The sequence below is a fragment of the Myotis myotis genome, unplaced genomic scaffold (genome assembly GCF_014108235.1).
Source record: "Myotis myotis isolate mMyoMyo1 unplaced genomic scaffold, mMyoMyo1.p scaffold_m19_p_6, whole genome shotgun sequence".
NCBI lineage: Eukaryota > Metazoa > Chordata > Mammalia > Chiroptera > Vespertilionidae > Myotis > Myotis myotis.
The window spans coordinates 91,684,751-91,756,839 of NW_023416368.1; the positions used below are offsets into that span (position 1 = coordinate 91,684,751).

The following is a 72,089-nucleotide window of genomic DNA, read 5'->3' on the forward strand; positions in this document are numbered from 1 at the left end:
GTGCACTCCCACGGGGGTGCTCCGCTCAGCTGCAAGCCGGGTTGACAGCTGCAAGCGCAGTGGTGGTGGAGGGAGCCTCTCCTGCCTCTTGGCAGAGTGGGGAACAGGCCTAAGCCATAGTCAGACATCAGGCCTAAGCCAGCAGGTGGACATCCCCCGAGAGGTCTCAGACTGAAAGAGGGCACAGGCCAAGCTGAGGGATCCCTCCCCCCACCCCCTAGTGCATGAATTTTCATGCACCGGGTCTCTAGTACTTAATAAATAAATAATAGACCATAGAAACAGATAATAGGGTGGTGAGGGCCTGAGGGAGAGTCAGGAGAGGGCAATGGGGGAAAAAGGGGACAGATGTAATACTTTCAACAATAAAGATTAAAAGAATAATAAATAAGTAATGATACAAGAATAAACCATGTTCTGCATCCTCACAACTGTAAACCTACTTTCACCCATCCTGTATGATATAGAATGCTAGTACGTGATAGTGTGCAATGAAGAAAAATAAAACAGAAAGGTATAGGTTGTGTTAGAGAATAGAACAATGGAAATTTCTGACCAGGTTACATATCAGGAAGTCAGACCAAATACTTAAAATAGTTAAACCATTCAGGTAGATATCAGAAGGAGCAGCATTTCAGGCAGAAGGAAGAGTCACAGCAAATGCTGAGGCAAGTATATGTCTGACATAGTCAAAGACTATGGAGTAACCCAGTGTAGCTTGATTAGAGTGAAGAAGAATACAAAGTCAGAGACCAGAAGGAACTGACCAGTGAGTGCAGAGTATGAAGTGTGGGTCCTGTACAGCACTGAAGGTCATCATACTGGATGGAGTTGAGTTTAATTGAGATGGGGAAGATTTTCAATCAGCCTGAATCTTTATGTGTAGGCAGATCATGGGAGTAAACATAGGAACGCACTTTCTACCCTTGATCATAAATAAGAGGAATGAGATCTCCCTGTGGGAGTTTGTGAAATCAAAACATAATAAATCAAAGGTTATGTAAACAAAATGCCACCTGAGGATATGGAGCTGCTACTGGAGGTGTATGTGCTGGGGTATCCTATTTGTCTTCTACTATTCCGTTGGTGAGGGACAGTTTCTAACTTTAGGGTTATGGGTATGGCTGAATGCACACCTGTCACTGGTCAGAGATTGAAAACAGTTTATGTCACATATACTCACAGCCCAGGGTTGGAGAATGCCCATGTCATCCCCAAACACAAGGGCTACACTTGGGAACAGAGTGAACAACAAAGAGCTTTGGGAGGCAACTAAGGGGGTGAGATGTCTCTGGTCCCCATGGGAGTGTGTGCTGGGCCTGAGTAACTCTGCAGGTGGCAGGAAAATGAAGCTACTACTCAGAGATAAGCAGGGCCTGTGCCTGGTCCCTGTGATAAGAAGAGGTGTTTGACTAGAGCTGTGGTCGGCAAACTGCGGCTCGTGAGCCACATGCAGCTCTTTGGCCCCTTGAGTGTGGCTCTTCTTAAGCCTTAGGAGTACCCTAATTAAGTTAATAACAATGTACCTACCTATATAGTTTAAGTTTAAAAAATTTGGCTCTCAAAAGAAATTTCAATCGTTGTACTGTTGATATTTGGCTCTGTTGACTAATGAGTTTGCCGACCACTGGACTAGGGGACCTTATCCATGGGAGCTGAGTAGTGAAACTTGTGGTTAGGCCAATGCATGCCCTCTTGTAGAGGGACACATAATATTGGGTCTTAATTTTAGTTCTTATACCAGAAAGAGAATGGGAGCGAATGTATGTCAGCAATGGAGCAAGAGAAAGTAGGAATTACATTTATAAAATTAGAAAGTGTCTATCTTTATTCTACCTGGAACACAGAGTGCTCTGCCAGCCCCTGTCTGCTAGTTAAAGTACATCAAATGCTACATCATTTTGATTGGACCCAATAGGTCTCTGCTGATTATCTACTGCTTTTAATTTAGATGTAAAATGAGAGGGAAGGCCACTCATGTTACAAAGAACCTAATGGAATGCAACATTTATATATTAAGCACATAGCTCATAATTCAGGGGTAAAGGGTTATTGGCTGATTATAAAATTAACATCTAAGCAAGAAAGTAAAATCTTATGTAAATATTTTTTGCATAAATGTACCTGAAAGCTGATAACAAAATCTCTCCATTTTCTTATGAAAAAATGTATTTACCAAGCTTAAAAGCAAATAGCTTTCCTTTCTTTGTGTTACATTATCTACTTACATGGTAAGTTAGAATAGGAAACCCTAAGTCTTTACATTGGTTTTGGCTTTAAAAGACTAAGCGATTTTTCCTTCTTTTCTTCTAAGACTCAGCTGCTCATGCTTGTAGTTCAGAGACTCTGCTTGTGTTTTTTTTTTTTGTTGTTCTTGTTTTGTTTTTTGTGTCTTTTTAAAAAGCATTTTTATACATTTTAGAGAGGGAGGGAGAGGGAGAGAGGGATTGAAACATCAATGATGAGAATCGTTGATTGGCTATCTCCTGCATGTCCCTTACTGGGGATCGAGCCCACAACCCAGGCATGTGCCCTTGACAGGAATCAAACCCAGGACCCTTCAGTCCTCAGGCCAATGCTCTATCAACTGGGCCAAACCAGCTAGAGCTCTGCTTGTTTTGTTTTTTTGCGTGTGTGTTTTTTAAAATATATTGTATTGATTTTTTTACAGAAGGAAGGGAGAGGGATAGAGAGTTAGAAACATCCATGGGAGAGAAACATCAACCAGCTGCCTCCTACACACCTCCCACTGGGGATGTGCCCACAACCAAGGTACATGCCCTTGACCAGAATCAAACCTGGGACCTTTCAGTCCACAGGCCGACACTCTACCCACTGAGCCAAACCGGTTAGGGCTCTGCTTGTTTTTTTTAAGGGTGGTCCTCTTTCAATCATTAATTCAGTGTGCAAACATACTCAGTAGTGCCCAGCTGGTGTGGTTCAGTGGTTGAGCGTCAACCTATGAACCAGAAGGTCACAGTTTGAGTCCCAGTCAGGGCACGTACCCGGGTTGCGGGCTTGATCCCCATTCTGGAGCCTGCAGGAGTCAGCCAATTGGTGATTCTCTTTCATCATTGATGTTTCTGTCTCTCTCTCTCTCTTCCTCTCTGAAATCAATAATAAAAATATATTTTTTAAAAACCCACATATTCAGTAGCTACTATATTCTAATAGAAAGGCCAGTCAATAATTTGGGGAGAAAATATATATATTTTTGTTTATTTTACATAATTTAAAAATTACACAAGTAATGCTAACCACTACTTAAAATTTTTTAAAAAGGGAAAGAGCCTGGCTGGTGTGGTGCAGTGGTTGAGTGTTGACCTATGGACCAGGAGGTCATGGTTTGACCCTCAGTCAGGGCACATGCCTGGGTTACGGGCTCAATCACCAGTAGGGGGTGTGCAGGAGGCAGTCAATCCATGATTCTCTCTCATCATTGATGTTTCTATCTCTATCTCCCTCTCCCTTCCTCTCTGAAATCAATAAAAATATTTTTTTAAAAAGGGAAAGAAAATGAATAAAAGCACATCTTCCCAGCACAAACACAAAATGGATGACCTTACCTACATCCATGTCATAATAAATACACACATTATCAGGCCTCTCTAAATATTTGGATATTTTTTCTGTTTCTGTGTTTTACTCTGAATAGCTTTTCAAAGTTTTTATTTAAGTTTGATTATTTTGTATATAATTTTATTGCTTTATTTTTCCTGATATTATGATGTAAAGCTTTCCCATAATACAGTGGGGCCTTGACTTACGAGTGTCCCACTAATGAGTTTTTTGAGATATGAGCCGTCTCTCGGCTGATTTTTTGCTTTGAGTTGCGAGCTAAAATTCGCGTTACGAGCCAGCTTGAGATACCCCACTGCTAGTTGGCGCAGCGAACGTCACAGTGAACACCACAACATCAGCCCAGCATCATGTGTCTCACTCGTTCACTGTTGATATGACATACGAGTAAGTTGAGTTATGAGCTCCGTCATGGAATGAATTAAACTCGTAAGTCAAGGCCCCACTGTATTAAAATTTATTGCACAGATTAGTTTAAATATTGACTTAATATCTCACTGAGAAGGTATGTAGTAGATTAAATACCTATCTTCTTATTTTTGGGATATTTAATTTTAGTTTTATCTTTTATACATAAATTAATTGACATATTGAGGCATAAAACTCATTTTATATTTTAGAAAATTTTCTTAGGATGATTCTCAGGGGTTGAATTATTTATTTACATATGAAGAATGTTTAAAGTTTTTGAAGGTAAAATGGCAAGTCTTCTCTTAGAGGGTACAAAACTCTTTGTGCTTTTGTTTGTTCCATTACCCGAAGTAGTCGTAGAGATTTGATCAGTTAAGTTTTCAATATGTATACGTGGTGAATCGGGCAGAGAGACAGAATGTGCTCAACCATGTTTAAACCTGAGTTTCTTAAACTCCATGACACATACTTTTTAGCACAGTGGAAGCATTGAATCTGTGCCAACTCTGTGCAGTACATTACTGGGTACAGGAAAGCAAAGAGGGCAGTGTCTCAGTTCTCAATGACTCTACAGCTCTCTTTGGATTGAAGTAGTGGTACCTCTCTGCCCATTCCAGATGCAATTGTGAGAGCATGGCAGTTTAGAAACATATAATTAAGTAAAAACATAAAATGAAGATCCTGTATCCAATGGTCCCAAGATTTAGGTGGTATGAGGCATGTATTAAAGGGAAGGGGCTTTCCTAATACGTCAGAAATTACAGGGATTACTCAACTGGAACACAGGTTCAAAGCAGGAATGACCTTACCTACATCCATATCATAATAAATACACACATTTATCAAGACACATCTAAGCTGCTCTCTCATGGTGGCTCATTGGGCGGTGGTAATATATTGGAAACACACTACTTTTGAGTGGGGACACTGGGGAGAAGAAAAGGTAAACCATACCTCATGACAAAGTAATCTTGGAACTGGGAGCCAGTCAGAACTTCCGCCTGCTTGTGCCATTGTTGCGGGACCACAGCTTCAAGGTTGTGCAACACCTTCAGTAAATACTTCCTGAAGCAGAGAGGAGAATGAGCCTGGGAGCCTCACTCGGTTTCACTTGAGAGGTGGCAGTGAAAGACCGAGCAGTGCACTTCTGTTTGAGTGAGAAGGACAGACACCACACTCTAGGGGTTGGCCAGGATGTTGCCAGGGCTTCTCCTGGTGGCCACGTTCTCTTTCTCTTCAGTTCCAGGTAGGTGTTTACCTTTTCTTTAGGTTATTTTAAATACATCAGTGAGCTGCTTGCTTTTTATCTTCTCCAAATATATTTGTTTAGTAAATTATACTAACTAGTTGGGAAGATTTTAATCTATTTTTGGAGAAGGCAGGTGACTGATGTAAAAACTCAATGTAAATGAGAGGCAAAGAGGTGTCCTTAATCAATATTTACATATATGTTCTGAGAACATGGGAATCAAATGGAAGGTTTCATTCAGCATAATTAACATAATGAATGTGATCTTCAAGTCAAAAGGTGAAATTCATCAAAACCCACCTTGTCCTTTTTAGAGCAGTGCCATGGCTTTCCAGAAGGCTTTGGAAAGTATTTTCTATTATTATTGGGACGAGTTGGCTTGTCCTGTTCCTTTTGAGCTCGCATTTTTAGTTCTTTCATTTATGGTGATAATAAATATGACTAATTAGAAATAAATACTTGACCAATTTCATTTTATAAAGCAGCGTTATATTACTTGATCAAAATAATGCTGTTGCTAAACCGAACTTGATCACTTACTTCTATTTTGCTGGTATATCAAGCATTTACAAACTTAAAAGTAGAGGAATTCTACTTCCTGGTAACACATAATGTCTACTATCTCTGTCCATTGCTCATACATTCTTCTATTAGATTTTGGTTAAATTAGATTGGCTAACACATTTCCTTAGCTTATTTATGTTTCTAGAGCTTAGGGAAGCACATTAGCTTTAGTACCTGGGAATCCTTCCTTGGTCAGACTTCTCTTGGGTATTAGCATTCTTACTGGGACCCAGGAATGGGAACAAATTATCAACCAGAAATACGGGATTGGGGAGAAGTGGTCCTCTTCCCCTTGCACTCACTCTGTACTTAATCACTAAAAGTGATTTTTCATTTCCCCCTGGTTTCTGATTTCCAGATTTTTGAAAGTTTTACTTAATATCTCTAAATAGAGAACTATGCTAGGCATTTAAGTTATTGGCTTAAAATTTCTACTTTTTGAGTCAAACTTAATAAAAATATTCTTTCCCTACAGTCTCCAAAAATACTATCACTACAAACTCTTTGGAAGCCTTTGTTTGCGTGAAACATAAGAATTGCTTGGGTACCAGCTTTTTCCCACAGCAGAAAGATCAAGCTGTATCCATAAACAGAATCACATAACTAACACTGGAGTTTAGCCATATTTCAGCCTTTTCAGGGAAGTTGGGTGTACAAACTGACTCTGCTCCCCCTGTATCTGCATTCACTACATGTCCCCCAGAGATGCAATGCTCTTAGAAGTCATGCTTAAAAGCGTAGCATCTCTGAGTACTTGGTGGTGAAGACAGAGATTCTTGTGAGAATGAGGAGACAGACAGAAAGCTGCCCACCTCGTTTTCCAATGGGAACAGAAATCTGCCCCACTTGTATTACCCGCCATCTTGTATTTTCAAGACTGTCTCCCCCGTAGTGAAATACTCTGATATTTTTTCCAATAAGTTGATTTCCCAGCCAGAATGCAAGAAGGAAAGCAGTTTTATTTCCCTATCTCTTCTGTTATTTTGTTTCTTTGTTCACATCATCCACAGAATAAATAGGTGTTGCTCAGACACTGACATTTATCTAGTTCTCATATAATGAAATAAAGGAAGGGGGTAAAATCAGGGCAACTGTTTGTAATGAGCTTAGTAATTTCCTGAGAAAAACAACTTATAGAATTGCATCACGGGAAAAAACACACACAAATATTTAAAAGGATGTGCCAGGTGCTTGGGAGTGAAGAAATAAATGCATTGACAAAGGAAAATGGTCTTTACTATCTTCCAGCAGATTACCCAGGGGGATCAGTACTTCTGAAATTATGTTATTTCCAATTAGAAATTCTTTCTTGTCTTCATAAGGTGACCAGAAGACCCTAAAGAGTACATATAAGTCCATCTTTATAGCCAAATGATAGACTTAATTAAGATGTGCTTTTTTTCCTCAGTGTTTGTGCTCACTTTTCCTACATGAAATTTAAAATTACAAGATGGGTTGAGGGGGTTCAGAGAACCCCGAACTTAAGTCAGTGTCAGGCATGAACCTGATCAGGACTTCATGTCATGTGCTCAATTTGGGAAGACAATGCTTTAAGCAGTTTTGAATACATATGAAAATGGCATTATGTACAAATGTGCTAAAATCCAAAGTGGTCCAAAACATATTAAAATATAAATAGCAATCCAGACCAATGTCTGTTACATTAATCTTGTCAACAGAATTAATTTTTAACTTTTTAACATAAAAGAATTATTGAATCTAAACCAAACTAAGAGATTTCTTTTTGTTGATCTAGTTTTGCTAGTCAAAATTAATCTCGTTCGTGAGTCCTGTGGGAAAGAGAAAGCAAGTATTGCAATGAATGAGTAGAAACATACTGTGTTACAGCTTAAATTTGTGTAATCCCTGGATGGCAGTTACTTGTGTTTGTTCCACAGGCTTCAAAATAATAAGCCCGTGTAATTCTGCTGAGAGGAGGCTTAACTATCTCTATCACCTTACGATGAATGAGCCATAAAATATGAAGGTCTGCTGCCTCTCCTAGCTGCTGTGTAATTCATTACATCTCAAGTCACACTCGTCCCAGGGCCTTCTGGGTTTCAGAAAATCAAGTGCCAGTATGGGAAATTCTATCTGCTTTTTAAGAGAATGTACGATGTTGCAAGAGTTTGGAAAGAGCTAGAAATCATTCATTTCAAACTGAAGAAAGTGAGAGGTTGCCGAAGACCTTTCAATACATTCCGGTTTATTTATTGATTTATTTTGCTTACCATTGGAAAGTGATCTGCCGTCAAAAAAAATAGTTGAAAAAATAAATTTCTCCACTATTTTACATATTTGAATCAGCTGGTAATTTCGAATTTCACCAAACCCTAGAATTTAGATACTAATTAGAAGCATACTGATTAGATACTAATCAGTGTGTATTAAAGAAAACTTGTTGCCGTAACCGGTTTGGCTCAGTGGATAGAGCGTCGGCCTGTGGACTGAAAGGTCCCAGGTTCGATTCCGGTCAAGGGCATGTACCTTGGTTGCGGGCACATCCCCAGTAGAAGGTGTGCAGGAGGCAGCTGATCGATGTTTCTCTCTCATCGATGTTTCTAACTCTCTATCTCTCTCCCTTCCTCTCTGTAAAATCAATAAAATATATTTAAAAAAACAAAAAACAAACAAACAAACTTTTGTTGGTCAGATCAGCCTGTTCCTTACTCACCACTTCTGAATGGAGAATGTGCATGTGTATTACTTTATGCATTTATGGAAAGAATTATTTGGGTAGGTATTATTTTATGACCCGAGGGCAGCTTGGATAATATTTCCTGTCAAAATGATGTGTATTATGGATGAAAATGACTTTTCATATAGCGTTTTAGAAAGAGTTACTCTGTTTGCAACATTGGTGAATATATGGCTTCAAGAGCTCTGTATTAACGGGACTGACTGCACTGATTGGACACAAGCCACCCGCCAGCACGCATGCCTCTTGGTATGCTTGTTTGGTGTCAGAGTTACAGGGGACTGTGGAGAATTGTGCCGATACGATTAGTTACTTTCTGGCAGGAGTAATTTTCTTACCTCTTAACATCATACTATTTTGAAATAAGTGTGATAATTACCAAAATGTTCACTTAATGAAAAGACAATGATTGATTAGATGTTCCTTCAGGTTTTTGGACTTATGTTATGAAAGCTGTTTATAACCAATGTGGGTTTTTTTTGTTTTTTTTTTACCCAAAATTAATTAAATAGAAATAAAAGAGGGCCAGTGATTACCTGTGAAACAGCAACAAGTAATTGAGGGAACCTCAGATGTGGTTCTGGAAGTGTGACTATGTGGCCAGACTTATTTTATCAACTGATTAGAAGTTTATTCAAATGAGCATTGCCTCTTTGAGGAGATTATAGGGGGTTCTGTATGTATTTGCATGAAATTGTAGACTCCTTGAACTGGCCAGAGATCACTTAACCTATCCTCTCTTTTCAAATAATTAAAAACCAAACTAAACCCAAAGTTAAGGCACTCTAGTACTGATGCCACAGCTTTAGGTACCTTTGAAATCTTGCTAAGAGTAAATCTCAGGCCACTGAATGAAAAACTGTTTCATCATGTGAACACCTCATTTTTGACACAATGAATTTGCAGATAATTTTATCACTTTTTCTATCTTTTAAAGTTAGATGTACATGGCTCCTGAGTGATCAAATGAAATAAAGACATCCTAAAATAATAAAAGAAAATTGACATCACCAGGAATTTTAAAAATGTATGCTTTAGTTTTTAAAGAAATTTTTTTAAAATAAGTCTTTATTCTTGGAACGTATTGGGATAAGTGAACAGTCATTCAAGGTGACTAACAAAAATCCTCAGTCCTATTTGTTAAAAGATCAACCAGGGTAACATAAATTTGTGTTATCATAGGACATAGGCTTGAGTAGTGTAATGAGGTAGGGTTACCTTTAGAGAGCCTCCGACTCCACACAGACAACTAAAGCGTCTCTAGTCCTGGTGTCAGTCAGCCGCTGGGTTGGGCCCTGGTTCCTCCTGCATCTACATTCCGTGTGGACCTGCAGCCTCTTCAGCGACCAGAGAGCAGATCTGCTGACATTTCCTTAGGCTCCACTCTGCACAGAACAGGGACAGGACCATGTGGATAAATCTATAATAAAAGTGTAATCTGCTAATCAGACTGGGCAGCCGAACGACCTTCCGGATATCCTTCCGGACGATCTTCTGGACAAAGCCGGGGCTGTGAAGGCCAAGGCAAGCCATTGCGGCTGTGAGGGTCGAGCCCCTTGCACAGATTTTGTGTATTGGGTCTCTAGTAGAAAAATAAAAGGAAATAGAAATTCCAGTGTTAGCTTTGGAAGAACTGAATATCTCTCAAAAATAACTTCTAGATTCAATGTTGAGATGAGATTTCAAGATGCAGAAAGGAGGTTAAATGAGATAACTTTTCAATTCTCTTTTAAGGTAACAGCAGGCTCAGACATTTCCTTCCAGGCCAGTAATAGTGTTCTGTCTGTGTCTCTAATTTTTAAAAAATATTTTTTCATGTGTTGTATGCAAAAATGAAGGCGTATCTGTGCTGCAAAGAGCCTGCCCATTCCATGGCGCTGGTATTGGAGCCTTTTCTTACTGACTTTGTTTCTTTCAATAGTGTAAAGCATTGCTTTTGGGAAACCCAAGGAAAATATCTTAGAATCTGAAATGACACCCATTAGTTATTTCATTTTTCTAACACTGTAGTTTTGAGAGTGCTTCAATTCTACCATTCTGACACTGATTTAGCTTCTTAGAGGGTTCATTTGGCTTCTGCCTTCCTTGACTAGCTTTTGTCTATAGTATAGAGTAGACTCTATACTGTTTGCTCTATTCTTCTGCGGGGATCCAAGATAGCAAAGAGAAGTGGAAAAACTTAAAAAAAATATTCTCAGTGGGGAAATATTTAAAGGGATAAGTTAAAGTAAAGATTTGAAAGGAAGAGTGAGTCTCTGATTTTGTGGATCTCTTTTGGTGTCTGCACTTTAATAACTCTCTGACATAACTCAAAGTCTTGGTGGGAGACACCATTCACCAGAAATGCATTAAAGATGACCATTTCCGACAAGTCTATTAGTTCTTATTAGTTAAACCTTCTCTTACTTTTTTTCAGTAAATGCTATAAGAGAACTCCGTGGAGTAAAGAAGTATGAAGTGGTTTACCCCAAAAGACTTCATCCACTGTATAAACGAGAGGTCAAGAAGCCACATCAACAGGTACAGCTTTTGATTTAACAGAGAGGAAAAAATCTTGAATATATATATATATATATATATATATATATATATATATACAAAATACACATACATACAATATATAAATGCACATGGTGTACATAGAAATATATAATTATACTTAATACACAAATACATATACACATATGTACACATGTCTTTCATACAGACTCTGGTTTTCTTCCCTGCTGTTGCCTTTCATCCAAAATCTATATACTAGTGTCAGCTAAACTCCCATTCCAAAAGCAATGATTATTTTCTAAAACAGCCTCTAAATAATGTTTTAAGTAAAGCTCCACTAAAACTCCATTGCTAATAGAAGCAGCTATCTGGAAGGCTCTTCTGATTAGAAGCTCATATCTTGTATCCTAATATTTTTATTCTATACTAAATAGAATAGGGGTCCAGTGCACAAATTCATGCACCTTGAAAGGAACTGTGGGCAGTGAGCATGGGGTGGGCACAGGGGTTGGTCTCGGCCCATCCTTCATGCCCCTGCTGGGCCCTTCCCACCACACCCCCTAGTCCCCTGTCTTCCGGCAGCCCCTCTCCCACTGCCACTGTTCCCACGCACTGATGGCAGCACTGGCCCTGCTCACAACCACTGATGGAGCAGAGCGATTGGGCCAGCATCAGCAGTGGGTGTGAGCGGGGCCTGCAGGGGGAGGTGGAGAAGCCCTCAGGGGCAATTGGGGCTGGCAGCCACTGTTTGCACCCCCGTTGTTGGTGACAAACGATCAGGACTGGTGCCAGGCACCAGCAGCCGGTGCAGTTGGTGGCTCCAGCACCAGCTGCATGTGTGAGCAGCGGCTCTGGAGCTGGCAGCGGGTGCAAGAGGTGGCTGCCGGCCCCTATTGCCCCTAAGGAGCAAGGGGAAGTGGAGAAGCCCTTAGGGGCAATCAGGGCTGGCAGCTGCCCACTGACAGCGCCGGGCGATCAGGATTGGCACCAGGCACTGGCAGCGGGTGTGAGTGCCTGGCAGGACCATGGCGCATGGGAGCAAATAATTTTTAATAACCACCAGAAGCTCACCCCAATGACAGCGACCAGTACCCCACCTTGGTCTGGTGCTCCAGCTCACCTGCTCCACCATCCCACCCCAGCCAGTGCCCTCCATGTTCCGCACACACCCCCTGGTGACCAGCGCACGTCATAGCCACCAGTTGTTCGGTTGTTTCACCGTTGGTTCTATTTGCATATCAGGGTTTTATATATACAGATGGCCTTTCTAACCAGTGGTTAGAGCAATTCCCCATGGATTTAGTTTTCATCCTCGGGATTTCTCCCACATCCTGTTATTTATGAAAATGAACTAAGTTACAGTAGCCTCCCCACCTTTAGGCCCACAGTATAAGATATTTATAGTCATGCACTTTTGACCCCAGGGAAGACACCAATAATTGATAATTAAAAAGAAATATGGGCCAAAATACCTGACCTTGGAGATGGTAAATCTCTGCATAATATCCCTGACCTGATGGGTCTAATTCACTATTGTCCCTCGATGAGCTCTGGTACTGTTGTGGCCAGGAGAGGGAAGGGAGAAGAAAAGTTGGTTTAGGTGCAACAGCAGAGAGAAGAGCACTCAGTCCATCATAAGTGGTTCTCAATCACATGTTGTTGCCATTTTTAGATCTCTTTAATAGCAATGCCTTGTCACTTCCCAGTGAATTATTAGGTGTTGTGTGTAACCATGACTAGTAACCTAGTTTTATACAACAAACTCAAAACTCAATACCCAATGTGATCTTTAAAGTGCCCTGTATAGTCCTCTATAGTTCTTCCCGTAGACATAAATTAAAACTTATGACAGTTCTCCTAATCTACATGGTTTACTTGAGGTGATATTTTTCTTTCTCTGAATACCTGAGACTCTTCTTCCTGAGGGCTTCTTCCTGCCCCAGGGTACATATTCTTGTTGGTTTTGCCCATATTCTGACCTCCGCTTAGCCTTAAAAAGATCTCACACTAAAAAGCATCAGTGAGATCCTTAAAGGTCTCCGGGTCTTTTTGCAAACTAATCCTTCTCAAATAACTTCCCTGCCGTGCTTCACCTGGCTAATTCATACCTCAGCTTATGCATTATGTCCTCAGGAAAGCCTTTCCTTCCTTTAAGATGTTAGACATCCCACATTGCCTCCATATTTATATCATTTATCATACAACATAACTCGCAGTTATTGTCTGTTTTTCTACAAGATTATAAGCTTTCTGACAGCAAGTACCAATTTTTATTGCTTCGAGTTGAATTTCCAGAACCAAGCCATATCTTGCAAATAACCAGCACTCAAATAATATTTGTAAAATGCATGAATGGGTAAATGAATGGATGGATGGAGGAAAAGATGGATGTATATAAAGGTCTCAACGTAATTTATCTACTTGGTTGGCAAAGTTGTTAGATTTGTTAAGAGAGGCAGAAGCAGATATTTGGCATTATACACACTAATGTTAAGGAAAAGCAGTCATTGCTTGCTAATGATTAAACAGATAGACCTAGCAAAATAAATATTTGTGTGTGTGTTTTAATTGCCAGCAAATGTTTTTACATTTTTGCAGGAAAAATATGAAACTGAATTGAAGTATAAAATGACAGTTAACGGGAAAATGGCAGTGCTTTATTTGAAAAAATCCAAGTAAGTGTCTTTACTTTTGATATAATCCTCACCAATTACTTATGTCTCACGTGAACCCTGGCTAATCAGCTTTTGCTCTCTACTGGCCCAAGAGTTTCAATGAATATTTGTTCCTACTGAAGTAGTAGAAACATATTGGGTAAAACAACAGTTTACTAGTATTTTGACAGTTATAGGAATAAAACAAACTAAATGAGGTGCAAACAGACATACATTTTATCAAATTCAATGAAATAATTATAGATTTTTAACTCTTCCCCTACACTATTTCATTTTATTATTCTAACACTGAAAGATTAGATTTTAAAGCAATTTGCAACCATTTTCATTGGTAAAAAAATAAGACATATAAAAGTTAAATAAACTCTAGGGCCAAAGAACCCAGTCAATGGTAAAACCAGAGTTGGGCTCTCCTGATTTCAACACCAATGCCCTTCCTACTCAGCTGCCCACTAACCCACCCATTTCTCTCATATGTTACATTAGGCTCGTTCCTCTCCACCCAGTTCATCAAATTCAACGTTTCTTTTCAAGTTTCACTGCCTAAGTTCTTACCCAAATCCTGATTACCCTATAGATACACTATTTCAAAAACAATTTCCTAATGTGTGCTTTCAATTTATTTCAATTCCTCAATTGTTCCATATAGGACAGCAAGATAGACAAATAGAATATCACCTTTTGCAAAAAAAAAAAACAACAAAAAAACAAAACAAAAAAACACACAACTGTCTGGAGTTTGGAAATAGTGTACTGTAATGGAAGGAAAACAGGCTTGGGATTAAGGCAGACCTAAACATGATTCTATGCCACTGAACTATTTAATCTCATCCGAACAATAGAGAATAGTATTTATTTTGTAGGATTGTTGAAAAGATTATATTAAATGACTCATGTAACAAGTCTAACCCAGTGGCCAGTACAGAGATAGCACTTAATACACAGTCATTACTTCCTTTTCTCTTTGCCCTACTTCTTTTAAAAATATAGTCAGGCTCCTATTTTCTAGAGAGTAATTGAAAGAATTTTAAGAAGGCTCGGCAGAAATGCTGGGAGGACCCTAACTGCCAAATGCAAGGGAATTTTCAATAAACTTGAACAGTCACTGGTGACTAAAGGGCTAGGAAATGCAGTTACCTTCAACTGGTGAGGAACAGCACTCTTTTCAGCCACTATTTACCAACTTTCCCCTCAGTTTCATTTCTTCCTCAAGTCTTTCTTCAGGCCAGTAAGCAAAGTCGGACAACAAAGCAGACATTTTCCCCTACTAGTCACGACTGCCTGAACTTGTAAGGGGTTAGGACGAGGCCCTCAGGAATTAGAACTTCACTGCACACCCAGGGAAAGCTCTCACTTTGATCACTGAACTTTGTAATTAGCATGAGTAACTATGACTTTTTTCTTTGTCTCCAGGGATCTCTTGGCACCAGGCTACACGGAAACACATTATAATTCCACAGGAAAGGAGGTCACCTCCAGCCCGCAGATCATGGTAAGATGGAGTACCCTAGATTTATTGTTAATTGGGGTACAACCCACACATCCAAATGCAGTCATTGCCAAACAAGGAGTGAAAGGGAAGCAGCATGTATAGCATCAGTGCTTTATTTAATAGTAATTTCTTTCTTTTTTAAATATTTTTTTAAAATTGATTGCTAGAGAGAGCAGAAGAGAGAGGGATAAAGAGATAGAAACATCAATGAGAGAGAAACATCATCGATCAGCTGCCTCTTGCCCACGCCATTCTGTGGATCCAGCCTGCAACCCTGGCATGTGCCCTGAGAGGGGCAGGGTGGGGGGACCAAACTGAGATCTCCAGGTTCCTGGGTCGATGCTCAACCATTGAGCCAGACCAGCCAGGCTAGTAGTAATTTCTTGATTGATCCTCCATCATTTGAAGACCTTGACAAAAACAAAGTCATTCCTTTACAAACACGGTAACCCTTTCCAGCCTTCAAGGGCTCCCTATAGGAAAGTGGACAGAAGGAACTTCTTATTTTCATTAGAAGAGTAGAAAATTATATATGATCACTAAATCATCTAGTTTCTCAAAGTCCAGACTATTTCCTCAATGGTAGAATTATAAAATTATGCAGTGGCACAGGGGTTTACATAGGCCAATACTTCATCTTTCCCAAAGTTGAAAGGAGCACAGACACAAGAAAAAGGGTGAGCGTTGTGCCTTTTGCTGATGGAGGCAGAGAGTGCTGTACTAATCCAATTAGTCTGGTGAAACTCTTTAGATAAATCAAGAAATAACACATTCATTGGAAAGAACTCATACTTGTTAAAAAAATAATGAGTGGTTGACTGATTAGTCAAAGAAAGGAATAAGTGTCTAATGTTTTAGGAGCTCAGGTTTTAAACATACATCTATGTTTGTTGCTTCCAGGCTGTATTCAACCTGTTTTCCTTTATCTGAAGCACAAACATTTACACCAACATTTAGTTAGCAATATGTAAGCATTTGGGATCATTACCTAAATATTAAAGATTTCAACCATAAAAAACTTTAAAAATGTTTTTACTATCTTTAAGTTGATTGTTATTCAGCATAAAATGACTTTAAAGCATTATAGATCTTATTTCAAAATTTTAATTTTAAATGTAGCAATCGTCTAAAAAACATGCACACTTTCCTTTATAAAATCCCTTTTCTCTTTTCTTTAGGATGACTGTTATTATCAAGGACATATTATTAATGCAAAAATTTCTGAAGCTAGCATCAGCACATGTAGAGGTCTAAGGTAAGACTTCATGAATAGTTTGTATGCATCTTTGATGATTGGGTGTGTAGGTATGTTTAATAAACCCAAAGAAATGGGGAACATCTGTAATAGTGCCAACAATAATATATCCTATATAATAAAAGCCTAATATGCTAAGTGTCTGGTCGACCGGTCAACCGTTCAACCAATCAAAGCATAATATGCTAATGATATGCTAAGGCCACTCAACTGCTCACTATGATGTTCACTGACCACCAGGGGGCAGATGCTCCAACCATTAGGTTAGCTTGTGCTGGGGTCCAGCTGATTTGGACTGAGTGAGATGGGCTGGACATGCCCTGGAGCCTTCCTGTGGTCCCTCCTCATTGGCCAACTTCCCGCGTCCCCCCAGCCCCAATCATGCACCAGTGGGGTCCCTTGACCTGGCCTGTGCCCTCTCACAATCCAGGACCCCTTGGGAGATGTCAGAGAGCCAGTTTTGGCTTGATCCTGCAGGCCAGGCTGAGGGACCCCACTGGTGCATGAATTCATGCTCCGGTCCTTTAAAATATATATATAATGTTACTATAGGGAAATATGAATTCTAAGGACCAAAAAAAATTTTTAAATTTGAAGGAAACATGGCCCATCTTTATAGTAGTTTATAAATTAAAAACCTGAATTGCTTTCTGAGTTGCTTTTCTTTGATTGGTTGCTTGCTTTCAAAATATAGGTTTTGAGTCCCAATTTTAAAGTCAGAGCCTTTAGGAAAGGGGAGCTCCTCTTCACCTTCTCTCTTTACTCTAAAATCTCTAGTTTGTCCTGTCCAGGCTCATCCATTTTTTTTCTCTGTACTAAGGACTCCCCATGTGTCTGTCAATAATAAGATATCCAGACTTCCCATACCCAGACTTGAATATCTATTTTTTTTCTTTCTTATCTCCATATCTCTCCCATATCTGTATATCTTAATGAAATCTTAATGAAGCTAGTAATTTTCTCTAAAATCTGGTATTTATCCAGTGTTTCTTATCACAGTAAATAATCAACCAACTACTTGCCAAATACAGAAATCTAGGTTCTTGATGACTTATTGCCTTTCAACTACTTATTTTAATCCATTATCAGGCCTTATTGATTATATGTTCTAAATATTTTCTGAGATTATTCACTACATTCTCTCTCTACTGCCACATTATGCAGACCAATGCAATCAATCCCCCAATTTATCTCTCCCGTCACCTCTTACTCTTCTAATTCTATGTATAATAAATCCATTTGCCCTATTGTATGTCCTTGTTCTTTTCTTCTTAGAAATTATCTGCTATAATTATGTATATTACATATATGTCATATAACTATATATATTTGTGGGTCAAATGTAATTATTTAATCAACATCTATCTTCCTCATTTGAATATAAGCTCTATGACGGGAGAGACAATGACTCTCTTTACCACCTGCCTCTAGTTCAATGCTTAATGAGTAATGGGTGTTCCCTAAATATGGTCCAATGAATCTTAGCTTAGGGCTTCAGCAGAGAGAATTAAGATGAAATTGGCATTATTCATTGATCATATGCTTTGCATATTATCTCCTTCAATTTTTATAAGCATTCTATTGTATGTATTATTATTCTCATTTTATAGATAGAGAAAATGAAGCTATGTGAGTTTAAGTAATTTCCCATGGTAGTACCACTAATAAGTGATAGGCCCAGAGTTTTAACCCTGATATATAAGACTACAGATCTCTTCCATTTTCAGTACACCTGAGAGCAGACAAGGCAAGGGAATTAGAAGAACACTGGACCAAGAGTCAGGAAATTTTATTCTAGTGCCAGCTCTGACTTAGGTTAGCTATATGACATTGCAGAAGTCATTTCTCCCCATAGGTTCCATTTCCTCATAGAGAGAATAAGCCTGGATAATTTCTAAGGGGATCTTCAGCTGTAATGTTACACTGTGTTCTACTGCCATGAGCTTAGAATGTTTTGGCAATGGTAACTTTTTTGAGTCTCTAAGTCTATTGCACTCAAATGCAGAAATATTTTCTAAGAAGCCTGGACTCTCATGTTTTTTAGGGGCTACTTCAGTCAGGGAGATGAAAGGTACTTCATTGAACCTTTAAGCCCTGCAAATCAGGATGAACAGGAGCATGCACTCTTCAAGCATGAGCCTGATGAAAAGAAGGCTCCCAGCACCTGTGGGATGGATGACATGATATGGGCACATACATCTCGGAAGAATGTGACCCCACCTGCCACCAGTCTGGTTGTATGCATACCTCTATTTTTATTTGGAACACTCTCATGCACTCTCATGTATTCTGTCCTGTCTTCCCTGGGTTCTAGTCTTAGCAACTGCACATTGCTGAAACTTTACAATCATTGTTGAAACTAATAGGTTAAAGAGACATTAAAACCTTATTGTACATTGATTTTTTTAAAGAAGTACTTATGGATCAACTAGGAGCAGGCAACTTTCACAATACTCTAACATAAAACAGCAGTGTAAAGTATTATTATTACTTTGAGGTAAAATATCCTGCTGTCTTCATGAATGAATTCATTCAACCAATCTTTCTTCAAGTACTGCCATTGGTGCTGAGGATGTGGCAGTGAGGAAGGTAAATATAGGATCTGCTCACGGCAGCTTAGAATGTGCTTTCATATATGGAATCCAACTTTCAGTTACAAAAGATCATCTCTTATAAACATTTGGGGAACCCATAAGCAGTGGGCAGAATTGGTCCGAATAAAATCAAATCTCTGTTGGGTTCAATGTGCTGGGTATTTGAATGCTACCAGCCAGAAGAACCACTCTTACCTATGCGAATGCTGATCTCCTGGTTTAGCTGGTACAGACCTCTTGTCTCTGTCTCAATTCCTTGCTAATCATGTGCAAATAACCATGCTTCCATTTTCTCTCTCTCTCTCTCTCTCTCTCTCTCTCTCTCTCTCTCTCTCTCTCTCTCCCTCTCTCTCTCTTCCCTCTTTTGTTTTCCTCCTACCTCACCAGTGCTATGCCTTCTCAGTTCCTCTCACTGTTAGCCTTCCTCTAAAATAACGGAGGCCTCATAATGCCCATCTGATATGTCGGTGTTTATTTGTCTATTGTGAGCTCCTTCGGTGCACGGCCCATGTCTATTTCACTGCTATATCCCTAGTGCCCAGAGCGCTGCTGGTGCACAGTAATTGCTAATAAATTTATTGCTCCCATGGAGGGTGGGAGGTAAGTATTATCATTAGATAATAGCTAAAAGTCTACCTTCAGGACTCTTTTTTGTTAATGGAAACTTACCCGTTAAAAGACAAGCACTTCTAGAAATGCAACATAATAAACTTTGATGGTTTATTATTTAATACAAATAATGTCTGCTACTTTTCAATGGGACAATCACTATGAAATATGTTTTCATTGTTGTTGTTTTGCTTTATTGTGGAGAGAAAGGAACAGAAAATAGGGAAGCTTAGCATGTAGGAAAGAGATCCAGCTCTTTCTGGGAAGAAAAGGACAGACTAGGTGTCATGTGGCTTTGGGCATGGCACCATTGGTAAAGAAGGGGGTGTTCCCTGGAACAGGAATAAAAGGATACTCCACAACAAAAACACAAGGAGGACCCTGAAGTCAAAGTTTGTCTATTTCATAGCAGGATAGTGGGAACGTCCACTGTTCAAAAACCTCCGAACACTTTTAATTCCAGCATTCCTATTTACTAGTTGTGTAATCACTTTGTTTGGTAAAACAAAGGGGTTGGGCTAGCATATCGCTGACATCTCTCCTAGCCCTGACATTCTGAGCCTGTCTATAGATAATTCTGGCTTATTAGTTAGAATTAACATCATAATCTTATCTTCCTTTATCCCCAGACAACAACCAATCTCATAAAAGAAAGAATCTTGCAGAGAAAGGTCTTGCCTTAGTAATTTTTCTTGTTATATTGATTGCAGAAATTAAATGACCAGAAGTTTTGGGAACAAAAGAAATACATAGAATATTATTTGGTCCTGGATAATGGTGAGGTAACTATATCAATAAATGTGTCTTTTTAAATCCTCTCCTACCTTAACTTATTATGTGAGTATTAGCTCTATGGATTGGTTTTTAAAAATCATGATTATGAGTAATTCTTTTTTACCAATTGTTCTGAACCTATGAAAAGTTTGACATATAATTAGACTGATACGATTTCTTCTTTCCAGGAATGGGCACTGGATATGATATGCCTACAAGACATTTTTATACTCTAATGTCCTTTCTTTTTATCTTAAGAGCTCCAGACTCAGTTTCCAATTAAATTTCTTTGTCATTTTGGCTTCTGTTTACTATTTAAGTCATTGGTAAATTAGATTTTATGCTCATAAGGAAGTGGTAAATATAAAGGGCAAATGAATAGGATCTTCTGGAAAAAAGTGCTTTCTTATAATACTCATTGTCTAACTTCTTTTATAAGAATGCATTTTCATATATTGTGTGTTCTAAATCTGAGACCCACATGTATGATCTCAAAGGAAAAATTCTGTACTTTGATAACACAAGTTAATTAGTTCAGATTCTAAAACTTTGACCTCTCTTATTATACTAAATTCATTTACTGTTCATATTTTTTAAATGAATAATCTATTCCTGGCTCTGATTCTGCACAAATTAGGGAATGATGGTATTTAGCTGAAACACATTTGTAATAAAATCTTAAAGCTTTACACTGAGTTAGTACTTTAGGGGATGAAACATCATCTCTATTCCTAAAATGCTTTAATATGGTTAGAAAAATAAGAAAGAATTTGTTTCTAACTTTTTGTAACTGATCATGAATTATAAACACTGATAAGTAAAATAAGCTGAGAATGCCTTTATTTTTAAACCTTCCCATTATGTTTATTCCTATCAATGCCCATTTTTTTCGTCTTGGTTGTCTTTTAGTTTAAAAAGTACAATCAAGATCCAGAGAAAATAAGAAAGAGGGTGTTTGAGATGGCCAATTACGTCAACATGGTATGACACATTTTATTCGGTGTGATTTTAACTCTTGCTAGGCAGTAACATTGGGTGTTTCTGTGAGTACTCATGAAGCAGGGAAAGAAAGTCAACACTCTTAAGACTAATACTGATGACTGCCTTTTGAAGGGTGACCACGACCTTTGCCACTTAATTAAATACTAATATTACAGGACAGAGACATTTCTCACCTATTTGTCACACTAGTCTCAGCTCCATGAAGGTATACAGGTGTCTGCATGGTTTTTCTTGTCCCAAAACCCAGTATAAAAATTCTGACAAACAAGTCTCAAGGGAAAGCCAATCACGGGCAGAAAATAAAATAAGCAAAATAAGGCAAGCTGTGGCACAATAACATCTTTCAATAGGTTATATCATTGAATCATCAAACAACACTAAAATATTATCAAACCTAATTTATAGCAAAGAAATCAGATTCTGAGAAGCAAAGGAACTTTTCTAAAATCACAAAAATAGAAAAATGATAGAAATAAAATTTGAACTTAGATTGGTCAGATTTCAAGCCCATTTTGATTACATAATTGCTGATCTGCTCTTTAAACATGATTTTATAATCTAACCTTTTTAAAAGATTTAAATATTAATATTTAGTTTATTACTTGAGCATACAGTTAGCCTGCTTAGTTGAAAAGGGTTGGTCACTTTTAGTGTCCTACACATCATCTAAGGGTAGAAAGAAAATAAAAGTGGATTCCGTGGCCAAGGTCCTATTTTGTCTTCTCACCACAAAGATCATGGTGACTCACTCCTCTTAAGGAAACCCCCAAGTACTGGCCATATTTTTTGAGCATCTACTTTGTGCCAGGTACTTTTTGAAATTACAGAAATAAAGTGAGGAACAAAAATGACAAATATCCTTTGCTTCAGGGGAGTTTACATTTTTGTTTAAGGAGACAAATAAATCATATAAAGAGTATGTAGGATGGTGATAATTGCTATAAAGAAAAATAAAGTGAGAGAGAGAAAGAGAGAGAGAGAGAGAGAGAGAGAGAGAGAGAGAGAGAGAGAGGAGAGAGATTCATCTTAGGTGCCGTGTTAAATAGGAGGCCTCTCTAATAAGGTGACAATTGAGTAGAGACTTGAAGGAATTATCTCTGACCCTAATGGGAGGTGGGCAAAGCAGAGCAAAGGACCTGAGGGCAGAGCCTAGATTGTCATGTTTGAGGAACAGTGGAAAGGCCACTGTGGCCAGAATGTAGTAAACCTGTGCAAGGGTGAGAGATGACATCTGACAGGTAGCAGTGGCCAAAACCTGAAGGCCTGGTGGTTCTGTGTAAGGACTTCATGAGTGAGGAGAACGTTGGGAGCCTGAGGTATGACATGGTCAGATGTGTGTTCTTAAAAGATGATCTTGGCCATTGTGTTGAAAATAAAAGGAAGGAAAACAAGGGCAGAAACAAGATGAGATAGGGGAATTATGCCATAAATCAGGCAAGAGATGACGGTGGTTAGAGAAAAAGCAGTGATAATGGGTCTATTGAGAATAGCTCACAGGGTTATGACATGTGTGGAGATAAGAATTACAAAAATAGAAAAGAGTCAAGTGACATCAAGGGTTTTGACTTAACGAACAAACAACGGGGGAACATGGGAGGGGATGGTGACTCAGAGGACAGATTAGGATTTTCATTTTGGACAAATGAACATTGAGAAATCCTTTTGTATAAAGATTTCCAGGTAGAAATGTTGCAAATATAAGATTGGAGTTTTTATGTAAATCTGTAAGATATAAATCTGTAAGTCCCCAGCACAGATAGAGAAGGCACAGGTCAGAAAACTGTAGCCTGTGTACCAAATCCATCCTGCTGCCTTTTTACAAAATAAAGTTTTAGTGAAACACAGCCACCCCCATTTGTTTGCACAAGGTCTGTTTTGCTGTTTTCTTGATACAATGCTGGAGGTGGTGAATACTTTCAACCCAGAGTACATGGACTCAAAGCTTAAGATATTTTCTATCTAGAGCTTTCTAGAAATAGTTTGCCAAGAAACTGTTGGTGCAGGCTCACCAAGGGGGTGGGCCTAGATAAGTAGAAAAGAAACCCAAAGTACCCCATTGAAGTACTTCTCTGAGGAGAGATTAGAGGGGAGGAGACACTGATAGAGATCAAGAAGGAGTAGACAGTGAGGTAGGAGGAAAACCAGGAGAACTGTTCTTCTAGAAGCTACTTGAAACAGAAATCTATAAAAGGAAAAATGATCAAAGATTGTAGATGCTTCTGAGCACTAAGGATTGACATTGCTTTTAACAAAGTAGAGGTTATTGGTCACCTGGAGATGCAAGTTTCTGTGGAGTACAACAGTAAATCAGGATTAGAGTGAGTCCAGAGACAGTGAGAGAAGTGAAATTAGAGACAGAAAATATGGAAAATTCTCCCCAGAAGTTGCTAGAAAGGGGAACAGAGAAATGGAGCCTAAGTTGGAGGGAGAAAGGTCATAAAGAGAAATTCTCTTTTCATCCTCTAACCCCCATTTTGCCGCTAATGGGAAACAATTCCATAGAAGGAAGATGGAAGAGTTGCTGGAAGAGCTCTTTGATCTGGTGCATGAATAGAGGAGTTGTCCTTCAGTTCACAGAGCATTCATCGTAAGAAAGGAGAGGCATGGGTTGTTCCAACAGGTGTAGGCCAGGGGGTAGATGGATGGGTGGTAGGAACTTGTGGAAGTTCTCTCCTGATTGCTTCTAGATGCTTAGTGAGTATGATAAGCAGGGGCATCCATTTAAAGTGAGGATTTAAAAGAAACTGTCAGAATTTCAAAGAAAGAGGAGTGAGTATGAAAACAATGTGCAGAGAGTGAATGGGTTTTGGAAATGCAGCTGGTTTCTGGAGTGTGGGAAAGACCACTTGAGGTCAGTAGCCAGGGCTTCAATGTGGAAGCAGTCAGCATGGCGTGCTTTCCCTGTCGGGGTTCTGAGGCATGATGCGGGGCAGGCAGAGTGGGGAGTGAGCTTTAGCCAGGATTAGAGTTTTGTCAGGCGACTAAAGTAAAGCAAGAAAGGAATAAGGAAGCTGAGGGAATAATAGAGAGGATTTTAATCTTGTTAGATTTTTACTTCTCTTTTGGTGATAGTTGTATTCCTAAATGTTTTATTATTTTACAAACTACTTTTAATGTGGCAGAATGTTGCCCCATGAGAACACCTGTCACTGTGGATTTTTTTCAGTATATCTCAAAGATATAATTGGCATATGGCATTGTGTAAGTTTAAGGTGTTGAAAGCATTGCTTTGAAATACTTACATATCGCGGAATGATTACCACCATAGGTTTGCCAACACCTCCATCATGTTACATAATTATCATTTCTTTATTTTGAGGAGAACATTGAACATCTACTCTCTTAGCAATTTCCAACTATATTGTATGATATAGTAATATTAACTTTAATCACCATGCCCTACATTCAATCCCCAGAACTTATTCATCATAAAACTGGCAGTTTTCATCCTTTGACCAGCACTATAGTTTTAGAAACTATAGCAGCTATTTAAGTTTTTATCTTTAGAGTAAGCGTATTGTCTCATAAGCTTAACTTATTTCCAAAGGTTATTCTATGTGCATTGTAGTGCATTTGGTTTATAGTTCAGTTATCAGAATTAGAGGACCACTTATTTCATTGTGACTTCCAGATGTAGGACTTTTCCACAAAGCACGTTTCTTTACTACTGTCCAAACCAGCACTGACTCAACCTTGCTAAGTTCTGAAACATGAAGATTCTAAGAATGCTACAAGGCATTTGAGTTAAATGAAGTAATAGTAATGAACCACTAATAGAAAATTATATTTCTTGAGGTTGCAGACAGAAAAAAGGTTTGTCTCAAAAGAACCTTTTCTCAAAAAAAAAAAAGGAATTTACAGACCTGAAATATCTAAGGGTGTTTGTTTTGCCTAAGAATGGGGATACCAGCCTCTGCAAGAAAGAAATTGTAACTTCCATTCACAAGTTTGTTTAGAAAGAAAGTTTTACAGTGGTGTTATAACTAGTTTGAAAATCTAAAGTATATTGAGAATATTAAATGATGATGTCACCATTATAAGTTGATGTTTTGTCATTTTTTTCTCTTTGGACAGGTTTATAAAAAGCTCAATACTCATGTGGCCTTGGTGGGGATGGAAATCTGGAATGATGAGGATAAGATAAAGATCACCCCAAATGCAAGCTTCACCTTGGAAAACTTTTCTAAATGGAGGGGGGATGTCCTCCTTAGAAGAAAGCGTCATGATGTTGCTCAGTTAATCACGTATGTATAGATTCCCCACTTTTTATGTTATGTTGTTTTTAGCATAAAACTTCTCAAAGCCCGGGCAAAGCAAGTGGTATCTCAGGGTATAAGGTAAGGGGACATGGTTTAACATAGAAGGTTAAAAGTTTTAAAAGTATTCATTAGGACCTTATGTTGAATATGCTCTTTTCTTTTTTATGAGAAGCCAATGATTTAGTAATGATTCACAAGAAGTTTGTCTGTTTTTATTGGATGCACAGAAAGGAAAGACTGGTTTAGAGGATGGCCAGATGAATTTAGATTTACTATTTAAAAAGAATTGATTAGCTTTAAGCGCTATTCAGGACACACTTCTAGAATAGAAGATAAATTGAATATTGCATTCTAATTACACACCTCTACCATTCTGCTGAAATGACTAATTTAAAAAAAAACAAACAGGGAAAATAAATATAAAAGTTGTAAATTATACAAAAAGTGCTGAACATTTGCCTTAAGAAAGATCAAGAAAATTCTGCTGGATAGCTTGCAGCTGTATCAGATAGAAGGAAGCAGCAAGAAATTAGATTTTGTCAGAATTAATATTGTTTGCTGGTTATCTATTAAGCATAAAACATCAGCTCACAACCTCTTGACTTAAACTAAGTCTTCTTCACTTGTATGGCTGATAATTTGCCTGGTGTGGCTGGAGAAGGGGGGCTGGTTGGTCATCTTTCTGTATATACAGCTTTTCGTGTGGCTAACTTGGACTGCCTCTAACTTGGCAGTCTTAGGATTTTGGATATCTTAGTAGGTGACTCACTTTTCCCAGAAGAAGCATTCTAAGAGGCCCAGGAGAGAGCTTTAAGGCTTTGTTTTGACCCAATTTTAGAAATGACATGGTCACATGATTTGTTCTGTTGGTCAAGAGTGAGTCATAGGCTATCCAGGTTCATAGGCACCCAGGATGTGAATACTGCAAAGCCAGTTTTTGGGGTTATCTTTGAAGAACAGCAGCCACAGTTCCTTCATTTGGGAAGGTCACCCAGACTCAAGGGCCCACCAAAGGTAAAACATCATTTTTGGAAAATTCATGATTTTTCAAGATCTTAAACTAGTAAGTAGTAAGGGAATCCAATTACCAGACTGGCTCCAGGGCCATGCTCGATTATAGTGTATTCCTGTATGTGAGGAGTAGGGTAGAAAGATACAAATTACACATAAGATAACAGGTGCATAAGTAAAAAATTGGAAATCAAATGTCAAGTAAATTTCTTGAATAGGTTAAAATAAACAGATTAAAATATATGATGGAAAGAAATAATTGTCTCTTTACTTGTAAATAGAAAGTTTACCATTTACCTGACAAATTAACAAAAGATGCCTGTATCTCAGTGTAACCAGGTAGAGACTTTAGAGTCTAAATATATTCTATTCACTAAAAATTAGAACCAAACTAGATAACTTCAAGATGGGGAAATATTTTATTTTTTATAAATGAGCTAGTAGTGAGATTGAACCTAAACAAATGTAGATGTAAGTATAAGTAAATTTACAATATAATTTTTAAGAGATCAATATCATTTTAAAATAACAGATATCTGAACACTCCACAGTGAATGTAATTTCCTCATTTTGCATGGCAAAAATTAATATTCTCCATTCTTGATGTTGATAAGTGGGAAGATATAGGTTCTTTTTTTAAATGTAACTGCAACTACTAAGTAAATTTATTTTCTTTCTTTTTAAATCCTCACCAGAGGATATTCTTATTGATTTCAGAGAGAGGGGAAAGGAGAGAGAAAGAGAGAGAGAGAGAGTGAGAGAGAGAGAGAGAGAGAGAGAGAGAGAAACATCAATGTGAGAGAGAACATCAAACCCACAACCTAGGTATGTGCCCTGATCTGGAATGGAACCTGTGACCTCCCGGTGTATGGGATGACACTAATGATGCATATATTGCAAATTTCTAGTACAAATGAGGACCAGGATCTTGAAGAGATAGCAGCAGAAGAATAACAAAGAAATAAAGTGAGATCATTAAAAAATGAGAAAAATAAATTAGAATTACTAAAGACCAAATACATCATCTCCATAAATAAATGCAAGTGTTTCAAATCCCTCTTCAATAAGACAAATATTTCAATAACATATAGGGTTCATTAACACAAAATCTTTCAGAATGGGCCCAATTTCCAAATCCTACTATACTTAAAAAGTGCTAAAGGAAAATAAAAGTGAATGGTTATAAAAATATATAACAGGAAAATATAAATTAAAAGAAAGCATGTGTGACAATCTATACTAATAAAAGGGTAATATGCTAATTAGACCAGACGTCTTCCAGATGACCTTCTGGACATCCTTCTCGACAAGGCTGCTGTGGCTGCAAAGGGCCGGAGAGAGAGGGCCTGGCAGCTGCCATGCACCAGAAGTCCCACCTCTGTGTGTGAGCTGCACAGGAAACACTTTTTCTGACTGCTCATTGGCTAAGCTTGCAGTATGCTACTTGCTTGGGTAATAAGAATCCAAGAAGGTGATCCAGGGTTTTTACATTTCACTCCTGGAGGAAAAAATGGAGGTCCGCTGCTGGAGGGGCTAATAAATGTCATATCCTGCCCTAGCCAGTTTGGCTCAGTGGATAGAGCCTCGGCCTGCAGACTGCAGGGTCCCAGTTTGATTCTGGTCAAGGGCACATACCTAAGTTGCAGACTCCTCCCTGGCCGGGGCCCAGGTCAGGGCTCATGCAGGAGGCAACCAATCAATGTGTCCCTCTCACATTGATGTTTCTCTCTGTCTTTCCCTCTCCCACGCTCTCTAAAAATGAATGGAAAAAATCCTCAGGTGAGGATAGAAAGAAAGAAAGAAAGAAAGAAAGAAAGAAAGAAAGAAAGAAAGAAAGAAAGAAAGAAAGAGAGAGAAAGAAAGAAAGAAAGGAAAGAAAGAAAAAGAAAGATCATATTCTATGAAAGAGACATCTTGAAAATGCCTAAAGAAAGTTGTCATTTTTTTCATGGTGAAGGGACTGGAGTCCGTGTTGACGAAAACACCTTGGCGGCTGCGAGAGCTGAGTGCTGGCATCTGCAGCGGCTGGCAGTGGAGCAGCAGTGGGGTGATGGGTGTGGTACCTTCCCCTGATCAGCTAGTTGCCTCCTGCAGATGGAGGCCAGGCTGTGGCTTAGCCATCAGTAGGATATCCCCTGAGGGCTCCCTGACTGTGAGGGGGGCAGGCTCAGCTGAGGGCCCCCCTAGTGAATGAAACAAAAACACATTTTCTGACAAGGGATGTGTTCCACAATGAAAATATAATAATCATGAATGATAGATATAAAATATTAAAAGTGATTACATTCAGGTGCTTAGATTTAGGTGACATGACAACCATTGTATAAGAAAAATGCCTCATCAAATTAAAAAAAATAAGAAAATATTTAAATCATTTATTTATTTACTTTAGAGAGAGAGAGGAAGGGAGAGAGAGAGAAATAGAGAAACAACAATTTGTTTTTCTACTTATTTATATATTAACTAGAGGCCCGGTGCACAAAAATTTGTGCATTGGTGTGCGGGGGGGAGGGGGGGTGGGGGGGTGGAGGGTGTCCCTCAGCCCAACCTGTGCCCTCTCACAGTCTGGGACCCCTCGGAAGATAACCACCTGTTGGCTTAGGCCCATTCCCCAGGTGGCAGATGGAAGGCCCGATCCCACGGCGCCTTCCCCACCTCCCCGGGTCGCACACGGCAGGCCCTGATGGAGGCGTGGCGGGAGGCCAATGGCTCTGCCCTACCCTGCCACCCCGGATCACACAGGGCAGGCCTGGATGGCGGCGGGCGGGGGGGTGGGTTGCGCTGTCCCACCCTGCCTGCAGTATGCAAATTTAACAGCCATCTTTGTTGGGTTAATTTGCATACTCTTCTGATTGGCTGATGGGCATAGCAAAGGTATGGTCAATTAGCATCTTTGTCTTTTATTAGTGTAGATTGGTTAATTCTTGTATGTGCCTTGCCTAACTGGAGACTGAACCCACAACCTTAGTATATTGATAAGAAACTCTAACCAGGCGAACCGGTTTGGCTCAGTGGATAGAGCGTCAGCCTGCGGACTCAAGGGTCCCGGGTTCGATTCCGGTCAAAGGCATGTACCCTGGTTGCGGGCACATCCCCAGTGGGGGGCGTGCAGGAGGCAGCTAATCAATCTCTCTCATCGATGTTTCTAACTCTATCCTTCTCCCTTCTTCTTTGTAAAAAATCAATAAAATATATTTAAAAAAAAAAAAAGAAAGAAAGAAACTCTAACCAACTAAACTACCAGTCCAGGAACAAAAACAGAAGGACATGTTTAGAATGATGATTCACAATGTGAGTTTCTCTGTTAACCATGTAGAGTTGTGGATGAATTGTCTATAGAAAATAAAGCTTAGAATCATAAGTTGTCATATCAATTTCTTTCAGGGCAACAGAACTTGCTGGAACAACTGTGGGTCTTGCTTTCATGTCCACAATGTGCTCTCCTTACCATTCTGTTGGCATCATTAAGGTTTGTTTAAGATAATCAATTGGTCTGTGTTCAAGCCTGTCAAATGCTCTGTTTTGTGAATTTATTGAGAAGATAGTATAGTTTTTCTCCTTCAGTGTCTTGACATGGCTGATTAACACTGAATTTCAAATGTTGAATGTATCTTGCATATCCAGTATAAACCCAGCATGATCATAATGTTTTATCTTGTTTATGGGGTTATTCCAGGGGAAAAACATTGAAGTTATGAAAATAACTATTTTAAAGGAATACCCTAAATTTGAATAAATCTTAAAGCAATCTGGACAGTCTTGAAACACATTTATACTTTTCTTAAACTTTTTGATTTGTGTTTGTCTCCATGCAGAAAGTTGTATCTTACTAGATAGCAAAGTTTAACATATTTATTTCAACAGCATGAAACAATATTGTAAATGGTAGGTATTAACTTCTCATCTTACATGAGCGTTCCTTCCTTGCAAGTCTTGTACTGTGCATTATGAATCTATTTACTTGGTTCTTTGAAACAAAGAAAATAAGGGAATCAGGTTTCTGTGGATTGGTGTTATCAGCAAATTTGTCTCTCCATTGGGAAATTAAAACTAGCAATAATTTTCTAGTGTTTTTAAGTGCACCTCTAATTAGAAATAATCTGGTAATGAAGTTGGCCATTGGTTGGACTTTATACAATGGGGCAAGTCTGGAATTGATCGAAGTATAGTCTTGGCAGTAATAGAGTTGAAAAAGATACCTATGTGCTAAAGTTCTAGGTTAATCAACACTTTTAAAGCTCCATTAGTTAAACATATCAAAGTCTCCAATTGAATTAGAAGGTATTAAAAAGCAAGCTGGGGACTGGAGGTAGATTATTTAAAAAACATTTCTGATTCCTTATCATGCTGAATAAATTTTGCTATTTCTCATGGCAGGAAACTACTAATATCTTTCTCATTAAAATATTCCCCTTCACATATGTCTCAGATTTTGCTGCCTATGGGTTCCTTTAATAATTTTATGGTTTCCCCCATCTTACGTGTAAGTCCTTTATCCGTTTTGAGTTTATTTTTGTGTATGGTGTAAGTTGGTGGTCTAGTTTTATTTATTTATTTTTGCATGTATCTGTCCAATTTTTCCAACACCATTTATTAAAGAGAGATTGTCTTGATTCCATTGTATGCTCTTGCCTCCTTTGTCAAATATTAATTGAGCATAGTGGTTTGGGTTAATTTCTGGGTTCTCTATTCTATTCCATTGGCCTATATGTCGGTTCTTATGCCAACATTGATACAGCTCCTAGGGCAATGGAAACTAAAGAGAAAATAAACCAATGGGACTACATCAAAATAAAAAGCTTCTGCACAGCAAAAGAAACCATCTATAAAACAACAAGAAAGCTCACTGCATGGGAGAACATATTTGCCAATGTTATCTCCAATAGGGCTTAATCTCCAACATTTACAGGGAACTCACACAACTTAAAAAAAGGAAGATAAACAATCCAATCAAAAAATGGGCAATGGACCTAAATGGATACTTTTCGAAAGAAGACATAAAGAAGGCCAAGAGACATGAAAACATGCTCAAAGTCACTAATCATCTGAGAGATGCAAATCAAAACAACAAGGAGGTACCATCTCACACCTGTCAGAATGGCTATCATCAACAAATAAGCAAATGACAAATGCTGGCAAGGATGCGGAGAAAAAGGAAGCTTTGTGCACTGCTGGTGGGAATGCAGACTGGTGCAGCCACTGTGGAAAACAGTATGGAGTTTCCTCAAAGAACTAAAAATGGAACTCCCATTTGACCCAGTGATCCCACTAATAGGAATATATCCCAAGAAACTAGAAACACCAATCAGAAAGGATATATGAACCCCTATGTTCATAACAGCACAGTTTACAATAGTGAAGATTTTAAGTGCCCATCAGCAGTTAAGTGAACTAGAAAACTGTGGTACATTTACACAATGGAATACTATGCTGTGGTAAAAAGGAAGGAACTCCAATCATTTGCAACAGCATGGAAAGAGCTGAAGAGCATCATGCTAAGGGAAATAAGTCAGTCAGAGAAAGATAAATATCACATGATCTCACTTATTTGCGGATTATAATGAACAACATAAACTGATGAACAAAAATAGATCCAGAAATAGAGAAGCATCGATCAGATGCTCAAACCTCAGAGGGAAGGTAGGGGAGGGTGAGAATAAGGGGTAGAAGTCAACCAAAGGACTTGTATGCATGCATATAAGCATAACCAATGGACATACACACCAGGGGGCTGAGGGCATGAATGGGAGTAGGGTGGGGGAAAATGGGGGTATAAGGACACATACACTGAGTATCCAGATTAATATGACCACCTGATGTTTGTAGGCAAATTAGCTATAATTTCACGCTGAAGTTGCTAGAGGGCCAGACCATTATAAATAGGGAAGCAGGTTGTTTACCATGATAGTAGAAGTGATTTTTTTCTGAAGACATGGGTAAACAATGTGATTTAACAGCCTTTGAACATGGGATATATTTGAACGTGAGTGGCCAAGTTATTATGACCACCCCATCAGTACTTCGTTGGGCCACCTTTTGCCCTCAATACTGCAGCAATTCTTCTTGGCATTGACTCCACGAGATGTTGAAAGGTGATGCGAGGAAGCTGACACCATGCCTGATGAATAACACTGTCCAGTTCTGTGAGATTTGATGGTTGTGGAACCAGCTGCCTGATGGCTCTTTTAACTTCGTCCTACAAATGCTCAATTGGATTGAGATCTGGTGATTGTGGGGGCCACCTAAGCAAGGTAAAGTCTCCCTCATGTTCTTGAAACCATTCCTGCACAATACGAGCACCGTGGCATGGAGCATTGTCTTGTTGGAAGAAGCCATCTCCATTGAGATACGCCATCAACATGATAGGATGAACTTGATCAGCAACGGTACTTAGGTATGCTGTGCTATTCAGACGTTGTTCCACACTAATTAAAGGCCCCAAATCATGCCAGGATAACACGCCCCAAACCATAACACTGCCCCCACCAGCTTGAAGGGTTGTACTCATGCATGTGGGGTGCATGCTTTCATGCTGTTTCCGCCAAATTCTCACTCTGCCATCTGCATGATGCAACTGGAAATGTGATTTATTGGACCACATGCCTTTTTTCCAATTCTCAACTGTCCAATCCTTGTGTTCCTGTGCGAATTGGAGATGTTTTATCTTGGTAACTGTAACAGCAAAGGTGTTTGAACAGGCCTTCGGCTTCCATATCCCATACGATGCAGTGTACGGCTGATTTGCCTACAAATGTCAGGTGGTCATAATAATCTTGCCACTCATCATAACATATATCCCATATTCAAAGGCTGTTAAATCACATTGTTTACCCATATCTTCAGAAAAAAATCACTTCTACTGTCATGGTAAACAACCTGCTTCCCTATTTATAATGGTCTGGCCCTCTAGCAACTTCAGTGCAAAAGTATAGCTAATTTGCCTATAAACATCAGGTGGTCATAATAATCTGGACACTCAGTATATGTAATACCTTAATCAATAAAAAAATTCCCCATTCACAAGAAAAAAAAGAGCAGGTAATATGACCTGTGATGGGCATTTAGTATTGAAGTTTTTGTTTTATTTTATTTTGGTTTGTGTGTGTGTGTGTGTGTGTGTGGAAAGAGAGAGAGAGAGAGAGAGAGAGAGAGAGAGAGAGAGAGAGAGAGAGAGAAGAAGAAGAAGAAGAAGAAGAAGAAGAAGAAGAAGAAGAAGAAGAAGAAGAAGAAGAAGAGGAGGAGGAGGAGGAGGAGGAGGAGGAGGAGGAGGAGGAGGAGGAGGAGGAGGAGGAGGAGGAGGAGGAGGAAGAGGAGGAAGAGGAGGAGGAAGAGAAGGAAGAGGAGGAGGAGGAGAGGGGAGGGGAGGAGAAGGACAGGACAGAGGACAGATGGTGGGTAGGGTGAGTAGGCTGAAGCTAAAATCAGCCTCTCCACTTGGCTACAATAAAAACATTTAATTATACCCTGAGTGATACTTTAGTTTACAAACTAGATCTGTTTCTTGTTCTCACCCTTAGGACCACAGTGACAATGTGCTTAAAGTAGCAGGGACAATGGCCCATGAAATGGGCCATAACTTTGGGATGTTTCATGACTCCCATGATTGCAAGTGCCCTTCTACAATCTGTGTGATGAACAATGCACTAAGGTAAGGCTCTCTGGGAAGATGCTATTTCTCCTTTTTTTTTTTTTTATTTTCTCTGGGGTGTGCTACTCTTTTATGTCATCTTCCATAACATGGTCAAGGTTTTAAATGATTAAACAGCATCGTCACAAATGTGTATCTATACCAAACTACTTTATCCTTCCCCTATATGCTAATATTTTTCATTAACTAACAGAGTTTAAACATCTTTTCTCTTTGCTCTTAGGGTGACTTGTCATTTTATCCTCATCTTTATGAAATCATTAGCATTTATCAAATTTTGAATAAGTTTAGATTGGGTGGCAGTGAGGAAAAAGTTCTAGGAGAAAAATCTAAAGAAGAAAGTTCTTACAGGAAGATGAAGAGAGAGTCTGTGAAAAGGGGATTACTCATTTCTGCCTTGCCTTAGGCAAACTTACCAGGCAATTTTATCTTTTAAAATTCCAGACTCCCCTTTACACAATCATTTCCTCTTTTTCATTTCCTTCTTTGCTTCTCGATATAGGATTAGTCTCCATTCTGCGAAATAGCATATGGCTGCTTACCAACTACATATCTGATGCTATTTTTTCAAAATATTAGTGCATTTAATATATATAGATTTCAGAGAGGGAGAAAGAGAGAAACATCAATGATAAAAGAAAATCATTGATCGGCTGCTTCCTGCAGGCCCCACACTAGTGATTAGGCCCGCAACCTGTGCATGTGCCCTGACAGGAAAGCGAACTCTGAGCTCCTGGTTCATCCATCGACGCCCAACCACTGAGTGAAACTATCTGGGCTGCATTTTTGTTTTTTTAAACAGCAGCCCGGATTCTGTATTCTGCCCATTTAGTTGGAGGTGTTTATGTCCATTCAGGTGGGCTAATTTAGTATGTAAATGAGCTTATGACTTGGTAGTTGATCAGTGGCTTTGCTTTGTTCTTTTGGGGAAGGTTTCGGGTGTACCATCCCCAATATCTGATATTTGTCTCCTACCTGCTCAGCATAACTGCATTCTCTTTTCTCTTTCCTTATCTTCACAGCTTCCATACACCTACAGACTTCAGTTCCTGCAGCCGTGTCAGCTATGCCAACTTTTTTGAAGATAAATTATCAAATTGCCTCTTTAATGTTCCGTTACCTACAGATATCATATCCAACCCAATCTGTGGGAATCAATTGGTAGAAATGGGAGAGGACTGTGATTGTGGGACTTCTGAGGTACAACTGAGTCCTTTATATAAAAGCTTAGTTTGTTTTTAAATTGCCAAGAAGATAAACTATACAACTCTATAGTGTTTGTACACTTGAAATCTATGTAATTTTATTAACCGACATCACCGTGATGCATTTAATTTTAAAATAAAATGAAATACTTTTGAGATATATTTTTAAAAATGATATAATGTGGTTCACTATAAAAGTTCATGTTTCTTGTGATTTTTGTATTCACTTGTAAATACTTGCCAGGCCAGCTTTTCTAACAATGAATCCCGCATTGCTTAACAGACCTTCTTGGATTTCTTCCCCATGTCTAGTTTTTTAATACCACTCACCAGCCAGGGCTTTGTGTCCTTATCCCCCCCTTTCTGTCAGAAGTACTTCACATCTCTTATGTGCCCTATGACTTCTTGAGCAGTCACTTTAGACAGAGCACTGCAACAGTGCTCAGAGAGTGGAAGTAGCTTTCCAGGCTGGTAAACGAAGGAGCCACGGTGTGGACTCAGGTGTGCTGTTCAGCAGTCCCACAGCACCCTGCACAGTTTATCCCTTGGTGACTCAGGACTTGTTGCCGCTATAAGTGCCTGGCCTGATCCCACCTTGTTCACAGGGCAGCCGGGATTCTGCATAGGACCCTTGCCCCACTCTTATTAACACTTAATATAAGTAACATGTCAAACCCCCAGGGGTCCAGCTTCTCAGTAACTTCAAGTAGGATTTCAAATCTATTCATTCTGTGAGAAAGAGCAAACTTTCTCAGATGATACTTATATTTGAAATTGGGTAAGAATTTTAAGCTTAAATATTATAATTCTGAATATGCCATTCGTCTTGGGGAAACTCAATTGCTACAGCAAGAAAGGGGCACGATTTCTCAAAAACTAGGCAAGGAGAACAAAACAAAGTATACTGCTTTATGTAGAGTTGAATTGGATGTAGAAATTTAATAAAGAACTATATTTTTAGACTTTCAGTTACATGTTCTAGATATTAAATTTACTGCTGAATAGATACATAACTGATCAGTTGAATTAATTATGTTCTTTATTTAGATAAATGTTATTTTTTTAATGAACTATCCTTTGTGTGTTTGTTTGCTCTCATATTTTCAGTATTACTATGGGAAGCTTGATGAACTAAAAAAAGATATTCAAATTAAAAAATATATGAGTAGAATCAGAAAAATACCAAACCCTTCGTTGTTCTAAAATCTCAGCTTTTCTAATGTTAAGCTTTGTTGCTGTTTTTTTATTTTCCTGAAAATTATGTTCAGACTATACCAAAATAGTTCTGCTCAATGAACAAATTGTATTATGAATTGTGCTGAAAGGAGACCAACAAGTAATTTGGTATTTGCAATTGTTTTTGGTATTCCTTAGGAATGCACCAACATCTGCTGTGATGCTAAAACATGTAAAATCAAGGCAGGTTTTCAATGTGCGTTAGGAGAATGCTGTGAAAAGTGCCAGGTAAGATTCTTTTATTCTGTCTTAACCATGATGACTACCCTTTATTTTTTTATGTTAAAATCGCAGGGGTTGTGTTAAATGAAATAAGGAAAAAAGCATTTTCCTGTCTCTACATAATGCTACCTGCCACTTATCAAGTCCTCCCTGAGGGCTTGACAAACATGGGCTATTTTTTCCTCCAGCACCCCTTGGAAGTAGGTATTAGCATCTCATTTTGCTTTTGAGGGAAAGGAGGCTCAGATCAGAAAATGTGCAGATTAATAGGATCACTAAATGGCAAACTCCAAATTTACTGGTTCTTGTAAACTTACCTCCCTTTAGATGGAAGATCCTCTGAAGTTACAGATTGAAACCTCCTTGAAAGTCTTGACAACGATACATTCAATAAAGTCAGAAATAACTTCCTTCTTTGCATCTAGGATATTGCTTGGTTTTCTTTGGTACTTTTCTCCTTGATATTTCTATAATGTTTCTACTACAAATCCAGAAATATTGATTGCTTAAAGAATCAGAGTGTTGGCCAAAATCAATGGAATTGACATAATAGGAGATGGCTTTAGCTTATACCAGGTAAATGTAAACTGGAATAGAATGATGCCCCTAACTATCTTGGCAATAAAAGGCCAAAGGGAAAATATTATTTGTGTTAATTTGAAATATTTGGTAAGCCAGGTGGAATACAGCCTTATCTCAATGTTTCTCCCCCCCCCACCCCCCTGCAGTTTAAAAAGGCTGGTACAGTGTGCAGACCAGCAAAAGATGAGTGTGACCTGCTGGAAATGTGTGATGGTAAATCTGGTATTTGCCCTGCTGATCGATTCCAAGTCAATGGCTTCCCTTGCCAGGATGGGAAGGGCTACTGCTTGATGGGGATGTGCCCTACGCTGCAGGAGCAGTGCACCGAGCTCTGGGGAGCAGGTAGGAGGACACATCCCAGTGTTGCTGGCATTCCTGCCTCTCTCTACACATATGCAGCAAAACAAAACATGCTATTGCAAGTGACAGTGTTTAATCATGGCCAAAGTGGCGTGCTGTCCCAATCTTCTTTCTTAGCAACTACACCACTGCATTTTAGGACCAAAGGTCAGTTTGGGGTTTGCTAGATTTAGCAAATAAAAATAAGAATGGGCCAGTGAAACTTAAATTTCAGATTAATAATCGTTTTTAGTATTCATATGTCTCGTGCAATATTTGAGGCAAACTCAACAAAAACCTTTATTTGTGTATCTGAGATTTAAATGTAAGTGCTGGGTTCAGTATTTTATCTGGTAACACCAACCAAGATCTTTTCCAGATAAGTAAACCCTTGGAAGTTTGTATGCATGCATGTGCATACATGTGCATTTGTATGCATGTATGTATGTAGGTGTGTGGAGGTGATCAGAGGTGGACAGAGAGTTAAAGAAAGGGGGAGAAGAAAAAAGGAAGACACTTGGAATGCAGAAGAGCAATGAAGACAAATGAATGATCTTTAATTCTTATCCTACAGAGAGGAATGTTCATTGTGCATTATCTGCTTACAAGCAAATCTATGATGAAACAAATGATTCAAATAAACCACCATGGACATATTTCTGAAAAGAGTGATACCCCCTCAGGAAGAGCCTCAGGCAGGTCCTCCAGGGGGAGCTCCAGGAGGAGGCGCTGCCATCACAGGGCAGGGCAGCTCCAGGAGTGTTACTGCCCCTGATCACCCTCCAGTGGGGCAAGATGTGCAGGTGGTAGACAATGATAGTGATAATCCTGATGCTGGCTAGGCCTAGGCTAATGTGTGTGCTTGTATCTTTGTTTTAACAAAACATTTAAAAATAAAAAAAAAAATAGAGAAAAGCTTCTAGAATAAGTATATAAAGAAAAATTGTGCACAGCTCTGTACAACGAGTTTGTGTTTTAAGCTGTGTTATTATAAAGTAGTTGAAACATCCTATATAATAAAAGCCTAATATGCAAATCACCCAACTGGTGGAACGACTGGTCGCTATGATGCTCACTGACTACCAGAGGGCAAATGCTTAATGCGGGTGCTGCCCACAGGCCCCAGGCCAGCCAAGGTGGGTGCCAGTCGGGGACCACCCCGTGATCACCTCACCAGTCACCCCACAGATTGGCCCTAATCACCAGCCAGGCCTAGGGATCCTACCTGTGCATGAATTTCGTGCACTGGGCCTCTGGTTTAAAAATATAAAAGTTGTATAAAGTAAAAAAGTATAGTAGGCTAAGTTTAGTTTATTATTGAAGAAGGAAAATTATCTTGTTATACCTTTAGTGTAGCCTAAGTGTACAGTGTTTATAAAATTTACAACAGTGTACAGTAATGTCCTAGGCCTGCACATTCATTCGCCACTCACTCACTGACCCAGAGCCACTGCCAGCCCTGTAAGTTCCATTGATGATAAGTGCCCTACACAGGTGTTCCACTTACCTTCTATATCATAATTGTACTGTACCTTTTCTGTGTTTAAATACATGAATACTTACCATTGTGTTACAATTGCCTACAGTATTCAGTACAGTAACATGCTGTACAGGTGTGTAGCGTAGGAACGATAGGCTATACCATATGGCCTAGGTGTATAGTACACTATACTCTCCAGGTTTGTGTAAGTAAACTCTATGATATTCACACAATAACAAAATCACTTAAAGATGCATTTCTCATAATGCATTGATATTGTTAAGGAATGAATAACTACAAATAGCATTTCTCATGATGTTTTTAAATTTATTTTATTTTTTAATTACAGTTTACATTCAACACTATTTGTATTGGTTTCAGATATACAGTCAAGTTAGACAATCATATAATTTACATGGTGATCCCCCTGGTATTTCAAGTACCCATCTGGCACTGTGCATAATTATTTCAATATTGTTGACTATATTCCCTATGCTATTGGTTTATATTCCATTAACCCTTTGCAGCATTGAACTTCCTTTCTGTTTTCTTTGAAATTATGTTACTGCTGATCCTTCCTGGTCCCAGGAACCAAGGTTGCAGATAAGTCATGCTACAGGAAGAACGAAGGTGGGTCAAAGTATGGGTACTGCCACAGAGTGAACAACACACATATTCCCTGTAAAGCAAAGTAAGTGGCTTTCAAACAATACTTTGAACCTTTTTGCTCCACAGACTAGAGAAATTGTTTACTTACAGCTACATGTTCTGATTTATTCCATTTCAAGGAAAAGTTAATTTGGAAATCATTCATTTGACCGATAGTCATTGAGTGACTATTATGTGCCATGTTTCTAGCTAGGCACTGAGTTAACGAGAGAAATAAGAATTAATGTCTTTTTTCAAGTCCATCCTGGTGGGTGTTTTAGATGACATCAGGTACAATCACTGTTAAAGAGAATGAATGTTTGAGACGGGACAAGCAAGGTAAATAAATGGTCCTGATTGGAAATATGTCCATTAATATTCCAGTATATTTTAGGTACTTTCCCATCTGATATCTTTTATTATGATTCTAGGGGCACAAATATTTACCTACTTAAAGAAATAATTAATAACTGCTTGTACAGTTTTATGTAAACTTGCCATGGAATTATATCAAGAAAAAAAAAAGGCAGCAAGAGAAAAAATTGACAATTCACCTGAAGAATGTTTTAATCTTATATTGATATTATAGAAAAAGTATAGAATGTTATATGCAATAAACTTGGTATTTTTCTCTAATATTTCTTGATTGTGCAATTTTAAGATGACATTAAAAATTCAAATTATAATAAATTAAACTCCTAGTACCTGCTCCAAATTTTTCACTAAGTAATATGCAACGAGATAAGCATTTCTCAAAGTTTTTCTATTAAATACTAATTTTTCTAGATAATAGATATTGCCAAGCAAACTATATTTTGTGGTTGTTTTATTATTTTTTTCTAAGCAAAATGTATTTTAGACATAGGATAATCTCTTGGGGAGGTTGGGCCTAAAGGATGGATTATCATATTCTGTGCTTTCTCCTTTATAGGATATCAGGGCAGATTCAAAGGGGGAAATATGTAAAAGGAAATATTTTGGGAAAAGAGTAATATGGAGTATGAGTGGTAATGAGTGGGGAAAGAGAGCAGGGTAGTTGCGTTTTTCATCGACAGCATGTGCATATCCCATTTTCTTATATCACCATTGTGATTACAATAGAGGCACAGGCTTTTCATTCTACTCACAGGCTGCCTTTCTAGTCACGTTTCAATAGTAACTGGCTGTCATGAGAGTAAGCCTGTAATTCCCTGTATCCTAGAATATTCATTATAAGCCTTCCCAAGAAAAACAAATTTGAAGAGGATGCATGCCTTTCTCTACTGCTCGCTTGTGTTTTTCGACAACCACCGAAGACATCAGAAGGATCCGATTCTATCTGCTCTCAGAATACTTCTTCATAGCTCTCCTCTGAATTGTGCATGAAGCAATGGTCTGCACTTTTATTGGCGTTGACTTTACTCTCTTCGGTGGTAAACACATGGTTTTCTTGAGTGCTGAGCAGTGTCATCTACCTTTGCAGGGAGATAGTTCTTTCAGTAACCCCACATGAGGATCAACTAAGGCTAAGATTTATATTGACACAACCATAGTGGAAATAATTCTACTGCAACTCATGAAAATAAACAAGAAAAGTTAACTGAAACAAGATAGAAATTGACTTCTTAGGTGCCCTCCATTATATTAGAAATCCATTCTCCCTATATGTTCTAGCTCTTATCATATGTGACCTCCATTCCCAAGCGTTTCTATTGGTCTTTCTTGGGCTTCTCCAGGCATCACTTTCCAATAAGCAAAAAGGACAAACAAACAAGAACAAAAAAGTAAGGTCACCTTCAAGAATTTGTACTTAAGATTCTGCTTCTTTTCTATTGTCCAAAACTAGTAGCATGGGAATCTGAGAAATGTGTTTTTGTTGTTGTTACAGCAACAATATGCCTTCCCATATTCAATGGTGCTATTACTGAGGAATAAGAAAAATGAAATAAAGGAGAACCAGGAGTCTCTGCTATAGGGAGAAATACCTTTAGTTCAATCTGGATAGTTGGGGAGCTAGCAACTGCAATTTGGTCCTGGTAATTTAACTGCAGCCCGTTTTTTACTTTTCCTTAGTGATGCCATATGTGGGAAGTTGTTCTGTCAAGGTGGGTCAGATAATTTGCCCTGGGAAGGACGTATAGTAACTTTCCTGACATGTAAAACATTTGAACCCGAAGACAGCAGTGAAGAAATAGGCATGGTAGCTAATGGAACTAAGTGTGGAAATAAGAAGGTAGGTTGAAATCGTGGCTTTTATTCAAATGTATTTTTAGTTTTAGTTTCTTGTTTAGTTTTTCAAGGCATCCTTGTGCTTCATAGGAGCAGTTTTCAAAGCAATGCTTATGTCATTCATTTAGGCCTGCCTGCATGTATTCCCTCAGTATTATTTAATCAGTACCTACTATGTGCTTAGCACTAGGTTGTTAAACTTAAGTAAGTTTTATTGCCCCTAAATTGGTAGGTTTTCAATGAATGATAGTCTCACTAATAATAATAGATCAAAATATTATTTATTTTGTATATAAATGATAATTATTAATATTGTAGAAGATGTGATATTAACATGTTTTCTGTAATATTTTTTGTTGGAATGGGTACCTTGTATCATGTGCTATGCTCAGCTCTATGCTAAATATCAGTCTTAAGAGAGGAAGTGGGGTAAGGGGATGACCCCTGAGGAATGAAGTGAAGTAAGAAAATCTTTAAAGAGGACTCTCTAAATATTTTATTTTATTTTATTTTATTTTATTTTAAATTAAATCTTTATTGTTCAGATTATTACATTTGTTCCTCTTTTTTTTCCCCCCATAACTCCCCTCCTCCCAGTTCCCGCCCCACCCTCCGCCCTCACTCCCCACCCACTGTCCTCATCCATAGGTGCACGATTTTTGTCCAGTCTCTTCCCGCATCTCCCACACCCCTTTCCCCCCCAGGAATAGTCAGTCCATTCCCTTTCTATGTCCCTGATTCTATTATAATCACCAGTTCATTCTGTTCATCAGATTATTTATTCACTTGATTCTTAGATTCACTTGTTGATAGATGCATATTTGTTGTTCATAATTTGTATCTTTACCTTTTTCTTCCTCTTCCTCTTCTTAAAGGATACCTTTCAGCATTTCATATAATCCTGGTTTGGTGGTGATGAACTCCTTTAGCTTTTCCTTATCTGTGAAGCTCTTTATCTGACCTTCAATTCTGAATGATAGCTTTGCTGGATAAAGTAATCTTGGTTGTAGGTTCTTGGTATTCATCACTTTGAATATTTCTTGCCACTCCCTTCTGGCCTGCAAAGTTTCTGTTGAGAAATCAGCTGACAGTCGTATGGGTATTCCCTTGTAGGTAACTGAGTTTCTTTCTCTTGCTGTTTTTAAGATTCTCTCTTTATCTTTTGCTCTTGGCATTTTAATGATGATGTGTCTTGGTGTGGTCCTCTTTGGATTCCTTTTGTTTGGGGTTCTCCGCACTTCTTGGACCTGTAAGTCCATTTCTTTCACCAGGTGGGGGAAGTTTTCTGTCATTATTTCTTCAAATAGGTTTTCAATATCTTGCTCTCTCTCATCTTCTGGCACCCCTATAATTCTGATGTTGGTACGCTTGAAGCTGTCCCAGAGGCTCCTTACACTATCCTCGCATTTTTGGATTCTTTTTTCATTTTGCTTTTCCGGTTGGGTGTTTTTTGCTTCCTCGCATTTCAAATCATTGACTTGATTCTTGCGCTCCTCTGGTCTGCTGTCGGGAGTCTGTATAATATTCGTTATTTCATTCCGTGTATGCTTAATTTCTAGTTGGTTCCCCAATATAAGATCGAGGGTCTCATTAGTTTTCTTGTAGATTGCATTAAGTTTATCGGCGGCTTCTAAACAGTTCTTGAGAGACCTTAAAAGTGTGGTTCTGAACTCTATATCTTCCATTGACAATTTTGTCCTGTTTCTTTGTCTCCGCATTTTGTTATGCTTCCTTGGTGCACCCCCTAGTGGTCTTTGTTCGCAGTCTTATAGTTAAATCTTGATTGTTGTAGCTAATTCCAGGGAGGGTTTGACCTCCAGGCCAAGTGGCTATGAGAATCAGCTGTGTCAGTAGTGAGAGAACTTCTGTCCTCTAGGGAGGTGCTAATCTAGCCTTTGCCTGAGGCTATCCGGCAAATGCCTCTGTGCAGGGCTTGTGCGGGGCAGGTCGAACAGGATCAACAGGGTGGGCCGGAGAGAGCAGTTATGGCGGCTCTCAGTCCTGTCCCCAGGGGCTCTGCCTCTCTGAGTCCCAGCACCCACTGCAAAGCTCAGAGAGAAAGCTGCACTTGCTCTGACCGAAGCCAGACAGTCCCGCTTCTCCCGTTTGAGTCTGGGTCGCTAAAGACTCGCCCGGATCTGGAGCTCAGAGTCTGCGACTCCCTCCCGATTGAAAACGCCAACCGCGCCCTCCGCCGCCGCCAGCCCGCTCCGCGCACTCCGCACCTCAGAATTTGACTTCAGCACTGCGCCTCCTCTGAGTGTCCGTATGCGTTTCTCTTTCCTCCTAGTTGTAGGACTTCCACTCAGCCAGCGTTCCTGTGGTTCTGGGTGATGTCCCTTCCGTTTTTTGGTTTCACTTTTGAAGTAGTTGTTCAGAGCAGCAAACTCCGGCGTTAACCTATGCCGCCATCTTGGTTCTCCTAAATATTTTATTTTATATATTTATCTATATCTATATCTATATCTATATCTATATCTATATCTATATCTATATCTATATCTATATCTATATCATCTATATCTATCTATCTATCTATCTTTATATTTATCTCTATATATCATCTATATCTTTACAACTTTATTGTTGAAAATGTTACATATGTCCCCATTTTCCCCCATTGACTCCATCTAGCTTGCTCCCACTAACTGCCCCAGGCCTCCACCACCCTATTGTCTGTGTCCATGGGTTATGTATATAGCATACAAGTTCTTAGTTGATCTCTTCCCGCCCACCCACTCTGCCTTCCCTCTAAGATTACGTAGATCCCATCTTCTTATTTTCAAAAGAATGCTGTGATTTCCTAAATAAAAAGGTAAGTTTAATAATGGTATTAGTGGCTAATAATATAAGACCAAATTCCAAGCAATTTGAAGAACTGATACTATTGGACATTAGTGTCAACTTCTTGTTTTTCACATCATTTTCAGGTTTGCATTAATGCAGAATGTGTAGATATGGAGAGGGCCTACAAATCGACCAATTGCTCATCTAAGTGCAAAGGACATGCTGTAAGTTTTAAAAATGTTTGCCCAATCTTGCTGAATCTTATGTAATTTTTAGGTCAGTTTTGATTATATAAAACAATGTGTCAGTAACTGTGAAAATAGAAGGATCTCTTACCCTTTGAGACAACATGGAGGGACCTGGAGATTATTATGCTAAGCTAAATAAGCCAGTCAGAGAAAGACAAATACCCCATGATCTCACTTATATAGAGTCTAATGAACAAAATAAACTGACAAACAAAATAGATCCAGAAACATGGAAGCATGCAACAGTCTAACACCAGAGGGAAGGGATAAGGCAGGAAGAGACTAACCAAAGAACTTATATGCATAACCCATGGACATAGACAATAGTGTGGTGAAGGCCTGGGGAGGGCACAGAGCAGACAGAAAGAAGGCGGGGGAGGGGGCGGTGGGGGGAAGGGGGATATTTGTAATACTTCAGCAATAAGGATAATTGTTTTCAAAAATCCACCAACCAAAAAAGAAAGCTTATGTTTGTCTAACCCATCACTAGGGTGTTTCAACGAAAAATTTCTTTCAAGAACCTGGTCTATATGAAATTCCTATTATTGATTTGTATGTTCTGTAGATAGCTGAAAGATGCAGAATTGGGGTTACTCCATTTTTATAATGGATTTAATGGTGGATGGGTAGGCCCTTGGGTCAGTGGACAGTCTAGCATGGAAACTGACAAGATCATTGATCCCGCAGGTGTGTGACCATGAGCTCCAGTGTCAGTGTAAAGAGGGCTGGGTCCCTCCTGACTGTGATGACTCCTCTGTCGTCTTCCGTAGGTAACATTCCACATCTAACCTGAGAAATTGCTGTCTTTTCCAAGCTTTTCTTTCAGATTACAAAAGATTTCATTGCCTCTTTTCTCTCCTCTTGAAATTCCTGTCCTATAAATAATGAATCTACAATGTTAATCTTCAAAGTTTCTTTAACAGGTTTTTAATCCAATTTTCCACATCCCTATGCATTTACTCTACATACAAAAAAGATTTCTTCAAATGTATATTTGTAATCTTACTTTAACTTCCCAAATTCTCTTTTCTGATTATTCTATTTTCATACCATCCTTGACTTAAAGTATAGATATCCTCATAAAACTCTCTAAGAATCTGACAGATTGTTTCCCATAGATTTAATTCTATGAACTGGATTATTTCTATTTCTTTTTAAAAGTGTATTTTTATTGATTTCAGAGAGTAGGGAGAGAGAAATAGAAACATCAATGATGAGAGAGAATCATTGCTCAGCTGCCTCCTGCATGGCCCCTACTGGGATTGAGCCCACAACCCAGGCATGTGCCCTGACCAGTAATCGAACCCTGACCTCCTGTTTCATAGTTTGATGCTCAACCACTGAGCCACACTGGCCAAGCTATCTCTATTTCTTTTGAGTTTGACTGTTCTGTTTTTTCACCCTGTCTCTTGTATTTCATTGTGTCATTTTACTTCAGGGTATGTGATCTTTTGTTACATGTGGGATTAAGTCAACTTGAATTAGCTCACATGGATTTTCTTTGCATGAGTGTGTGTGTTTGCTGTACCTACTCATAACCTCTCCTGATGGGAGATCTGGCTGTGAGCTCTATCATGTGGGAAGCAGCCAAAGTGGGGATCCTCATCACTAGTTGCCGTGGTGAAGAGTACTTTGCCTTGAGGAGGGGGGTCTTTATTTCATTTACTTCCTGAGAGATTTTATTTTTCTTTGCACTCAATTTCTCCTTGATTCTTCCTTCTCTCTATGATCTAGTATGGTATTGCCATTAGATCTGTGCTGCTTCTCAGGCTCTTATGTCCCCCATTGTTTCTAGAGAGTTCTCTAGAAGGGCTTTGTCTTGAGGCGTGTGCATGCTTGTTCTGTATACACAAGGGATGGAGATGGGCCTGAATGAATCATCTGTCCCAAGTTCAGATCCTCTGTTGACTTCCCCCCAAAAAATAGCATCTATTCCTGATGTTTGGACTAATTATGTTTTTAATTTGTTGATTCTTTGTTAGACTTCCCAAGAAGAAATAGCATCTACTTCTGGTGTTTGGAGCTTTAATCTACTCTGTTTCTGTCCACATAAATCCTTTATTTCCTATATTTTTATAATTATTTTCATTTTTTATGGAGGGTGGAAAGTTTCAGATATTTGAAGTGAAATTGTCATCTCACCTAGAATTCTACTACTGTTGTCTTCATCTATGTGTGTTTACACTTGTGAACTTTTCTTATATTAAAAAATAATCTCATTGAGCTGCTGATCTCTACAATAAGAGAGTAATACCTGTTTGATTTTCTCTTCGAAGCTGTACCTCCTGGGATCTATGGTTTCTGATTATTATAAGAAAAATGAATGTTTCAAATAGCAAAAGATTGGAGTTACAGTGATTACTTAGATAAGCAGGTAAAAGAAAAAAAACACTAAATAGAACCAAGAATTTTATTTAAACCATTTCCCAATTTACAGGGTCACATCATTTCTTTTATGTTCATAATTTTTGTAATATAGGGCAAAAATCAGTAGAATACTTAGTTGTGTCTCTATCAATTGCCTTACATCTCAGCTCCTTATTTGCTACTGACAGAAATATGATTTTAAGGCTTCAGTTTCTATTTCCCTGTTTTATTTCAGCCTTGAGTTTGAAAAAATATTTCACTCCTTTTCTGCCATGCACCTTACTTCATAGTCTCTCTAACTTTCCAGTCATTTTCCCCAATTATTATAAACATCATTGCTTCTAATACTTCTCCATAGTATTTGCTTTAACTATCTCATACAAAATGTCTCATATAGATTTCCCCTTATTTATTCTATCTAAATAATATTTTACTAATCATGATCAAAATACATCTTCATTTTACTGGCTATGAGAGATTTGCCAGAGAATGCATTTTCTCTAGGAAAGGGTAGATGGAATTTATGCTAAATGACGAATAAGGACTAATGTGATATATACGTATGAATTCCCAGATCCTCACTAGGCCTGGGTTCTCTTTGTTGTAGACGTCTCCATTTTGGTTGGGGTGCTGTTTCCTGTGGCTGTCATATTTGTGGTGTGTGCTATAGTATTCAGGCACCAAAGCACCAAAGGAAAGCAAAAGAAAGTCCAGAGGTAGGTTTTTATCGGGGGACTTTTGGGCCTCTAAAGAACTTTAAATTCAAAGATGTGACCCAAATTCTCAAATTTAAATTTGATTTACTTCAAATACTTAGAAATAAGTATAGGCCTGGCTGGTGTTGCTCAGTGGTTAAAGTTTGACCCAAGAACCAAGAGGGCTCCATCCCCAGTAGGGGGTGTGCAGGAGGGAACTGATCAATGAAGTTTCTCTCTCATCCACATTTCTATCTCTCTATTCCCCTCCCTTCCTCTGTCTCTAAAAAAATTAATAAAAACATGTATTAAGAAAAAAAATAAGTACAGATACATTTTGCTTGGATCAGAGGCTGAGTATTCCTTTTACTGAGAAAACTTTCACAGTCAGGCATGTCTTTTTCTCCTGTAATTACTGTATATATATTTAATAATAAGATTAATAACTCTTTATTAAAGATTTTGTGCTCATTATAATAATACAATATATAATCTTTATTGATTATTACCTTTATGATAAACACTGTTAGTAAGTCCTTTTACGTACATTATCTCATTTAATCCTCTTAAGAATATCATGAGGGTAGTAACTATTATTTCTATTCTATAAATTAAAAGATGTTATATATCACTTTTTCAATAATCATGCAAGGCCAGGCACTTCACATTTTACTGATATGGAAAGAGAAGCTCAGAGAGGTCAATAAACATGTTCAAAGTTGTACAAAATAAGTGATGGAGTCTTGATATGCACCAAGATCCGTCAGTCTTTTGAAAATGGTCTTGGCACTACAGCATCTTTGTTGCATTTTTTTTTAAAAAAAAAGCTAACTATTTATCCAAAATGGGCTATTAATAAATAGTGAAGGAATAAAACAAATCATTCATTAGATGGCGTAATTTAGATAAAAGTTGGATTCCACACCATCATTATTAGGATTCAGGGCTCTGCAAGAGAATCAGAAAGAAAATCAGTGGTGGTAATGATGAATTACAGAACACAGAAACCTGAAGAGCATCCTAGGGAGCAGGTGAAAACCCAGGCATTCACTAATTATGGTCAAAGGAAACTGGCAGATTTATCATGAGTTTCCCCCTAATGGTGAACACACTGCTTGGTCAATGTGCATGATATCCTTTCACCTACAGGTCACCGTCTGCCCCTGGCACCAGGCCATGCAGAGAGAAGAGGAAACCACAGACAATGAAGGCTCTTCATTGCAAAGAGGTGAAACATAGTCTGTACTATATTTGCTGTGGATCCCAATTTGTGATTTTCTCCCTATCTTGTGATGACCATCTATCCGTCATTTCTACTCATCAGTGTTTTATAAATGTATGATGCTTCTGAGTACGCAGCAATATTGTGGGCTCTGTAACTACACATTCAGAAAGTTGTCCTCTGCCTTTGGTTAAATGTAGAAGTCTGCTTAAAATGCGGAACCTCACTGGCTGCTTTGCTGAGATTCACAAAATGCAAACAGAATAAGAGAATAAGGAGGGCAGATGTCAGATTTCTCTCTCTCTCTCTCTCTCTCTCTCTCTCTCTCTCTCTCTCTCTCTCTCTTTCTCTCTCTCTCTCTCGATTTCTTATTCCTTTAAAAATATTCCAGTAAAGAAAATAATATGTGTATTTGTATGACAGTACATGTAATATGTATAAGTCCTAATGCCTTGGTTGTGTCCTGCAAGTTTAGAAATTTTAGCAAAAGTTGGTTAGTGATAATGACATTGGGAATAATGTTTTTGATGGAGACTTACCACTCTCTGACAGCTCTGGACATAGCAGAATGCAGCAGCTGGGCCACTGTGATTTTTCCATCTGGTCTTTTGGTGTCATCATAGTCTTGGTCTCCGATGCTTTGAAAGTATTGCTTGTTTGGAAGATGAACATAGGAAATTGATAAATTCATTTTAAAAATATTTTTTTCTTTTTAGAAAAGTCAGATGAAGCTTCATGCCCTTGACCTGCCAGTGGATGGCAGTGAGCCTCCAGCTACTTTTGTGAGTTAGCAACTTCTCTTCCTCAGTCTAACCTTGAGGAAATAGTAGTGAAAGTCACAACGCAGAATGCCCAATTATTTCTTTAGAAGGATGTTAAAATCTGTGTGAATGTAATATAAAGTATAGATTCTTCTACACAACATTTTGAAAATGTCAAATTTGAGAATGTGTACCTGTCCATTATACTCCTAAATTTAACCCTTAAACCAGAATTACCAGGTCTATAAAGTTGATAACTTATTAAAAGAGTGCCAATCTGCTTCATAGAATGGCATCCCAATCATATGTCTATTGGTATTGGACTTATTTCTCAATTGGATGTGTACACCAAAATGAAAACAATTGAACTTACAGCTTTAGAATATTCTCATGGGTAAAAGCATAAATTCTCTGAAAATTATTTCTGAAAATAATTTAATTCTTTCCATTAAGTGCATTTGTTTTTAAGGCCCAACCTTTGATTTTTTTTTTTTTTTACATCTTACTAGCTAATTACAAAGCCAGATTTTCCACCACCTCCGATTCCTACTTCTGTGTCATCTTCTTCCTTCCTTGTACTAGTAAGTATCAGATGATCCCCGATGATCTTTAAAATGTCTTTTGTGCCAATGTGAATAATATCTCTAAATCTATGGGTTCTTTATCAAGATATGTGCTCCCTAGGCTAATCTGAGATAACATAGCAAGTTCTATTTACTATCTATAAATTATTATGGGTATTAATTTATTATTATTATTAAAAACAGCTGTTATATAATTGTTAAGAAATGATCAATAGTTCTGCTGTAGAAGGCTGTCTCCCTCAAAGGACAGTGTCTAGCTGTTGATTTTGGATGCTGTAAAATTTAATAAGTTATATTTACTTTTTTATTTATTGTAGGTAGAATAGAGCCTATATTAGTCATAGTTTCTGTAGGAGATAGGGCATGAAAAATAGCCCATATATAGGCAAACATGGAATCAAAGCCAGGCACTCATGAAGTAAAGAGTAGAATTCATTCACTCAAATAGTTACTGAGCATATTTCCTCATACCTGATGCTCTGTTGTGGGTAAATGAAAAAACTAAAACTTAAGGTATTTTTTTAAAGAACTTTTACAATTTTAGTAGGAAAACAAGTCAAATATAAATGAAGCACTTATTTGCTTATATATTATTTATGTCAAAGCTGGTGATTGGATGAGAAGAATATGGTGAAGAGGAAATGAATGGGGTCAGGGTGGTTAAAACAGGAATTTGAGAGTTAGGTCGAATTTAAATGAGTGCTGATAAGGTCAGGAATGATTTTAAAAAAGTGTAGCTAAGGTGGGAAATGCATAGCATTTCTAAAGTCTTACCATTATTTTTGTCCATAATATAGCATGAAGAAACAAAGGTCCTTTCCTCTACTGTTTTCAAGGATAAGCCAACGTCTATGCCTAAGGTATGAGATCCATAGCTAAACTATTATAATCGTGTAGCACTCCTGGTATCAAGGAAAGAATAACCGTATTTCCCTAGAAGATGTTCAGTAAGAATAATATCTGTTTGATTATAGGATGGGTGCTAGCATATGTCTTCCTTCTGAGTTTGCCCAATAACCAAGAGGAAAAAGATGGATGTATCTTAGCAATGAAGTGATGATGATCTCAATATTATTCATTCTCTCAGAAATACTCCACAGAAATATTGAGATTGTGGAAGTATCCTATAGAATAATAATCACCTACTAGTTCAAAACTTTTCTCCTGATTCCCCCCACCATCTCCATATTATGCTAATTAGCTAGATAGATATTTGCATCCCAGTGTGGTATTTTTCTTACCTTCTTTCCTTACACTCCCATGTTCCCACTCCTTTCCTGTGATGTATGAAATAATCCATAAAATAGGAAGTACTACAGATAATTTTAATTTCTTAATATTTCAAAATTATGAGATATATACATTTTTTTTAGGAAAAAGTTGATCATTTAAGTGTATTGTCTTTTTTAGGGCTCCAATCCAAATGTATGAAGCAACAGCTTATCAACGACTGGTGGGTAAATGATCAACTTGAATAATGGGACAACCTGATAGAAGAGAAATATATGGGTTATCTCACTACTGTTTGCTCTTGATACCCAAAGAGGTTAACATTTCTTGATTCATGTTATACTTTGAAGAGATGAAATAAAATGTTTAAGAGAGATGTACTTTTGAGAATCTTTGAATTTAAAATTTATATTCTACATAGGGAAGGAAGATGACTCTACAGATACAACTATGAAGCTGAAATTTCTAATTAGGTTTGGTAGGAATTAATTCACCCTGTAATGAAAACAAATAAAGAAGTAATCAAAGAAAACTGGGAAGGATGGGAGAAAATAGTACATTTATCATTAGAAGACTAAAAACTCAATTGTTTTAACTATTAACCTGTCAAATTAGAACCCTTTGTTAAAAAGAAAAAGTATATAACCATTTTCTGATTTATATAATATCTTTCCTACATTATCTTCTATAATCCATATTAGTTGTGCAATTTGAGGTTTACTACAATTGAATAAACTTTACTAATAAAAATATTTTTCATAGAAATTGGTATAATTTAGTTACTGGTGAGGTTAAAGTGAGCTTCACTTTCTAAGTAAAGAACTTTCAGTTAAATTAAAAAAAAATTAGAGATTGTAAACTGGTAGCTTTCCAGACATGTATGAATTGCGGATTTATTCATATTGGACCTGAATAATTTGGGTCACAAAGTATTTTTAAGTGTTTTTAAATTTATTGCCAATATTTAAAAGTTGGGACATCTTGTATAAACATCCAGATTTCCCGCTTATTAAAATTAATCAAATGGTCTGTCAACACTAATCACAGGCTCATAGCAACCATCTGCTTAGCTGGCTGCTGATGAGCAAACATCGCTGGTTGCCTGCCAAATAACCCTCTTCTTTCTTGTTTCCATTACGCCAATTTGTTCAGTTGTCCATGTTTTAAAAGAATAATTCTCACTCTAATGGGTAAATCTCTACTACTCTAAGTCAACATAAGAATCTAATCTCCCTTACTGGTGGTTGATTTGGAGGTGAGTGTAGCTCTCTCTGTTTTAGCCAATGAGACAACAAAGGAGACATGCTGGGGAATTTATGGGAAAGATCTCCTGTTTCTTCTTCTGGATGTTGGCATCTGGATATCCTGTCTGGTAGTGTCGCAGCCATGTTGCAACTATGAGGGCAAGACTGATATACAGAACAAGATAGAGCAGAAAGATTAAAAGGATAAATCCTGGTCTTTTAATGATGTTATTGAACTGGTCGATTAGTAACTGCTGGAGACACCCCATACTTTGTTGGGACTTCCTATTGATATGATCAATAAAATTTCTTATTGTTTAAGCAATTTCAAGTTGAATTTTCTCTTACTTGTAACAGAAGTCATCTCAACTAATAAAATAGCTGCTCCATTATTAAGGCCCATACTTTCCACTTCATTAATACTGCTGTACATTTTTTATACTTGGCCTGCTTTACCCATTTGCAGCACAGATCTGGCCTTATTGGCCTTCCTTTCCAGGACGGACTTTGCCCATATGATGTTCATTTTCCCTTGCAGTGTGAATTTCTAGATAAATTCATTCTGGCCTCAAAAGCGAAGCTCAATTCCCAGTAATCCCAGAGTCCATCTGTCAGATCATTGTCATTGTAGCAGCCTTTCTTTCCATGTGGGAGTTTACTCAAGAACACATTAAACATATTGCTTTATCTGCAGTGTGAGGTTTCAGAAGACCCTGCCCTAACCCAGAAATAAATTGCATTTGCAGCAAGGCCATAATCTTACGTGTGATCAATCTATTAATCTTCGCTGGTTTTTGTTGTTATTTGATTTGTTTTCATTCCTGTCCCTGTCTCATTCTTTTAAGATTGACAAAATGGGAATCTTGAACCTATGACTTTTCAACCAGCCACCTACATAACCTGAGCTAGAGATAAAACATATTCCTGTAGATTCTGAAATGATGGCACTAGGTCCTTGATGTTTATGGAGATGGAAGACAAGAGGACGACAGAAAAAAGCATTCTCTTTTCCTAAGGCTTTGAAGCCTTACAAAGTTCCCTGGTGGGCTGAACTGTAGCCAATTTAAAGCAAAGACTTTGATTTCACAGTCCTGTTTCCAAGCTAGATCTACAACATACTAACTTTAAGGGAATTGTACCAATATGACATTTACCCACCTCATGTAGGCCACCAAACCTTTTTGATAATTAGGCGTTATTACCTTCTCTACTTTTTAAAAATTGTAACAGGTTAAACTGTGGTCTTTTCTGGGTACTCTAGAAGTGGTGTACCATCTGGTATCTCTAAATACTCCTTAGCACTTCAGTCAGTTACTGCCTCTTATGACTTTGGGGATGCTTTTACCTTTGTATGAAATCATGAAGTATGCATAAAAAGGAAAGCAAGCTTTAGTTGTGATCAGGATGGAGCTATGCTATTGTTCAAGTTGGTAATAATGACACCTATATAGTAAAGAATTGAGGATGACCTCTGGCTAACAGCCAATGAGAAAGTGAACACTTTAGTCCAACAACCCTCAAGGATCTAATTCTGCCAACATCCATCGAATGAACTTGGAAACAGCTCTCATCCCCGTTGGATCTTTTTTTTTATTTTTTTATTTATTTATTTTTTTAAAAAATATATTTTATTGATTTTTTTTACAGAGAGGAAGGGAGAAGGATAGAGAGTTAGAAACATCAATGAGAGAGAAACATCGATCAGCTGCCTCCTGCACATCTCCTACTGGGGATGTGCCCGCAACCCAGGTACATGCCCTTGACCGGAATCGAACCTGGGACCCTTCAGTCCGCAAGCCGACGCTCTATCCACTGAGCCAAACCGGTTTCGGCATCCCCGTTGGATCTTGACTGACACCTTGGGAGAGAAACTGAAGCAGAAGACTCAGCTAAATTTTGTTAACATTTTACAAGAACAGAGACCGTGAGATTGAAAACTATGTTTTCTTTTAAGTTGCTCTGATTTCGGGGAATTAGTTGTATAGCAAATGATAACTTCTACAAAACAGGTAGAGTTCAAATGTTTCAAATATTCAGACTGGTTTACATAGACTTAACTACTATATTTAACAGGATTTCCATCATCTCAAAAAATGTTTTTTCATATTTTCTTTAATTTATTCCGTTCTCTTTGTTATGGGTACTGATTATCTGCTTGAGATCACTGATATCCAGTCTTCTCAAATAATCATGTTCTTTCTCACTTTTGTTTACCTATTTTTTGGGGGGTATTTTTGCCGAGTTCCTTAATTTTAGCTCCAAAGTTTTTGATTTTATGTTTAATACTGTCAATGCTCATTTTGTACTAATTTTAAGGCATTTTATAATGTTTCTCATCTTTGCTTAGTAACATTCTCTTTTTTTCTCACATTAGTTTTATAAAGGCCTGCCAATTAACTTTTTTTCCTTTTGTTTCCACAGTTTTACTTCTAAAATGAAATTCGCAAAGCAAATTTGGTCTAAACTTTATTAGTGTCCCTCAAAGGAACTGTTTTTCAAAAATTATATCTTCCTCAGCCATTTGAGTACTATGCTTCTGATCACTCAGCAACACAAATATTTCCAGGTGGCTCACCTTTGTGTTTTAAAAGTTTTATTTTAACCTGTTAAATATTCTCACATTTTATATATTTGATGATATATTCTATCCCTTGAGCTAAAGAACGTTGGTACACTAGCATTCTGAGTATAATATAGGAAGAGGTGGGTTCATAAGTAAATCTTGCATATTCTTCTCTGCCCGGATTATTTTTCCTTCATAGGCTACTGGTAGATCTGTCTACCAGGGCCAGACAGGGAGTGGCATAGTTCTGTTGGTGATGCTGAGATCCACCTCATCAGGAAAGCTCCTGACTCCTTAAAGGGAAAGCCTCAAACAATATAATTTGCAACCATCTTGGCACATTTGCTCTTGAATTTCTCTAGTCTTTGCTGCTGCTTCCAGAAAAAGACCTTTATTTGGAAATGACCACTTTAGACATTGCTCAACAATTAGCCTGGGATGTTTGCTATGCTGCTCAATTAATACCATGACTCTTATTACTAAGCTAAGTAATTGAGAATGTCATGGACTCTAAATCTCTAAGCAGAAGAAAATGATGGTATATAATTTATGAAGGCATCTCCTTGTTAAAATTGAACTCTTTTCTCTCATAGTTAGTATTGAAGCTTATATTTTATTTTTAAAATAATATTTTATATGCCTTAGCTCAGTAGATCAGTTGGTTAGAACATCATCCCAGTGTGCTATGGGCTGTGGTTGCAGGTTTAACCCCTGGTCAGGGCACATACAAGAATCAACCAATTAATGCATAAAGAAGTGGAACAGCAAATTGATGTTTCTCTGTGTCTGTGTGTGTGTGTGTGTGTGTGTGTGTGTGTGTGTTTCTCTTCCTCTCTTTCAAAAATCAATTTTTAAAAAGTTAAAAAAAGAATATATTGTGGTAAGAGCACAACATGGGATCTACCCTATTAATAGATTTTAAGTGTACAATACTATATCGACATATCTAGGCACAATGTGTACAGCAGATCTCTGATCTTGTTCACCTTGAATAAGTAAAATGCTATACCCTTTGAGTAACAAATCCCCATTTCCCCTTCCTAATCCCTGGCAACTACATTCTAAGCATTGCTTTCACGAGTGTAACTATTTTGATATCACATATAAATGAAGTCATGCAATATTTGTTCTTCTGTGATTGGCTTAGTTCACTTAGCATAATGCCCTCCAGGTTCACCTAGGTTGTTGACATGTTTCATTTCCTTTTTAAGGCTGAATAATATTCCATTGTATGTATATACCATAGTAATTAAATCCATTGATCCATTGACGGACATTTGCATTGTTTCTACATTTCTGCTCTTGTGAATCAACAAACATGGGATTGAAAGTAACTCTTCAAGATCCTGATTTCAATTTAGATAAATATGCAGAAGTGGGGTTGCTAAATCATATGACAGTTCTATTTTTAACTTTTTGAGGACTCTGCATACTGTTTTTCATAGTGACTGTACCAATTTACATTTCCACCAACAGTGCAGAGATAGTCCCTTTAATTCCCACCCTCACAGACTCTTGTTTTTACTGATCAATTTAATAATAGCCATCCTAACAAGTGGGAGGTAATATTTCATTGTGTTTTTAATTTGAATTTCCCAGATGATTAGTGAATTTAAACACCTTTTTGTATACCTGTTAGCCATTTGTATGTCTTCTTTGGGAAAATGACTATTTAGGTGCTTTGCCCACTTTTAAATCTGGTTATTTGTGGGTTTTTAAAAAATCCTATATAATAAAACCCTAATATGCAAATCAACTGAACAGCAGAACAACTGGTCGCTATGACATGACGTGCACTGACCACCAGGGGGCAGATGCTCAATACAAGAGCTGCCCCCTGGTGGTCAGTGCACTCCCACAGGGGGAGAACTGCTCAGCCAGAAGCCAGGCTCACAGCTGATGAGCACAGTGGCGGTGGCGGGACCCTCTCCCACCTCCGCTGCAGGTGGGCCGTAAGGAGTGAGGGGTCCTGGACAGCGAGAGGCCCAGACCATGAGAGGGATGTCTGACTGCCAGCTTAGGCTCAGGGGGATCAGGCCTAAGTTGGCAGGTAGACATCCTCTGAGGTGTCCTGGACTGCGAAAGGGCGCAGGCCTGGCTGCGAGACCCCCTACCCCCTAGCTGCATGAATGTCATGCACTGGGCCTCTAGTATATACATAAAAAATAACCATTTTAACCAATTTCAAATTTACAATTTAGTGGCATTGAGGATATTCATAATGCTGTATAACCATCACTACTATCCATTTTCAGAATTTGTTCATTACCACAAACAGAAACTCTGTACCCATTAAATAACAATCAATTACTCCTTCCCCTAACCCCTAGTAACCTCTATTCTACATTCTGCTTATATGAACTTGCCTATTTTAGGTACTGGATATACTAGTAAGTGATATTATGCTCTGTTTTTTTCTTTTATCTAACAGCTTATTTCACTGAGCATAATGTTTTCAAGTTTCATCCAGGTTGTAGAATGTATCCGAATTTTATATCTTTTTAAGGCTAAATAGTCTGATACCATTTTAGTCTATTTATTTTCTGCTTAAAGCATCTGAAAACAGTTTGTAGGGCTCCACATCCTCACCATTCATATTAACATTTTTTTACCCTTGCTCATTTTCTAGTCAAATAATGCTTTTCATACTTTGTTTTAATTTGTACTTCTTTGATGGCGAACACATTTTAGAACTGATCATTTTACTGACTTTATACCTAATATTTTAGAAATTTGTTTTAAATCAGTGTTGGTGCTATCCTCTTCTTACCAAGAACTATGTCTGAGATTTCTTTCTTAGCCTTACAGAGCATCTGCATCATTTCTGTGTTGAGATCCTTGGTGTGCAATCCTGGTGGGAGTAATGATTAAAGGAATTTCATAAGTTTATCTAAGTGAAAACCAAGGGGGTGGGAATATAACTATGAGGTAATGGTCTCCTCCTGATGTCCCAGTAATTTCTGAGAAAGATGGTCTCAGCTTCTGAACTGTAAAAATTGTTGCATTTCTTGTAAAAAAGACTCCAGATTCACAGGTCAAGTGTTATGACCCAGCACACAGCATTTTTCTCTTGTAAATTGTTCTGAACCCCCAATTTGGCTTTCTACATTTTTTAACATCTGTGAAATTACTTACAGAGATTTGTGAGTCTTTCGGAATAATTTGTAACTATAATTGAAATGGAGTCTGCAGGAGTCAAGTCTAGGCAGAAACTCAATTAGTCTTGCCTGCCAATGGAAGGGTGGAGCAGATCCAGCAGAAAGTTCGAGTGTCACATGGGAGACCAGGAGATATTCAGGAGAGAATAAGAAAGAGTATATAACTAACTTACGAACTAACTAACTAAATAACATTGAATGGGGAAGGTAGACAGCACAATGGGATAAATGCAGAGGCAGTCCTTCTGACTCTGCTAATAACTAGCTTTTTAGACTTAGTAAATAAATTAAATTCTTTGTGCATCTTTAAATTTTCTTATCTATAAAATGCAATTAATTCATAACTTGTCAATTTCCAAAGAGAGTTTTTTTAAGAAATGTGCAAAGGTAGCATGGGAGTATAAAAATAAAAAGTGAAGAGAAGACAGATGTCCATGATCTAGAAAGGGAGATAATGTACCTTTGTCAATGACCTATCCAGAGGATGACTCTGTCCAGGTTTGTCAGAGGTGAGGACCCTCACTGCACAGGTTATTACTTCACAGGTCTTTGAGAAAGAAGTAGGTCAAAGTTACTTATCATTTGCACATATTTTCTTGGTTATTCTCTATTGTTCTTGGTATTTTACTCTGTATCTGAAGTGACTTCAGAATTAATCTTCAACTACCTACTGAGATTTCTCTTCTTATGCTAAGCCAAACACTGTCTTAGATTTGAGGCTGCCATGTACAATGACGCTGAATTTTGGGGAAATCAATGACCATTGAATTCACAAAGCTCTTATGAAAAATGAAATCACAGCCAAATATAGATGTAAATTTATTTTTTAAAAAAATTCAAATATCTTCCTATATAATAAAAGCCAAATATGCTAAGTGTCTGACCATTCGACCATTTGGCCAGTCACTATGATGCATACTGACCACCAGAGGGCAGATTCTCCTACCAGTAGGTTAGCTTGCTGCTGGGGTCTGGCCGATCGGTACTCGGCAAGATAGGCTGGACACACTCTGGAACCCTCCCGCGGTCCCTCCCCAGCCCTGATCATGCACTGATAGAATCCTTCGGCCTGGCCTGCACCCTCTCGCAATCCGGGACCCCTCAGGGGATGTCAAAGAGCTGGTTTGGGCCCGATCCCCACAGGCCAGCCTGAGGGACCCCACCGGTGCACAAATCTGTGCACCGGGCCTCTAGTAGGTGCAGGTTTATATCTGTATAGTGAACTATGATTTTTACAAGATTGTGTATGTGTGTGCGTGTGTACGTGTGGTTGTGTATGTGTGTGTGTGTGTGTATGATTTCACTTAACCCTTATAAAAATCCTATGTGAAGGACCATAGTCCTCATTTTATAGATGAGCAAACAAAGATAAAAATGACAATAGATGATTTTTCTCTAGGTCACAGCTAATAAATGTTGGATTAGGGACTTCAATCCAACTAGTCTAAATCTAAATTTTTAGTTTATTCTAGACAACTATAGTGCCTGCAGTAAAACTATTTGGCACAGAAAGGCAGATACAATATAAGAATGCTCAGTTCCATTTTATCTCCAGCTACAATTTCTTGTACATAATGTTAGCAGTGAAAATTTATCTGATGGTGCAGGCAAATTATATGCCATTTGTCAGCAATTCTCAACCTGTGGGTCACGACCCCTTTGACTGTCGAACGACCCTTTCACAGGGGTCGGCTAAGACCATCCTGCACATCAGATATTTACATTACAATTCATACCAGTAGCAACATTACAGTTACGAAGTAGCAACGAAAATAATTTTATGGTTGGGTCACAACATGAGGAACTGTATTTAAAGGGCCAGAAGGTTGAGAACCATTAGCTTCTTCTGAAATCACTTTTGACTTTTCTCCCCATTCTTGTGACTGGAGCCTGGAAATGGTAACTACTCAAAAAGTCTTTGTTTAACAAGTTTTTTTTTTTGTTCTTTCAATTCAAACATTTACAACCCCATTTACTATGTTGACACTTGAGATAGAAAGATTAACCTCTTTCCCTGCTGTCCAGGGACTCAGGACTTCATTCTAAAGACTGACATGAATAAACAGAGAAATAAAATAATCCCTAAAAGAGATATAAGTCATTAAAATGCCATCACAAAGAGCACATGGGAATAAGTGTTTATCAGGTAAGGGCATGAGAAGTTTCTCAGGAAAGTGCAATTTAAATCTTAAATTATAGGCATTTTATTAGTTCTAAAATGGGGAAAGAGGAAAAGGACCTTCTGGGGAGATAATGAGGTTAAACAATAGCATGGATGAAGTCATGATTTATCAGGTTTATTGAGATTAGAATGAACTGAAGCATTGTCTTTATTTTTAATGAGTCCCTCCATATATTTATGTTACCACCCTTCATTAAATATATGCATACATGCCAAAACCGGTTTGGCTCAGTGGATGGAGCGTCGGCCTCCGGACTGAAAGGTCCCAGGTTCGGTTCCGGTCAAGGGCATGTACCTGGGTTGCGGGCATATCCCCAGTGGGGGATGTGCAGGAGACGGCTGATCGATGTTTCTCTCTCATCGATGTTTCTAACTCTCTGTCTCTCTCCCTTCCTCTCTGTAAAAAATCAATAAAATATATATATAAAAATATATATATGCATACATTTGTGCATATGCAAATTGAGGAGGTTTAGAAAAATCCAACAAAAGAAGAAGGAATAGTTAAGAGAGAAAACAGGACAACAAAAACATTCTAGAAATCTTAAAGTCATGGGTCAGATGACACCAGTGAAATATAAAACACATGGCCTTTCATGTTTGGTAAGTATGAGCTCCAAGTTTTACTCCAAACTACCTAAAAATAAAAAAGAAGGAAACAAACAAGAGAAGTAAACAAACAAAAGAGGTAAACAGCATTGACAGATTTAGAGCATACATGAATTTAAAACAACATACTGTAAACAAGGAGAATAAAACCACATAAACAGAGCAAAAACAACCAATCAAATGAGTAAAAATCAGTGGCTCAGGAGGGATACAGCTCTTCCTGCTGCGGAGACTTAAAAGAAGTGTTCCTAATGATACTGCTGCTGGATCAAACTGAAGAACCCAGATCTGCCTTTTTCCTGGGCGCTCACACTGCTACCCTGGGGGGTCTTTCACATATGCACTCTTGGCTCTTTGTCCTACCCCACACTCTGGTCACACACAGTAAGAAATGAACCCCACCAAGCAGCAAGACATAGGCTCAAATTAGGACATTTCCCCAACATTTCACCAGTAAATACATCACTTGTCAGGGTAATGGAGTAATTATTTATAACTGCTCTGCATTCTATGAACTGAGAACCTAGCTAATAGCTCCTCATATCATATGAGCTAGGATCTCATATCACCACTGAATGAATAAAATAGATATTTTCACCTGTGTAAGAGTATTTAACTTTTTTTGAAATGTACACAGTAGCACATTCAAATTTGCCATTGAGGGAATTTAATATCTGAGAACATAATGGCTTTACACTGAGTGACAAAGGTTACATTTTGTATCATCCTATCTAATAAAGAGGGAATATGCTAATTGACTGCCCCACCCTCAAAGATGGCAGCAACCACAGCCAATAAGGAGAGAATATGCTAATTAACTGCCATGCCCTCAAATATGGTGGCACCCACAGCCACAAGATAGCAGTGCCCAGTCCCCTCAGCCCTGCCCGGGCACCTGCCTCTGGAGTCTCCCAGTCCCTTCAGCCCCCCAACTTCCCAGGGCCAGCCTGAGGCACAGGCAAGCCTCAGATGGCAGTTGCCCAGCCTTCCAGGGCCACCCAAGGTTTGTGCTGCTGGCAGTGGCAGCAGCAGAGGTGTGATGGGGATGTCACCTTCCCCTGATCACCGGGGTGCCTCCCACCCCCGAGGGCTCCAGGACTGTGAGAGGGGGCAGGCCGGGCTGAGAGAGCCCCCTCTAGTGCATGAATTTTCAGGCACCGGGTCTCTAGTTAGTTATAATAGTTGAGATGGAAATAACTGAGATAGAAACCTATCTCAATTGATTCTTTTAGAGACTGAATCTTTTTTTTTTTTCTACAGAATTATTTCTAGGCTTATTAGAGTCACCATTTTTGATCACTAAAGTATACGTAAAATCATATATAATAAAGAAGTAATATGCAAATTGACCCACACACTGTAACGCCATCACAAGATGGCTGCCCTGCCCAGTCCCTCTCCGGACCCCACCCCTGATCAGCCTCTCCCACCCCAATTGAGGGTGGGGCAGCTAGCCCACCCTCCCACCCCCCCACGACCCCTCACCCAGGCTGGCCATGCCTCCACACTTTCCTGGGGCTGTGGGTACCTCAGAAAGGCTGCAGGCATGGCATTGGTCAGAGACAAAGGTCCTGGCTGTCCCTGGCCTAGAGAGTCCAGAAAACCTCAGCAGTGACCAAAGACCAAGACCATCTTGTGGCTTTGGGTGCCGCCACCTTTGAGGGCGTGGCAGTTAATTAGCATATTCCCTCCTTAATGGCTGTGGGTGCTGCCATCTTTGAGGGCATGGCAGTCAATTAGCATATTTCTTCGCTGCCAGCGCTTATGGATCAAAGTGCCAGAAGGAGGTAAAGCATCTTGAACCTGCAACCCTGGCATCTGCACACCAAGCCTTGGGGCACACCATGCTGGTGGTGCCTGTGGGTGAAAGGGGGAAAGCAGGGAGCTGGGGAGCGGTGCTGGGAGGGGCCTAGAATCTTCAGGAGCAGTCTGCCTGCTGAGGTTGCTGTGACCCACACACTCGAGCTTGGTCAAAGCCCCAGGTCAGCTCTGCCGCTTGCCTTCCAGGTGCGGCTAGCCCTGAGCCAGCTGGCATTGTGCTCAGAGAAGCAGCTGTCACTGGGCTCAGTTAAATAAGATAAATCAAAGAGCCAAGAGTAAATATTATCCCAGCCCCTTCCTATCTCCCCTGGGCTAGGAGGGCTGGGAATGGGGGCAATAGAAAATGGCTGCTGCTTTGCATTTTATAATGAAAAGACTCCTGCTATGTAGAGAGAAGAGCTGATTTGTTTCCAGCAACACCTGGAATGTTCCCTGCCCCAGCTCTGAAGCCTGACAGCACCTAGCAAAGGTGTGTCCACACAGCCATGTTGGCCTGGCTCCTGGAATGTTGGGAGCAAGTTTGAATTGAATTGATTAAAAAAAAGTAAAGATTGAAAAATACCTCTTTGTACTCAAATGTCACTATAAAATGCAGATTACTGCATCTGATTTTGTCTTCTGTGTTAATTTTGAGGCAGAGCACAAATAGGTTCATGGTAAAAGCAGAAAAAAACAAAGGGAAAGGGAGAGGATTCTACTGTCCACAGCACTGAACGTTGTTTTGTTGTTGTTATTTTTCCTCCTGTTCTTCAAGTCAGTATATGCCATTTAAACCACTTTATGGCATTAGGTAATGAGCTACTGCTTCCTCTATTGAGACCAAGCAGCAGTGCCTTGCATGAGTCACATACATTTAATCCATTCAAATGGAGCATACTGAGTGCAGAGAATGGTATGTGTAATTATATAAAGAACTTGGCATTATGGTGCTATCTGTCTGAAAATCTAATTTGTTTTGCAATTTAGAGAATGCAGACAAATCAGGCTTTGAAAATGAATGTGCATGCTTAAATGCACGACTTTATTTTCATCTGTAACCACCAAATGACTGGTCACCAGGAGGTGCATTGATGGGTCCTGTGGCGTGGTGGGTCTGGAGTCTCGCAGTGATGCAGGTCTGGGTGAGGCTGTGTGGCGCGGGCCAGAGCTGGAATGTTAGTCTGTGTCCCTCGCCTGGCAGGGTTTGACGGGGGTGGGGCCATCCAGGTCTTGGTGTTACCCAATGGGGGTGGGGCCAGCTGGACACTTCTATTATAGAGAAAGGGCAAGTAGCAGTATTAAAAAATTTTCCCTAATTCCCTTTTAATGTGCACAAATTTTGTGCACCAGGCAACTAGTATTACAATATTTCCTTTCTTACCCTTGTAATGATTTTATTGGTAATCAATTTTACATGGAGTAAAATAAACAACAACAAGTTATATACAATTTTCTTCACTTGCTAAAAATCAATATTGAAATTGTTTCTCATGTAATAATGGTTCTTTTTTTAATTCTTTATTAAAGTATTCCATATGTCTCCTTTTCCCCCCATTGACCTCTCCCCAGCCACTCCCACATGCCAGCACTTGCCCACACTCCTCTATTGTCTTTGTCCATTGGTTATGCTTATAAGCATGCATACAAGTCTTTTGGTTGATCTCTTACCCTCTCAACCACTCTCCTGCCTCCCCTCTGAGGTTTGATGGTATGTTCAATGCTTCTCTGTCTCTGGATCTATTTTTGATCATCAGTTTATGATGTTCATTATATTCCACAAATGAGTGAGATCATATGATATTTATCTTTCTCCAACTGGCTTATTTTGCTTAGCATAGTGTTCTCCAGGTCCATCCATGCTGTTGTAATTTGAAGTAAAATGAAACCAAAGTTAAGTATTAAAAACAAAGGTTACAAATGGTATTGAAAAATAAACTTGTGAATTATTAAGAACAAACAATATTTAGATTTGAGACTATCATTTTCCCTCTTGGTGGTTGCTGAACAAAATTCTATATAATAAAGAGGTAATATGCAAATTGACCATCATGCCCTTGCACAAGATGGCCGCCCCCATGTGGTCAAAGATTGCCACCCCCATGTGGTCACAAGATGGCCACCACAAGATGCGGCAGGGGAGGGCAGTTGTGGGCAATCAGGCCTGCAGGGGAGGGCAGTAAGGGGCAACCAGGCTGGCAGGGGAGGGGAGTTGGGGGGAACAGTCATGCAGGAGAGGGCAGTTGAAAGGATTGGGTCAGCAGGAAAGGGTAGTTGGGGGCTACCGGGCCGGCAGGAGATCGCAGTTGCGGGTAATAGGGCTGGCAGGGGAGTGGTTAGGGGGTGATCAGGCTGGCAAGCAGAAGTGGTTAGGGGCAATCAGGCAGGCAGGCAGGCGAGCGGTTGGGAGCCAGTGCTCCTGGATTGTGAGAGGGATGTCCGACTACCAGTTTAGGCCTGATCCCAATGGGCCTAAACCGGTAGTCGGACATCCCCTGTGGGGTCCCAAATTGGAGAGGGTGCAGGTTGGGCTGAGGGACACGCCCCCACTCCCGGGGCATGAATTTCATGCACTGGGCCTCTAGTTTTGTATAAGAGTGCTAAGCATAGAGAAGAAAATATAAAGAACTGTAGCATAAACTAACACATTTGGGGATAAGTGGATCAGCTGTACCACACACTTATGGTTCACTTATTTCTTTGTGGTTCATTCCCATGATCAAACAGAAAAGACACAGTCTTTTCTTTTTTTGATAGTCTTTATTTTCTAGAGCAGTTTTAGGTTCACAGCAAAAGTGAGTGGAAGTTACAGATGTTTGCATATGCCCCTGCTCCCACCCCTGCACAGCTTCTCCCACCATTGACCTCCCCACCGAGTGGCCCATTTGTTGGAATTGATGAACCTACATTGACACATCCTTATCACCCAAAGTCCATAGCTTGTATCAGGGTCCACTTTTAGTGTTATATATTATGGGGTTGGAGAAATGTATAATGATGTGTCTAGTATCATATAGACAGCCCTAAAAATCCTTTTGCCACATGGATTCATTCCTCCATCCCCCCAACCACTGGTAACCATGGATCCTTTTACAGTCTCCAAAGTTTTCCCTCCTCCAGAATGTCATATAGTTGGAATCACACAATATGTGATCTTTTCCGATTGGCTTTTTTCACGTAGAAATATGCATTTAAGTTTCCTCTGTGTCTCTTTATGCTCAATAGTTCATTTCTTTTACATGCTGAATAAAATTATATTTTGTGAATGTACAACAGTTGATTTATCCATTCACCAACTAATGGACATTTTGCCCACTTCCAAATTTTGGCAATTAAAACATCTATAAACATCCAGGTTCAGGTTTTTGTGTGAACACAAGTTTTCCTTCATTTGGGCAAATATCAAGGAATATGGTTGCTGAATCATATGGCAGGAGTATGCTATGCCAGACTGTCTTCCGAAGTTACTGTACCATTTTGCTTTCCAGTGAATGGGAGTTCCTGTTGGTCTACATTCCTGCTAGTATTTGATGTTGTCATCGTTCTGGGTTTTGGCCATTCTAATAGGCGTGCAGTGGTATTTTATTATTGTTTTAATTTGCAATTCCTAATAATAAATTATGCTGAGCATTTTTCACATGTTCATTTGCCAGACATAGACATTTAACTGATCCAGGCACCTTTTATTTTGTTGCAACTGGAAAAAATGCCACAAAAAGTTTTATATTTATTTGAGCCTTCCAATTTCTCTTCAGATGGTGGATCTCCCTCTCACTCAAATGATCTCAAAATAATCTTCCATCAGCAACTTGTGGGGCTTCCTGTGACAGTGTCTCACAACTAAAGACATGGGAGCTGTTTTGTTTAGACTTCTGCTTTCTTCTTAAAATGCAAAATAGAGAAACAAGGGGAAAGAAAGAAGGCTGATACAACTAACTTTTATACTAAAAAGTGGATTTTGAACAACCCACCCAACTGAATGATCTATTTCCAGGTAAACTTAATGTGAAAAGAAGTCATGCATATCTTGTTTAGATTAAAAAAATAAATTCAATGATTTCAAGCAAATCAATGATATGGCTCAGCTGTCTTTCTCTTTGGTCCCAGAAGGACTTTTAAGAAAACTGGGAGATTCCCCCAGAGAATGTGGGACTGGGGGTCAGATCGTTTGCAGACTTCTGTGTGTGGTTGGCTTGGAAAGATCATCACCTGGTAGCTCTGTGAGAGAATAAAAGAATAGAATATATTTTGTGCTTCTCTGCTGCTTGCCCGCTGTGTGTTGAACACACATGCTGTCTGTATACCTGCAGCCATTGGAACTAGTCCTTGTGGACAGAGGAATAAAATGAGGGCAATCGAGAAACTCGTGCAGTGTGAAGCCAGGGGAAATGAAATTAATCCCTGACAGTGGTTTTCTCTAAACCGACAAGAGTGACAACTGAAGAGTCATTCTCTGATGCTGCTTCTCTGGGAGCAAAAGCTGAACATTTAACCTGAGAGGTGTCTGTGGGCGGGAGAAATGAATGGACTGGTTTTCTGATACTATAGGTATCTGAGGTCTCCACCCTGTGGAGATTCATCAACTTGCCACTCCCTAAGCTTTTGCTGCTGACAATATCTGAGGCTGCCCTTCCCCATAAGCATTGCTTAATAGAAAAAAATGGTGTTGTCATGTAAAAATGACCCAAAACAACATATTAGGGAACACCAAAATTTCCAAAGAACATATTGGATTAAAAATTCCAACCTATGCAGAAAGATGACATGAGAGGGGCCAAAATATAATAATGGTATTAAAAGGCACGAGGGAAGTTATTCCAAATATAAAATGAAAACAAAAAAACATGAAAAATGAAGCCAAGGAAAAATATTAGGCATAAAAATGTGATAGTTGACAGTGATAGTTGACCATACTGTTATCTGTGTCTATGAGATTTTGTTTGTTTTTCTTGTTTGTTCAGAGGGTTGGAAGGAGGTATAAATGGTGATGGAAGGAGGTTTGACTTTAGGTGATAAACAGACAATGCAATATACAGATGATGTATTATAGACTTGTATACTTTATTCACCAATGTCACCCCAATAAATAAAAACAATGTTTAAAAAATATAGTAGTTGAAATGCACACTAATAGAATGAATAGTAGAATACATAGAACTTAGGAACAAACCAGTAAATTGCAGAGATCAAATAGAGAAAATATTCCAGAAAGCCTTTTAGAAGTCCTATTTCTACCCCGAGAAACATATAGTATTTAATGGTACTGTAAAGACAGAGGTGAATATGAAAAAAAATACTCTGCAAACAGTCTTTATCAGAAAGCTAGTATGACTATAAAATATTAGAAAAGTAGATTTTTACATAAAAATACAACTGGAAATAAAGGCAGACATACATCATGAAAACATAATAATCTTAAATATTATGCACATCAAATGAAGCTTAAAAATACATGAAATGCAAACTAATAAACACTAAAGAATAAACAGGTAAATTCACAACCACGGTAGGTGATTTAAAATACCTCTATCAAGAACAGATAGAATAATGAGGAAAAATGTTAAGAGTACAGTTATAGAAGACTTGAACAGCACTATCAACTAGGCAACTAGTACAGCCTAATTAATAAAGAGTACTACATTCAGAACCACAAAAATATGTAATTTTAAAGAGAGCATGGATCCTTCACTAAGAGAGATAATATGCTGATCAATGTGTCTCCTATACTTAAAAAGGCTGAAATGTTACAAAAAATTTTCCCAGAACACAACTAAAATATATTAAAATTCCATTAAGATATCTTAGAAGGTTTCAAATATTTGTATATTAACCAGCACACTGTAAAGTCTTATGAATTAATGAAAAACATGAAATTAGTAGATATTTTTTAAGTGAAGGATAATGAAATAAAAGTGATAAAATTTTGTTGCATAGTGCTGTGAAAATGTCTAAGGCTTATGTTATTTAAAATCGATGACTTCAAATAATAAAATATCAAAATAAATAAATGATAGAATAGGGAATAATAGAGTCCGCCCAGGAAATTAACCAATGAAATTAACAACTCTATAATTTGATTATCTGAAAAGAAAAAATAAATTGGTAAATTTTTACTAATCACATCAAGTATAATGAGAAAGCAAAAATTACCACTATTGGGAATGTAAGAGATGACATGACAGACCCTTTTGACATTAAAAGGTTAATAACAAAGTAGCATGAAAACTTTATGGTAAAAAAAATTCAGAAAGTTAGATAAAATAGAAAAAACTTAATAATTTAATAGGAATATGAAGTAGATATATTATTTTTCTGATTTACCATATGAAGTACAACTAAAACCCATGTATATTAAACATAATAAGACTCTGAAAGGTGCAGAGAAGATGGAACTTTTAGGACCTTGGGATGCCAGGAAGCACATAGTGGTGAGTTCCCCAGGTTTTCTTTTTTGTACAGACTAGAGGCCTGATGCATAAAGATTCGTGCAAGAATGGGCCTTCCTTACCCTGGCTGCGGCACTGCCTTCACTCTGGCTGGAGCCACCTTTCTGCCTTTGTTCAGGCCCAGAGCTGCCTTGCCGCCTTCCCACTCTGCCCAGAGGCCAAGATAGGCTGGGGCGGTGCAGAATGCCTGTGTGGTCGCCACTGCAATGACACAAGTGTCCCGCCCCCCAGCCGCTCCACACCTGCATATGCAAATTAACCCACCATCTTTGTTGGGTTAATTTGCATACCCACTCCTGTTTGGCTGGTGGGCGTCACGAAGGTGTGGCCAATTTGCATCTTTCTCTTTTATTATTGTATATTGGACCTGAAGAAGCCATAAATTTGGGAATTTCATTGGACAAAGATAAGGAAAGCCCCAACAAAAGTCTGTTTACTTTAGCCAATGGACCAGGAACAAACCAGGTTAGCAAAACATAAGACTTTAAACAATAAATGCTCCACTCCAGCCAAACACTACAGAAATATGTGTGGCTACACTCTCACTACCCAGCAAAGGCTGAATGGAAAGTCTAGATTTTCACACTTACTAGCTTGTCCCCAGACCCCTCACCCCCATACTGGGGAGCTGTCAGACAAGGCTTAGAGACGGGGCCTTTTATTTTTACTGGGCCATACTAGGCATGGCAGCCACCTTCCCCTTGGTCTCAGTAGAAATGAGGTAGAGAGCTTTGATAGTTTGTTATTCAGCAATAAGTAAGTAGGACCATATGTAGATTCAGTAGTATCATTGAAGAAGAGAAGGAAAGGAATGATGGACACAGTGTTCAAGACAATGATCACTTTAGATTGGGAAGGAAAGCAGATGTGTTGAGATAGATACTAGTTAGATGTAGGTCATTGGCAAAGGTTGTAGCTTTTGTCTTGGGGGGTGTCTTCTCAGGTACTTACACATTATTGAAAATGAATAATTAACAAAGAAAATCTTAATATTTATTTAAAATTAGATTATATGTAGATAAATGTGTTATAAATCAAGTACTGTAATTTATTCAATTATCTTCACTTGATACCCAATAAGAAAAATTGATCACTATATAGACAATTGTATTGTGGATTCTATAAAGTTCATATATAAAATATGAATTGGTCTTATTTTTATTTTTTTTTTTTGCTTTCATTGCCTTGCTTTAAGGTCTTTTTTTATTAGTTATAAGTATTTTCCCAAGGGAAATGAAATACACATTTAACCTCCTTATATTGCATTTGAAGAATGGTTTATAGGAATAGTCAACGGATGAAACATGTTTGCAGGATTTGATATATCTCTTTCTTGAAATTAATATTTGTTTTATCAGAGATGTTAATCTTAGGGTTGATTCAATAGTTATGTTCCTTCCTTGAATAAGTCTAGATAAGATACACAGATTCAAAATGATATCTACTTATAATAAATCGCTGTAGCAAAAGCCTTTATAACAGCTTAAGTAGTGTAGTGGCTCCTTGAATTAAAAAATAAATGGAGATTTCATAAGAGCTAATTTTAAAAAGGCAATCTTTATTTATTGTATAAATAAGACTGTAACAATAACAGTTTTACAAAAACAAAACAAAACAAAAACAGGCTCCCAACAAACCAAATGTTTTTGTGTTTCAATGATGAGAGAGGATCATTGATTGGCTGTCTTATGCACACCCCCTACTCGGGATTGAGCTTGTACCCAGGGCATGTACCCTGACTGGGAATTGAACAGTGATCTGGTTTAAAGGTAGACCTTCAACCATGAACCATGGTGGCCGGCCCAAACCAAATGTTTTGAATTGTTGATGTTGTGTTTAAGACAAATATGTATGTTTATGTGTTCATTGATACATAGATACATATACATATGTAACTACTTTTTAAAATTTTAATTAAGGTTATTATACATATACATATTTAGAGAAGTATACAAAA

General features: G+C 38.5%; 1 protein-coding gene across 1 annotated transcript; it reads left to right on the forward strand.

The window, feature by feature from the left end:
• The first annotated feature begins 10,188 nt into the window (after positions 1–10,188).
• On the forward strand, positions 10,189–53,665 carry ADAM28 (ADAM metallopeptidase domain 28). The gene is made up of 24 exons (XM_036314067.1): positions 10,189–10,201; positions 10,918–11,021; positions 13,599–13,675; positions 15,089–15,167; positions 16,346–16,422; positions 18,467–18,659; positions 20,336–20,407; positions 21,309–21,380; positions 25,476–25,645; positions 30,056–30,140; positions 34,189–34,319; positions 35,342–35,519; positions 36,899–36,988; positions 37,711–37,906; positions 39,972–40,074; positions 42,084–42,243; positions 45,170–45,250; positions 45,962–46,040; positions 48,249–48,357; positions 49,486–49,564; positions 50,275–50,340; positions 50,829–50,900; positions 51,701–51,763; positions 52,314–53,665. The coding sequence occupies exons 1-24, from the start codon at positions 10,189–10,191 to the stop codon at positions 52,332–52,334; spliced, it is 2,370 nt and encodes a 789-aa protein (XP_036169960.1). The 3' UTR covers positions 52,335–53,665.
• Positions 53,666–72,089: the final 18,424 nt, after the last annotated feature.

Bases quoted from the DNA above. Each gene is read 5' to 3' on its own strand.
- ADAM28 (XM_036314067.1), top strand. The intron at 18,660-20,335 runs GTATGCATACCT...TATTGATTGCAG, and splicing joins CACCTGCCACCAGTCTGGTT to AAATTAAATGACCAGAAGTT. The intron at 45,251-45,961 runs GTAAGTTTTAAA...TTGATCCCGCAG, and splicing joins CTAAGTGCAAAGGACATGCT to GTGTGTGACCATGAGCTCCA.